This window comes from Electrona antarctica (assembly GCF_951216825.1).
Source record: "Electrona antarctica genome assembly, chromosome: 3".
Taxonomy (NCBI): Eukaryota; Metazoa; Chordata; class Actinopteri; order Myctophiformes; family Myctophidae; genus Electrona; species Electrona antarctica.
This window is the reverse complement of record NC_136808.1, coordinates 173,354-245,442: the sequence shown is the minus strand read 5'-3', so window position 1 is coordinate 245,442 and position 72,089 is coordinate 173,354. Positions and strand designations below refer to the sequence as shown.

The 72,089-nt window shown below is 41.6% G+C and overlaps 3 protein-coding genes across 5 annotated transcripts in view; 1 reads left to right on the top strand and 2 right to left on the bottom strand.

Moving 5' to 3' along the window:
• Window positions 1-14,660, top strand: part of LOC306920058 (troponin T, fast skeletal muscle isoforms-like) — a 16,608-nt gene extending 1,948 nt beyond the window's left edge. Inside the window, exons 2-12 of one of the 3 annotated variants that reach the window (XM_079496669.1) lie at window positions 1,369-1,386; window positions 2,095-2,112; window positions 3,501-3,519; window positions 6,018-6,063; window positions 9,681-9,797; window positions 10,411-10,488; window positions 12,224-12,334; window positions 12,802-12,914; window positions 13,031-13,121; window positions 14,127-14,167; window positions 14,363-14,660. In XM_079496669.1, the coding sequence (XP_079352795.1) occupies window positions 1,369-1,386; window positions 2,095-2,112; window positions 3,501-3,519; window positions 6,018-6,063; window positions 9,681-9,797; window positions 10,411-10,488; window positions 12,224-12,334; window positions 12,802-12,914; window positions 13,031-13,121; window positions 14,127-14,167; window positions 14,363-14,399 (689 nt within the window). In that variant the 3' untranslated portion in view covers window positions 14,400-14,660. The remainder of the gene's footprint in view (window positions 1-1,368; window positions 1,387-2,094; window positions 2,113-3,500; window positions 3,520-6,017; window positions 6,064-9,680; window positions 9,798-10,410; window positions 10,489-12,223; window positions 12,335-12,801; window positions 12,915-13,030; window positions 13,122-14,126; window positions 14,168-14,362) is intronic. The other 2 variants (XM_079496670.1, XM_079496671.1) reach the window with 2 other exon arrangements.
• An 8,270-nt stretch (window positions 14,661-22,930) lies between these two features.
• LOC306920057 (myoblast determination protein 1 homolog 1-like) lies at window positions 22,931-25,989 on the bottom strand. The gene is made up of 4 exons (XM_079496668.1): window positions 25,256-25,989; window positions 24,922-24,991; window positions 23,753-24,129; window positions 22,931-23,213 (listed from the first exon to the last, which is right to left on the bottom strand). Exons 1-3 carry the CDS (start codon window positions 25,817-25,819, stop codon window positions 23,879-23,881), a joined length of 885 nt encoding a protein of 294 aa, XP_079352794.1. The 5' UTR covers window positions 25,820-25,989; the 3' UTR covers window positions 22,931-23,213; window positions 23,753-23,878.
• Window positions 25,990-62,510: 36,521 nt separating this feature from the next.
• The window catches only part of otog (otogelin), a 98,881-nt gene continuing 89,302 nt past the window's right edge, over window positions 62,511-72,089 (bottom strand). The window contains exons 50-56 of the mRNA XM_079497409.1: window positions 71,745-71,820; window positions 71,311-71,489; window positions 71,088-71,189; window positions 69,424-69,543; window positions 67,321-67,366; window positions 63,658-63,737; window positions 62,511-62,914 (exon numbers count right to left, since the gene is read on the bottom strand). Coding sequence (XP_079353535.1) covers window positions 62,714-62,914; window positions 63,658-63,737; window positions 67,321-67,366; window positions 69,424-69,543; window positions 71,088-71,189; window positions 71,311-71,489; window positions 71,745-71,820 — 804 coding nt within the window. The 3' untranslated portion in view covers window positions 62,511-62,713. The remainder of the gene's footprint in view (window positions 62,915-63,657; window positions 63,738-67,320; window positions 67,367-69,423; window positions 69,544-71,087; window positions 71,190-71,310; window positions 71,490-71,744; window positions 71,821-72,089) is intronic.

The window sequence follows — 72,089 nt, the reverse complement described above, 5'->3', positions numbered from 1 at the left end:
AGTTAAGTGTTCACATAGTTTGAGGGTGCACCGTTTCTCCTAGAGATTATATAAACGTCTTGTTTTAGTGAAATCAGTATGCCACATAATTGGCCCTTTCAAAGTGAAGGTACTGTAACTAAGTAACTGTTACTCATATTCAAAGTAACTATACTTTTGTAATTTGTACTTTTGCATCAATAGTTTTCAACACAAGTAATCCACAGTAACAGTATCATTCTTTATTAGAATGTTCTAGTTAAGTATACTGTACTCTTTCCATTGAATGCCTATTGTCCTTATTCTGATTAAGATAATCACGCTAAAGTGACACACCAGAATGGTCAGAGTCTTAATTGGGTTCAGTACAAGGTATTCGTGTGCATGTAAAGTTTTCCACTGACAACATCCTAGACACTGAGCACTGCTTTGGCCTTGTCTCAGTCCCTTCCTTATACCTGTGCAATGCACATCTATTGGAAAATATGGCGTGCCAGCAGCATCAAGCTAGCACCTATAGCCATTATCTGTTTAATGATCTGTTCCCTACAGAAACCCAGCCACCACCCTACCCAATGTCATCATTCTATGACTGCAGATGTGACTTAAATTTATTATTCCAATGAACATAAGTCACATCTGCTTTAAGACTCACAAATCAGTATCTGTCTGGCAACAAAGACTTTCATCCTGTAGGATCCATCAGCAATAGCAAACAAATCCTTGCAATTCTCATTGTCGTTAGCTAGTCCAATTAGGTAATCCAAAAAGAAAAAAAGGATTTGCCTTGTTTCCATCACATTTATTTCATGACAGATTTCCCACGTGTGTTTTGAACGTGTATTCTGTGTATAAGGGGAGTTAAAAGAAAACAAACTGCTCTTTACATGACTTAACGCTGCTCTCCATTGATGGCCACCTATTGACATACAGTATATGAAATTTGCAAATATGACCATCCCTAACAGAATGGAGGGCGTGGGCGCTGCTCTCATGTAAAAGGCCATTTCTTCATCTCCCATTGGTCCATGTACTGTCCATTCTTATCTATGTGCTTGAATGAAGAATGTGGTGGTTTTAAGCTGTTTGACACTGCTATCTCCATTTGCTCTGAAGCGTTTACATTGGGGTGTTGTAAGTCAATGAAATTCAGAATCTTATATCTATTTGCTCTAATGCTCATGTGCATTGTTTATTAATTTCAAAATTGTGTTTGTATATACACAATACACATGTAAGAATATAAGAACACCTCAATTTGGGTAAATGCGCTTTTTAAGCTCTGCATTGTAGAGACACACAAAGCTGCAATCTGCCACCGCAAGCCTCTGGAGTGTTGTCTTATTCTGTCTTATTCTGCTCTTGCTTTGGACGCTTTGCTGCATGCAGAGGCCTATGAAGAGGAAGGTACGTTCACTTGCATTCTTCTATCTGATCTTCTGACTGCTTTATAATCAGGGGCGTCGTTTGGGGTCCCAGACGATGGTAATTGCCCCACATAACATGTTACAGACATGTGTCTTGTCTGGCATCATACTTTCATTAAGCCACCTTCAAATTGATGGCCCTATTTTGAGAATGCAATTATAGGCAAGCTAAAATAGCTGATCTAGCCTGCCCTACACACTCACAATGCGATGCGATAGACTGGCTATTTCTGCTATTTATGTTTTAAATAAAGAGCTTAAGGTGGTCACTTTCTTGCCAAACATTTTTTTTTCTAAAATGACGCCTCTGGTTGAAGTTGGTCTTTCCATATTAGTCAGACATGGAGGTTTTGTACAATCTGTAACTGGACACTGAAGTCCAGTTAGTCATCCAAAAGTACTGATCAAAGGTTCTAAAGGTTCATGGGTGTTTATATACACAATACATACTATGTATGTATGTATGTATATATATACAAAACACATGGCAATAACAAAATGGACATAACAGAAGTACAGTATTAAATTATAATGCCATTGGGAAAACTCCAGTATTCCAAATCCTCAAGATACAATATCAAAATTTAATGTCTGAGCCGAGGGCACCAAGCTATAATGACCCACAGCTCATCTATGCTCTGCTTCTTTCTCCTTTTGCATGACATGACATGATCATATGCCCTGCCAGAAGAGGGAGAACAAGATGGTAGTTTGTATTTCCTGCTGATTCGCTCTTGCCTTGCCTGTTGTTGATTTGAGTGTGAGCGTCAAGTCAAATCCAAAATTCCTAATTCGAAAGAATAACAACTATTTTGAAGTTTTCATTAGCAATACAATTAACTATTGTAGGACAGTCAAACTGACAATCCTGTTGTAGTGTTTTTTTTGTAAGTGTGTGTTGAAGTATATTTAGAGCAACAAGCTCTAAACAAGTATTAGCATATTTACACACTAATTCAAACCAAAATTAACTATTTTCTGAAGACAGCCCGTGATAGTCAATTCATGGAAAAGGTTTGCAAGTACACAACAATATTCTTCTTTAAGAACTTCATGAAAATCTCCCTAAGATATTCAAATATACTGTAATGTAACAGAGAAAGAATGCATGGTTGATTTCATGTAATATAGTCCGGCAGTCGGGGGTGTGGACTGGGAAATTTGGTATATAGTATTTTTTTATTGGCCAAAAGTATTGTCTATATACATACATTCATGAATCCACTTGCTGACCCGCTGTCGTTATTGAGCAATTTGTTTTATAGGGGTTTATATGTGATCCTACCATTAAATTAACATCCTATAGAAGGCAAAAATGTCAAACCTTCCTTATGCTTTAAGTAGCATGTCAAACTAGGGGGTTTTCATGATTCTGAATCCATTCCAAGCATTAGTTTTGCACAAAAAACACTCCTTGGGCTAAAAACAGCCATAGCCACTTGTATAGCCAAATGTGCTGACCTCATCACATTTGTCATGACGGCTATGGCCGTTTTTAGCCCAAGGAGTGTTTTGTGTGCCTTATATAGGATGCTAATGGTATTGGTAAACCCCCATAAAAACATTTGCTGAATGCCGACAGCCGGTCAGCAAGTGGATTCATGAATGTATGTATAAGCCAATAAAAAAGACTATTTTGCACTTTAAACAAAAGATACCTGTTGGCTGCCGGACTAATACAACCCCTTGTTTTAAACTTTGAAAGCTCCCCTCTATTTAAATTACATGGCTTTATGGTAGAATCACTTAAGTCTCTATTCTCCACTTCCATGCACGTAGTAGGGGAATTAAAGTTGTGCATGTTATAAAAATGTACAACTTGAGGTGACCAGACCACTCTTTACTATTGTGTATTTACAATTCTTTTTCATTGGTAAGAGACTGAAATATGGCCACATTGTGAAGTGTTACAAAATATAACACAACTGAAAATACAGTCTACAGTATGTAACCACAGTTACAGTTTCCCCCATTAACCCAGCAAATAAAACACCCAATTTCGCCTTTTGAAACCTGGTTACTCTTTACAAATGTGTTTCTCTAACGAAACCAACTCTTTTTCTCCCCGTTGTTATGTTGGGACCAAATGAACAGAGGAGAAGCCAAAGTTCAAGTGAGTATGTTGTTCCAAATGTGATAATGTGTTTAGTTCTTAATAGTACATTATACTGTAGTTGTCCCTACGATGCATGCATGACATCATGGAACAGAAGCATCTCTGGCCATGGACACACACAGTATGAACAATCTGCACTATCGTAGTGCAAGTGAAATGAAGAGTGTGAAAGTTGTATAATGGTTGATATGGAAGCATAAAGCTGCCAAAATTCAAATGAAATGGCAAATACAAAAAGTCAATTGAAATAAGACAAATGCTTTTTCATTTTCAGGTCATTAACGCATTTCTTGAGACAAAAAATAATCTAAAATGCAATAGCATTTACATTTAATAATAATAATAATGAATTGCTTTTTTATAGCGCTTTTTCAAGTGCTCAAAGTGCTTTACAATGGTTCATTCATTGGGAGGTGAAGCGGCAAACAGTCGACACCAGCGTCCTCACTTCCCACATTCACACACCAATGGTGGTGAGCTCACACCGACCGACTCATTGGAGGCAATGTAGGGTTCAGTGTCTTGCCCAAGGACACTTCGACATGTGGACAGGAGGAGCCGGGATTCGAGCCGCCGACCCAGGGATCATTGGACCACCTGCTCTACCTCCTGAGCCACAGCCGCCCCGTTTTAATCTACAGATGTGCTCATTCTATGACACAATTCAAATTATAAATAAAAGATCATTTGATTTTCAATTTTCAAAAAATGCCCTGCTAATTAGTGGACAATATTAAAATGAAAATGCAATTTAGAAAATTCTAATGAAATAAGATATATGACAAGTAAGACGCGCGAACGCGGGAAGCGAACGCAGCTCGTAAATTGCAAAAACAACAATTAGAATAAATTACGTAATTTTTTAAGGTTTTTTTTAAGTTCTCTTTTTTTGTGTTTTTTAAGATTCTTTTTTAAGGTAAGTTTTTTTTTAAGTTAAGTTTTTTTTAAGTTTTTCCTTTTTAAGTTTTTTTTTAAGTTAAGTTTTTTTTAAGTTAAGTTTTTTTTAAGTTAAGTTTTGTGTGTGTGTGCGTGCGTGCGTGTGTGTGTGCATTTTTGTGTGTGATACAGCTGCGCCCTCTGGTGGTGGGCGGGTGGTGTTACAGCGTGACACACACACACAGACACACACACAGACAGACAGACAGACAGACATGATCTGCTGGGTCTCATAGTAAATGCTCACTGCGTTCGCAATCACTGCGTTCGCAATAATGAACACATTTAAGTGAATATACAGTATAATGCAATAGCATTTACATTTCATCTCCAAGTGTGCTCATTCTGTGTGGATGGTGTCGTCCACAGTAACAGTTTTTGTATTACCTTTCGTTTGAAATCGGCTGATAGAATTTATATAGCGCCTTTCATGAACCCAAGGACGCTTTACAAAATGTACCAACAACAATCAAAGACTATATGCCATAAGCCTGAGAAAATAAGTGTCTTTTCAAGGCAGCCTTAAAAGAGTCCAGTGTTGGAGCATGGCGAATCTCTATTGGAAGAGAGTTCCACAGGGTGGGGGGCTGCCACACTGAACGCTCTGTCCCCGAAGGTTCGCTTGACTGCCTTGGGGACCGCTCTGCGGGCCACTTAAGGAGTGCCTCCACATGGGACGAGCTCGGTTCTGGGGGCCTTCCTAGCATTACTGCTAGGAAGCATATGCATATTACGGTGGGAAAGTGCAATCATCCAATCCACTACTAAGCAACTCAAAGCATGGGTGAATACCAACCATTTACCATTTTGGCAAATGGTAACGCTACAAAAACATTTGCCAAAATGGCAACCACAAGTTACCAGACGGCTCACTTGTGTTTCATGTGTCCGTGCCATCTAGTGGCTGGACCCCATATGACTCTCTCCGAGAGGGACTTAAGCTAACCAATCAGGAGCCAATCGAGTCAGTACCATCAGGGGAATACACTGGGGATCGGCTCACATAACCAGCTGTCTGTGCTGCTCATCCTACAAATGGGACATAAGTGTAAATGGACAAGCTTCCAAATTATATAAGAGACCACTAGTACGCTACAATAACAACAGGTTATGGTAATCGCACAAACACACATTTATAAACTTTTTTCCCCCTCCATTTATGAAGGTCCCTTTTCTCATTTGGCCAATAGAAGTAGAGCACACCACACTGACACTATAGTCAACATAACCACAAGCCCATTACCTGTATAAATTGTATGACTTTTATGCTATGAGTAATGTAGATAATGAGAAAATAACTCCTAAAAGAATATAAGATACTGAAACAGGCGGAAGAGTGTTCTCTGATTAGCCAATGGATACGTTTCAATATTATGTGGTGTAAAACAAACAAAACTAAAACAAAGTGGGCAGAGAGAGAGAGAGAGAGAGAGAGAGAGAGAGAGAGAGAGAGAGAGAGAGAGAGAGAGATTATTATTATTATTATTATTATTATTAATAATAATAATAATAAACAACCTTAAGAATTAAACTATTTTTGTTTTCTTACTGTTCTATAGACCAAGTGCACCTAAGATCCCTGATGGTGAGAAAGTCGACTTTGACGTAAGTTAACTGAGCATCTTCTTAAGCACTCTTCTTTACCTTTACCAGGGCACACATTCATACCTGGTAGCTTCTAGGTACCTTTACCAGGGCACACATTCATACCTGGTAGTTTCTAGGTACCTTTACCAGGGAACACATTCATACCTGGTAGTTTCTAGGTACCTTTACCAGGGAACACATTCATACCTGGTAGCTTCTAGGTACCTTTACCAGGGCACACATTCATACCTGGTAGCTTCTAGGTACCTTTACCAGGGCACACATTCATACCTGGTAGCTTCTAGGTACCTTTACCAGGGCACACATTCATACCTGGTAGCTTCTAGGTACCTTTACCAGGGCACACATTCATACCTGGTAGTTTCTAGGTACCTTTACCAGGGAACACATTCATACCTGGTAGTTTCTAGGTACCTTTACCAGGGAACACATTCATACCTGGTAGCTTCTAGGTACCTTTACCAGGGCACACATTCATACCTGGTAGCTTCTAGGTACCTTTACCAGGGAACACATTCATACCTGGTAGCTTCTAGGTACCTTTACCAGGGCACACATTCATACCTGGTAGCTTCAAGGTACCTTTACCAGGGCACACATTCATACCTGGTAGCTTCTAGGTACCTTTACCAGGGCACACATTCATACCTGGTAGCTTCAAGGTACAGCTATAGGACCCTGACTGGGGCCACCATTCAGGCTGGGAGTATCTCACATTTGCCACCTTGAGAGTTAATTGCCAAAGACGAGCACTGACATTTTGATTTCATTCCATAAATCCCCCCACTCCCAACATTATTTCTGTTACAAATTAATGTATCAACTAATATCAGGCTCTAGGCCTGTTTCTTAATTGTTACGGCTCAGTGTCCCATATAGCTTCCATCTTCTGGAAACCGGGAACTACAGTTTTGCACAGAACATATTAGTCCCAAGAATATTATGTCAGAAAAAAGTGGTAGTGTCATATTGTTTCATACTGTATAATTGTATATGGTTCTGAATATTTGGAACGGTTTCAATTGTGTTTGCTTCACCTTGCTGGACATAATGGATTACAGATTGATTGAATTACTCTACAAGATTTGGAGGGTGGGCTACAGCCATAGTTTGGGTATACACTAGAGTCTAGTGTATGCCGCCTGATTTGACCGAAAATAACACTAACCCTCCCCCGAAAGCAATATTATAGCTACTGGGCTGCAGGCGTCCTATTGTTGCGTCGTTGTTGTTGTCACACGTCTAACCATTAGACGTGCGATAACGACGGAACAATAGACTCTAACGACCCTCGGCCATTGAAATGTTAATGCAAAAGAGATGCATCCAGAAGACGCTACATTTCGCGCATATGCACGTAGACAGCAGACACATACAGTCCTACATGTCCCGACCCAAATACTGAGGAGGTCAAGTAAACGTGACGTTGTTGTGATTAAACATAATGTGCCACGAAAAATAGCTGTCCAACTGTCCATACATGATCGCCTCGTTCGGCCAACACAATATATCTCCCTCCCTCCACAGAAGCGCATGAGTGATGCCTGATTTATTCTTCGTCGTACACGTGTTCCATGCTGAAAATTGCTGATTTACAAGCTCACAACGCGTTGCGGACGCAACGCGCTGTGAGCTTGTCGATCAGCTATTTTCAGCACGTGGAAATATGCAGGCTGTGAGAACCATAGATATATCTATGGTGAGAACTGAGACCCTTCACAATAAAAGCATGCATCTTTCACAAGTTGGCCCATAATAAAGACAAGGAAAAGGATTAAGAATTAGGTGGCATTTCACATTGCATATGAGCTATTTTTTCTCCAAAATGTATTTTTCTTCAAGGAATTTTATTATTAAATTCCCCAAAGTTTTTTTATTCAATAAAGTCTGAGGTTCTATATGGCTATGGGCTGTGGTACTGTGGTAATAATAATAATAATAATTCAAAAAAGAAAGAACGAAAAAGAACTACAATAGTTCATTTTTTGGAACCATGAACTTTAGTTCAAAATATTGAATGATGAATATATGAATATATGAATATATGAATATATGAATATATGAATATATGAATATATGAATATATGAATATATGAATATATAAATATATAAATATATACTGTATATATTATATACACATACATACACATATGTATGTATATGTATATAGATAGGCCTATACACCGTATATCTAGGTGTGCCCTGAGATTTTTAGGCTATGAAAAGTGTGCCCTGGGACAAAAAAGGTTGGGAAACACTGCACTAGACTATAAATAGAAGAATAGTGGTAGCGATCTGATTGACTCAAAGTCAATCAGATCGCTACTCACTACTCATACACAGTAAAAGTGATAACTTATCCATTTGCAACTCAGAGAGTGTACTTGAATGCAGGGGCGCCGCTGACCATTTGGTTGCCAAAAGTATTTTGCTCAAAGAAAAACATTTTTTTTTCTCCACCTGAAGATGGAGTGCCTTAGTTTTTCTGTTATAGTCTTCACTACTATCCAGCGGTGTGCAGTGCCACTTGGTGGTAGAATGCAGTTGTTAAGTCTCTTTATTTGAACATTGTGTTAATTAACCCCTAAACCTAACCCTGCGGTGGCCGAACGGATAGCGGCGCGGTCTTGATACCGGAAGGTTCCCAGTTCGAACCAGCCGTCCGACACGTTAAAATTACCACCGCTGAAATGCCCTTGAACAAGGCATCAACCACTACGATGAAATGTGTTCTATGAGCAGGGCCTGGCTGGAAACAAGTTCTTGAGCTTAGCCCAGATACCCTGGGTAAATATAGATTTCATTTCATTTCATTTCATTTCTCTACACCAAATCTAACTATAAATGCATGGCTGACACAGAACTCCATATACAGGAATAAAGGGACACATAGCTAATCTTGTAGATCTGCTATTTCCCCCCAGTTCATATTTAGCATTCCTAAATGCCTGGCTAACCCATGTACCACCATCAGGCATCAACGTGTTGATCAGTGTTGTTTTTGTCGACTAAATGAAAAGATGTTCGTAAACTACCTTTTTCCACTGACGAAAACAAAATGGAAACTAAATGAAAACTAAGCTATGATGACTAAAACTTAAGACTAAATGTATTGACAATTTAATCAACAGCTAAAAACTAGACTAAAATGTTAGGAAGGGACTAGTGAACAAGAGATCCAGTACAAGTCATTTTACACTTGGTTGCATGCTGAAAATAACCAATCTACAACCTCACAACGCATTGCAGTGCAACACTGTCATGGTATGCAGAAAGTTGAACCCAAAAGCAGAGCCAAACACAGGAACCAAGTTAAAGGGGCATTCCACTCATTTTCAACATTTTACTATGTCATTAATATACCTTAGAGCTGTTGTGTGGAAATAATAAAAAAGTCCCCCCCATGCTGTGTTTCCTAGAACTGGAGGTCTGAAAAAAATCATTAACATGGTGAAACACATCTTGATGATGTCATCAAGATGTGTTTCACCATGTTAATGATTTCTTTCATACTTTTCATACTAGGAAACACACAATTTGCTGTCAAAAACAACACTGACGTTGACTTGAACTGTCTCTGGCTGACTATACGTTCTTCTTTTGGCTTCCCGCAGGACATCCAGAAGAAGCGTCAGAACAAGGACCTGAATGAACTGCAGGGGCTGATAGACTGTCACTTTGAGTGCAGGAAGAAGGAAGAGGAGGAACTTATTAGTCTCAAAGACAGAATTGTGAGATCCAACAGTTTTTGAGAGATGCCTATAGCCTTTCCAGTATACGTAGCTGTGTGTGTGTGTGTGTGTGTGTGTGTGTGTGTGTGTGTGTGTGTGTGTGTGTGTGTGTGTGTGTGTGTGTGTGTGTGTGTGTGTGTGTGTGTGTGTGTGTGTGTGTGTGTGTGTGTGTGTGTGTGTGTGTGTGTGTGTGTCCGCATATGTATGTATGTATGTATGTATGTATGTATGTATGTATGTATTGTATGTATGTATGTATGTATGTATGTATGTCCGTTTCAGCATGGACAGCTGCAGTAGCACTCTGTGACCTGGGGTGGCACTGTTGGGCACCTAGCACTGTGTGACCTGGGGTTTGCACTAGTTCAGTACAGTACCGGCTATAACAATCACATAGTTGCACCGCTCAGTTCACACAGGTGTGATTTTGTAAACTATCCAGGATATTTCTCCTGAAGGGCATATGTTCGTATCTAAATTACATCTAAATCAACCAAATTAACCACATTTTAAAGCAAAAAGAAAATGAGGTATTTGGTGACATTTTTGCAGGACAGTACTTCATATTCAGCCCCAAGCAATATTAAAGAATACCTTACTGTACTTTGTTTAGGAGAAGCGCAGGGCTGAGCGTGCTGAAATTCAGAGGGTTCGTGCTGAACAGGCCAAAGAACGCGAGGCCAAACGTGAGGTATGTAATTGGGAATTAGAGTTCAAATATGCAAGTTTCTTTCCAGCACTCATAAACATACATCTGTTTTTCGGTGATTCCATTCATTTTACATGTTCCAACGTTCAATGTTTTTGTTTGGAATAAATTGAGGTCACAACTCTAATACAACATTTCAATGCACATACATGTACAGTATGAGCGTAATGAATAAAATCTCTTGAATCATAAATACCCGCAATGCATCTTCATTAGGGCGGGCAGACAGACAGACAGACAGACATACATACAGACAGACAGACAGACAGACAGACAGACAGACAGACAGACAGACAGACAGACAGACAGACAGACAGACAGACAGACAGACAGACAGACAGACAGACAGACAGACAGACAGACAGACAGACAGACAGACAGACAGACAATCAGTAAGAAACAAACCAATTATCTACAATTCTACATACACATAGTACTTGAGGTAAGACATAGGGGGCTCCATTTTCGTCACCGCTAAACCCCTTATCCCTAAACTTCTTTGCCTTTTTTACTATTTTGAAAACATTTTTGAATAGTTCAACTAGACAATCTACATTGACACATTGTGAGCTTGTAGACTGGCCATTTTAACTATTCAAAAATGTTTAGCAAAATAGTAAAAAAATGCAAAGAAGTTTAGGGATAAGGGGTTTAGCGGTGACGAAAATGGAGCCCAAGGTGCGGTAAGTAGTAGTAGTAAGCCTTGCCGAGCCATGAGGCCCATAGGGCAGGAGCCTATCTCCTGTTTCTGTAGCATGAGGCAGCTTGATGTACAAGTACACCCCCAGGACATGACGCTAGTATGTCGCAGGGACTTACCCCCTATCCAACCCTTGATGATGAGTGCCAAGCAGGGAGGCATTGGGTCCCATTTTTAGAGTCTTTGGTATGACCCGGCCGGGGATCGAACCCCGACCTCCCAGTCTCACGGCGGACACTCTAACCCACAAGGTCACTGAGCTGGTCAGTGTAGTACCTGAGAGGTAAGACATAAAGGTGCATGAGCATAGCAGCAGATATACTGTTCATGATATGCTATGGACTTCAAGTTAAGGTGCGAGAAAACTAAACAAAAGTCAGTGCGTTGCACATGGGATTATGGTGCAAATGGTGTGTTGACCAAATTAACAACTATCTGACAGTATATACAGTAATAGCCTGCACTATATACAAGATAAAACAATACGCACAAACAGCTGTGTCGTTACAGTATCCCATCCTATATCTGTAAAGATTGGCAGCAAAAATATACTGAGGTTTGTAAAGATTGACATCTATGGGTCAATCTATTACATGTTTTTTTTATGCCTGTGTGGTTTGGATACCTGGATTGAATAATACAGAAAATATCTGCTTGATAAAGATAAAGAAAACATTATTGCCCATAAAATGTAACATAAAATGGAAATGTGCCTTTGGCACACTGCCAGTCAGTATACAAGAATAAAACCATTTCATAGAATAAATACAAATGCATTAAAATACTATATAAAAATGCATTCCCATAACACAGCAACATAGTGATCATGGGCTGTATGGATTTGGTGGTAGAGCTATTTAAACAAACAAAGTCTTGCAACCCTTTTTTGCTGTACGGTAATGGCTGATGGCAATATGAGAGATCAAATGATGGTGGGTTAAGATGGTGTGTAGAGTCATTGTAAATCTGAATTGCCATTTGGATGATTTGTTTACATTTTGATTGGTCCTTTGACAGGCTGAGAGGCAGAGAAAGGAGGAAGCAGACATGGGGAGGAAGGCTGTGGATGATGCCAAGAAGAAGTCCGCTCTAACCAACATGGGATGTGGCTACAGTGGCCTGCAGAAGGTACGATGGAAAAAACGCTCTTCCTGTGCTTCTCTCAATGTTGATGTAACACCACATTGGGCAATATTCCACGTCTATGACCAGAGTGGTGCAAATTGCCCAAGTTGAATTTGTTCCTATTCAAGTGATTTTCACCAAACCGAACAGAGGAACAGCCATTGTTTAATTCACTGCATTTTTTGAGTGGTGCAAACCACTCCAACAACCAGCTTTGTCTGTATGTGTCTATGTATGTGTGTACCTGTATACGTGTGTGTACCTTTACGTGGGACCCAAAAAAATGAGCATGGTTACTCAGGTCACTGACATTACGTCAGACCACAGCTGATCAGGCTGTATAAGACCTTGCACCACTCAGTTCACACGGGTGTGATTTTTTTCATCACATCCAGTTTAAATGCACCTTTTTACCTGGAGATAAACCAAACAAGCAAGCCTGGTTGTTTGTGATTTTTATTCTGTTCAAGGTGGAGGCGAAGCGAGGAAAGAAGCAGACAGAGAGAGAGAAGAAGAGGAAGGTCTTGCTGGAGAGATGCAAAACAATCGACAACGTTGACAGTCTCAGTGATGACAAGCTTAGGTGACCCACAGGAGGGATTTGACAACAATTAATGAAGACAAATAAAATACAATTTCTGGTGTGGAATTGTTATATATATTTGTTGACATTAAGATTGATGTGCCATTGATTCTCAGGGAGAAGGCCCAGGAACTGTGGAACTGGATGCACAACTTAGAGGCAGACAAATTTGACACCCTTGAGAAACTTAACAGGCAGAGATATGAGGTCAGTAGCTAACAGCTGTGGCTCAGGAGGTAGAGCAGGTCGTCCAATGATCCCTGGGTCAGCGGTTTGAATCCCGGCTCCTCCTGTCCACATGTCGAAGTGTCCTTGGGCAAGACACTGAACCCTACATTGCCTCCAATGAGTCGGTTGGTGTGAGCTCGCCACCATTGGTGTGTGAATGTGGGAAGTGAGGACGCTGGTGTCGACTGTTTGCCGCTTCACCTCCCAATGTATGAATGAATTAACCATTGTAAAGCGCTTTGAGCACTTGGAAAAGCGCTATAAAAATGCAATTCATTATTAACTAAATTATATCATGATATGAGGTCAGTAGCTAACTAAATGCTGCATGCCAGCAGTGGTGGAAAAAGTACTCACTTGTTTTACTTAAGTAAAAGCATCAATACTGCAATATAGAACTACTCCGTTACAAGTAAGGGGCGACTCACACGGTCGCAACAGATTGATGTATGCTTGTTGTATGAGATGTATAGCTGATGCAAGCTCGCAATGCATTTCCAATGGGAGTCACATGGTTTGACACAACATTTGTGTTGTATGAGGGGGAGGGCGGCAGTCGAAACACAGCCGAAAGCCATACAACACAAAAGTAAAAGTACTCATTATGCAGAATGTCCCATTTCAAGTTTTCAAATGTATAAAAATCTTTTGAAAATAGCAGATCTACACGTTCACAAATGCGTCGCAATGCGACGCATTGTGAGCTTGTAGATCGGCTATTTTCAAATGGCTGAAATGTATTATATGGCTGAAGGGGTTAATGTATGTTTTTATATATAATCTACAAAGTAACTAGTAACTAAAGTTTCCAAATGCATGTAGTGGAGTAAATGTGCAATATTTGCATCTGAGATGTAGTGGAGTAGAAGTAAAAGTATTGGAAATACTCAAAATTGTAGCCTACAGTACTTAAGTAAACGTACTACAGTAGTTACAGTACTTTCCACCACTGGTCAAATGTCTGTCTGTCTCGTATGTTCTCAGGTCATCTCGCTCAGGAACCGAATTGACGAGCTACAGAAGCAGTAAGTCCCCACAGCCCGCACCATCACTGTATCCATGTCCCCTATCTATCTATCTATCTATCTATCTGTCTATCTGTCTATCTGTCTATCTGTCTGTCTGTCTGTCTGTCTGTCGAGTTTTAGTGTGACACTGACTGAACAGTATTTTAACAACACCACTGACAATCTGTATCATGTGCTATTGACACTTTGCAGCAGCAAGAAGGGCGCTCATACCCGTCGCAGAAAGTGAACGGCCCCATGCTGATGATCACCACCAGGAAGAGGTGCCTTGCCCCATGGCTTCCAACCAACAACCCAGAGCCCGCCAACCACTGGACGTCTTACAGTCTTATTTCTTATGTTAGGCTATTGCAAGGAAATTGGTGGATTTCTTGTGTGTCCCCTAACACCGGACCATTGTTACATTATTTTTTTGTAAATACAATGTGACGTTCTGGCACTGCAACTCTGCTCTCCGCAGCATAATAAAATCCCTATTCAGCCCAAATGATGTTGTATGTTTGAATGGTCTGGGGTTATTGTGAAGATTTGTGCAGAATTTGTGTTCACTACACCTATTCATTGAATTAGTAGCATTGTTACAATTATTTTTTGGCAAATCACAAATGTGGTCTATTTCCTCTGAAATAGACCTGGCTATAAATATGTAGTTGTCAAGACATGTCTATATAATTGCCCACAAAATCAATCAATTAAACGTGTTAATAGTTGGTCCAAATCTAAAGATATTCACTGTGTGCATCTGATAAGGCTATAAGTCATGGGTTCCCAAAGTGGGGTCTGGGTCCCCCTAGGGGTACTTGAGGGAGTTCCAGGGGGTACCTAGCTCAATTAGAGATAGTTAGGAACCAAATGGACCCTTATGGTTCTGTAACTCAGAGTGTACAAATGGAACCAAATGAAACAGGTCCATTTGATTCCATTTGTACACTCTCAGAGTTAAATTAACAGTGGATTTACAATATAAATCGGGGTACCAGAGATTAGAGTTCTCAATCTCTGCCCGAACAATTCTGTTGTTTGTGTAATGTATTTATTTAATATGAAGAGGGCTGAGCTGGTGAATGTTGGTGATTAACTTTTACAGTTTAGGCTATTATACTATATGTGACTGAAGGAGGAGGAGGCGATGATCAGCAGCAGCGCACCAAAGTGACAGAATAGAACGGTGGTTGTTGAACTTGCTACCGCTGGCTGGCCTCTGGTTTGCCAACCAAATGAGCTGCTTACTGCTCAGCAATAACTTAAGTTAACTTGCCATATGCTTAAATGTTTTATAAGACCGTCCATCGATTCATCCGCAATAGCTCGTTTTGGAAACGTCGGGGCTTAACGAGACACTGCTGTCTCGTTGAACCCAGCTGGGTGAATAAGCTAAATTAGGCTACCTAATCAACGTCACCACGGTAAATGCTCCATATAACTATGAAAGCGCCTGCATACACATAGTTACTGATGGCTTTATCATTAGATAAAACCCATTTGTTGCATATAAAATGCCAAAGGGACAATTAATGATTCCAAGGATATAAAAGGACTGTATTACTGAATTACTGAGCTACACAGGGCTAAAACTATAAAACTACTCTTGAGAAAGTACTCAAAGAGTACACAGAAATACTTCTAAGAAAGTATTTAAAAGTACGGAGGAATACTCAGCACCACAACTAGGCAGAGAGCCTATGACCAAGTTCAATTAGTTTTAACAGGATTACTTTAAGCAGGAAATACTCTTTTAGAAAAATACCTTTAGTTAACCAAAAAAAAGATGAAACCACCAGGAAGAAGGATTGTCCAGTCAGCAGATTATGGTTTAGTTAATTCATTTTCAGATCAGAGAGACAGAACAGATCCACAGACAGCCAAATTACACTCTCCCCTGTACCACCAAAAGGGCACAGGGTAGTCTCTGACGAACAATTCATTTCAAAGGCTATTCATACTGTAGAATACGTTATTGTTGATACACATTTCATTGGCTGAACACACAGTTAATTTCCACTTTGCCACGCTGGCACTAGGTGTCGAACGCTGATTGGACCAGCACATAGCTGATGAGACTGATATCGGGACAGCTTCCTTAGTTTCCGTCATGAAAGCCATAGACCGGGAAAGCGTGGACGCTGGCGTTGCCAGGCAACCTGTAGATAACATTCTTTCCCTGCTAGCAGAGACAGAGAGAAATACTCCTATCTACTTTCTCACTGGGCACCAAGGTCAAATGCATGTAGTGTTTATCCAAATAGACCTCTCAATATGCCAGCTAACTTTTGACTACAGGCAGACAGTATGGAGCCTAATTAAGATATAAAATCTGAGCTTGGCGTCAGGCAATCCATAATATAATATGATATAATAATATAGGTCTGAGATGATTAGGCCTGTGGAGGGTGATAAAACTGATGGTCAAAGGGCAAGATGACAAAACATGAACACTTGACACATGTCCACAAAAAATACCAAAGTAGCAGATCTACAGATCCATCAACTCCATCACGTTTTGTGGATGAAGTGTCAAATGTGATCAATAATCAATAATCAATCTTCAGGGAATTAAATTTAAAATAATATAAGGGTCAATTGGGAGATGAGAAATAAACATTAACTCTATACTAAGGCAGTGGAACCAGGAACAATGAAAAATAAAAAATAGTTTTGACTTAAGACTAGGCAAACAATCACTCCTTATTTAGATGGTACTGTGGGAGAGAGACAGAATGACTTTTCTCTCTCGATCTTCTTCGGTCTTCGGGGTTCTCAAAGAACTCAGCAATGTTGCAGCGTTCCTACGCCGTCGAAAGTGTCATTTGACAACAAAGTTCTTTGTAGCTCATCAGAGCAGACACTGGATGGTTTGGCTCGTTGTCGGAGCCGAATCTTCGCCCCGCCCCCCAGGATGGGTGACATAACAGGTGACCCATAGGTGACAATCTCAGCCTATACTTTCTCATTGACAGATACAGTTCTTATACCAGGCAGAGCTTGGAAAGGGGGGGGGACAGGGTAATTGATGATGTCGTGTCGCTTCCTGGCGAGTCCATTAGTACCATGAAGGCCAAATATAGAATCAAGTCTATCCAGGGGAGGATATATATGCCTAATCAAGTCAAACTCAAGGTGATGAAAACAAAATAATAAAATGAAATGGAAGGGAAAGATGTCCCTATTCTAAATATCTCAATGTAAGGTCAAGGGGTGGTTCGGGGATAGTAAAGGTTAAATGTTTACAATGGAGGGATATTCCAAATTCAGAGGTAAAATATGAATCAAATCTAAAATAATAAAAATATAATGAGGTGGGATAATGAATCCTAATGGAAGGAAATTTAGATTGTCCAAAGATGGGATAATTCAGTTTACATAATCTATATAATGTGGCAGATCTGGGATCTGGAAAATGAATAGTCAAAATACCATATTAATCAATTGAGGGGAGAAGGAATGATCAAATGAATCCTAATACTAGGTAGGGAAGGGTAACAGCGTTTTAGCAAAATACAGTGTCTTAGAAAAGAAAAACATAGAACAATTATGTGCATGGTGAAACATGAGTGGAATTCTAATTTGTTCCCGATGGGAAATCTATGAGCAGATGGCATAAGGCCTATACTGTTCTAGGGGGGTCGGGCCTAATACTGTTTTTTTAAACGGTTCTGAGTGGGTCGGAGTCTAAGGGCAAACCCTAAACTTAAGGGAAAAGGGATCTCGAGGTCGACAACACATTCCTTCACTATTCTCCATCACTTCTTGTTGACCTCTAGATTACTCTGTCCCGGGTTTGTTCCTGACCCACGAAACCACCAGAAATCCGTATCTGTGAGATAAAAACAGAAAGAACAAAAACAACTGGTGAATGAAATGAAACAATAATACTTATAAACAATTCATCAACAGGGTAAAGTTTAAAAAAATGAAAATGACTGATCTACCAACCGCGCATGTTCCACAGCAATGGTGAAAGTAGGGCGTGTAGGTAGACAGGGTATGGTTTAAAAAATTAAAATTAAAATAATAATAAAAAATAATATTAATATTTGTACTTCTCCTGACCGTTCTCACAGTACGTATTTACACATTTATGGAGGGAGGATACGCAGAGAGACAGACGTTCTCAAACGCATGCATTTCACAGTTATATGGAGGGAGAGTACTTAGAGAGACAGGTCAAGGAGAGAGAGATAGAGAGAGAGAGACCCAGCGTTCTACGTACGCATTTACACAGAGATAAACAACTGGAGGGAGGTTACGTAGAGACAGGGAGAGAGAGAAAGATAGAGAACCAGCATTCTACGTATGTATGTGCACCTTTAAAGATAAAGGGCAGGGAGAATACAATAAAACGATATCTCAAGTAGAAAACAACGTTGCAGTGATAAATCCGTTAACACAGGAAACACAGCTTGATGATGACAGAATAAACGCACAAGTCTATTTTGCCCTGTATTTGCACTGGACTTTAAGACTATCATGCATAATATGGCATGGCATTGCAAACACGGACAGAAATAAACAAAATGTAGGTCATCACTCCTAAAAAAACACATGTATGCTAATGTACTTATCAAATACGCTATTAATGACGTAGCTAATGTCACGTAAAAGACGCCAAAAAAGAAATTGTGAGATCACAAGTTCTACCTGTAGGAGCCTATAGTTACTCGTTCCAGGCAGAGAAAAAGAGAGAGTAGAGTACAAATAAAAATAAAATAATAAGTATTATAATAATAGGGAATTTAAAATGTCTTGGGAATGAATGGTTGACACCACTCAAAAATAAATGAAATTAAATAATACAAAATAATAAATGAATTTAAATCAATAAGGGGATTGGTTGAAATCAATAATAAATTGTCATGATAATGGGCCTTTAAATGTTCATGGGGTCCTATCTAAAATTGAAAAACCATGGCACGGCCACTAGGCAATTATAAAGTGTATGAAATGATGATAAATGGAACAACGGAGCCTGACAGATAAATAAATCAATAGTAAATAGTCGTCGCGCATCCCTAATATCATCACTAATCATTAGAATGGAGGCTATACGCAAGTACCCGTACTGTCACACTCTAAAAAAACAAAAACAATCAAATGGTGTTTCACCCACACACACACGCATGAACACGGACAAACACATATGCACGCACACACGCACCCTGTGCGTAATTGTCTCAGCTACTGACACACGCACTAACGCATGCACACACATAGACAAAGGCAACATATCCGCCCACAGGACCAACATACTCACTCAGTCACTCTAAATACAAATAAAATTATATACAATATACTAGGTGACATTGAACAAGTGGCACGTTACACACACACCCACATCATTCAACTATTAGGCCTAAAAGAAGAATAACTGTTCTACGGGACAAACACATATACATCCATCCAAACACAAGACAGTGATATACACACGTACGCACTAACACGCACGCAGACAGACAGAGAGGCCCACAGGCAGATAGAGAAAAAGGAGAGAAGGAGAGAGAGAGTTGGAGGCATGCGTTATCACACGCACGCACACGCACGCACTCAGTCCCAGAGAGGGAGTGAGAGACTAAATTCCTTAGATAAGGAGCCTACACACTCTAAAAATAAAAAATAATCATGTGTAATGTAATGGTGAAAGGAATCACAGACCTTTTATGGTATAAAAAGAACCTACTCTACTCTCGCACCCTGGCCGAGGTTTGAGAGAAAGAAGACTATAAATTAAGTAACATCTATGGATTCTTACAGCGATATATCAACAAGGGTGTCCTACGAATGATAACCGTATGCTGAAAGGCATAAATATTATAAAAAGACAAGAAATCGAAGCCGATAGATAAAAAATAAAGAATTAGGACGCAGCGCACGCGTAGCGGCACATCCTGAAAATGTAAAGAGGAGGAAGAGTAATATGACTGAGACATGTTCAGGGATTAAGTCCCAGACATGAATGTACGGCAATAAATTATAATAACAGTATAATCTTTGAAAGATATCAGAAAGGTAAATTACTTAACTTCAGAAAAGCAAGCTGGGAGAATCACGTAGGCAGACCGGACCCAGACAGAGGGCACCGAAGCGGAGAGGAACCGGGTAGGAGGGGTCTGTGGAGGACCGGCCAAGGCAAGCTGTATAACTCATGCTTCGTTCGTTCGTCCACAGATCCGCGGCTTGTATGTTCCCAAAAATGGGGAGGATCGGTTCCAGAACTGAACATGGATCGACCAAACCACTGCTCCAAAAATATGACCATGGACTTTGTTCTTCCGGCAGAAAATAAAAAAAATAAAAATGGGGGGATGGTTCCTTTTGTCGGAGGTGCTAATTAAATAAATTAGACTTATACTCAGAAAAAGAACGGTTCGAAAAGGACCAATTTGATGGCTTTATCATTAGATAAAACCCATTTGTTGCATATAAAATGCCAAAGGGACAATTAATGATTCCAAGGATATAAAAGGACTGTATTACTGAATTACTGAGCTACACAGGGCTAAAACTATAAAACTACTCTTGAGAAAGTACTCAAAGAGTACACAGAAATACTTCTAAGAAAGTATTTAAAAGTACGGAGGAATACTCAGCACCACAACTAGGCAGAGAGCCTATGACCAAGTTCAATTAGTTTTAACAGGATTACTTTAAGCAGGAAATACTCTTTTAGAAAAATACCTTTAGTTAACCAAAAAAAAGATGAAACCACCAGGAAGAAGGATTGTCCAGTCAGCAGATTATGGTTTAGTTAATTCATTTTCAGATCAGAGAGACAGAACAGATCCACAGACAGCCAAATTACACTCTCCCCTGTACCACCAAAAGGGCACAGGGTAGTCTCTGACGAACAATTCATTTCAAAGGCTATTCATACTGTAGAATACGTTATTGTTGATACACATTTCATTGGCTGAACACACAGTTAATTTCCACTTTGCCACGCTGGCACTAGGTGTCGAACGCTGATTGGACCAGCACATAGCTGATGAGACTGATATCGGGACAGCTTCCTTAGTTTCCGTCATGAAAGCCATAGACCGGGAAAGCGTGGACGCTGGCGTTGCCAGGCAACCTGTAGATAACATTCTTTCCCTGCTAGCAGAGACAGAGAGAAATACTCCTATCTACTTTCTCACTGGGCACCAAGGTCAAATGCATGTAGTGTTTATCCAAATAGACCTCTCAATATGCCAGCTAACTTTTGACTACAGGCAGACAGTATGGAGCCTAATTAAGATATAAAATCTGAGCTTGGCGTCAGGCAATCCATAATATAATATGATATAATAATATAGGTCTGAGATGATTAGGCCTGTGGAGGGTGATAAAACTGATGGTCAAAGGGCAAGATGACAAAACATGAACACTTGACACATGTCCACAAAAAATACCAAAGTAGCAGATCTACAGATCCATCAGTTACATGATGACCAAGCAATGTTAGTCACACTGTAGGCTACAGCTATTTGGTTTACAAATCGTATCGCAGCGCGCTGTACAGCTATTTAATTTCCCCATCGTAGCGCAGCGCGCCTCGTTGTGTGCCCACTGCCCAAAATAAAAGATCTGCAAGCTGTCGACAGACTCGACACGCCATCGAGCGGCATGTTGATGGTTTGTATGTCTGTTCTTTTGGTTAGGCAACGCACATTACGCGTGGTATGTGGGTTTGAGAGGCAATGATTAATGTAAACTATACAGTAACCTAGTAGATTATAGCCAAGTTGACAATTGTCATAATATTGTATAGCTCTGTTCGGGACTGATGCACAATGGTGAATGATGAAAAAGTTGCACTTTGTTAACGGGACAGTAGCCTATTGGACATAATTAACTGCGTCACTTCAGAGGATCGCTAGATAGAAATGCCATTAAATCGGGGGTCCGTATAGCATAATGCGTGTGAAACTGGGGTTCCATGAAATTAATATGTTTCGGAATCACTGCTAGAGCCGTAAAAATCCTCCCTTATTGGGGTTCATGGCATATGTTTTCAAATGGGGAGTCCGTGGCCTAATAAATGTTGATTTGGGGGTCCGTGACACGAAATAGTTCGGAAGTTGCCACAATCCTCTTCCAAATGTCTGTTGTGCAGGGGAAAAGTCTATGTTCTATATAATGGTTCGGTGAGTATGTTGTTTTTTTTCGTGATTTTCATACATTTTTAAATCGTCGAAAATCATGAAAAACGACATACTATAGCATGTTTGTTAAAAACCATGAACTATAGTATGTTATTTTTTCCTGATTTTCATATTTTCTGTTGCTATTAAGATTATTGCAAGATCAGCAAACAATATTGAAAAGATTTTAGTAAACGAGATTTTAGGAATCTCGGTGCACAATTACAGACCATCACCGACACACCAATTTTATAAATAACGTTTTATTGAAATAACATTCACTCAGTCTTTAAATAATAAATAAACATTTTACACAACCTTTTCCATATAGCGGCCATGTAGGCCAAATAGTTAATTTCAGTAATTTGTATGTACAAATCTACAGAATGGTCCTCATTGTTATAGCATTTCTGCCCAAACAGGAATCACAAAAGTTTTCCCCCTCAAACTGCATCATCATGGCATATCTTTATGTTGTTTCCAAACAGTGGGTCAGGACTCAGGACCCCTTGACCAATTTGTATGGGTCACGAGTAAATATCCCCTATTTTTGTTGCATAAATATATATAAAATTTCTAAAGATTTCTAAAAAGGTTTTAACAAAAAATGCACGTTTCATCAATTAAAAACAATTCCAACATTGTTTTCAAAAGAATTTCATAAATAAAATTAAGAAATCAAATAATTTCCATAAATTATATAAAATAAGCAAGAAAAATTAAATAATAAAGTTTAAGAAGTATAGGCCTACAGTGAAAATAGCAGATCCGCAAGCAACGCAGCCTGAAGGGACAAGTTGTGTGAGTGTGACTGAGCTTATAGATCTCCGGGCAAACGTCTAATTTCTCTTTTGGGTCTTAAAACAGTTTTGGAACCACTGGATAGAATATAAATGGCAGTAATGTCCATGGAGGAAACAGCAGGCCTTGCATTCACGTCATTCATTCATCAACAGCCATGCAGGGCAAGGCTTGAAACGAAGAATTTAGGAAATTGGCCTCGGCTTGAACTTACTTTTTTCAGGTAGGCTATACTGTGTATAGGCAGTGGTTCCCAAAGTGGGGTCCGGGGAGGGAGTTCCAGGGTTTCCCCAGCTAAATGATAATTAAGAACCACATTTTTGGTCCATTTGTACACTCTCAGAGTTAAATTAACAGTGATTTTACAATATAAATTGGGGGTCCCAGAGATATAAATGCCATTAAATAATGGCCTAATTCACTTCAAACCGCGGGGGTCCTTGAAATGAAAATGGTTGAGAATCGCTGCTAGAGCCGTAACAATCTTCTCTTATGGGCATATATTTTCTGATGGGGGGTCCGCGGGGCTAATGAGTATCATTTTGGGGGTCCTTGACATGAAAAGGTTTGGGAACCACTGGCCTATACAGTTTATGTCAACGTCTTGTCACGTGGGAATGGGATATATATGACTGCACGAGCAGTCGAGCACTGCCTAATATACCGGTATGTTCTGTTGTCTACCCTGGCCTTGTCCCCTTCAAACACTGTCCGCATCCATCCAACCACAGCATGCTGTGTTGGTGGTCAGTCTATATATTCCCCATGGTTCTATATAGCTTCTAGGGGCTCACAGCACTTCATAGACTGTTAATTTGGGGTCACTGGGGGTGGGCACTGTCCAGCTGCTCGGGGAGGGAGGCAGAGAGGCCCCGGAGGAGCACTCCGAAGGAGGACAAGAAGAGCTGGCGCTGCTGTCCTCTGAACTGTCCACTAGAAGCACCACAGGGCCCGTGGAGGACGTGGTGTCTGTGGTGATCCGCTCCACGATGCTGGACAGGCAGTCCAAGCTGGAAATCACTGAGTTTTTACTTCTGGAATCTGCATGGAAGCGGGGGGGACAGGGAGACAGGAACATTTGGTTAATATTTTCTCCAGTCGTGGAAAAAGTACTCAATTGTTTTACTTAAGTAAAAGTACCAATACTGCAATTTAGAACTATACTTCGTTACAAGTAAAAGTACGGAATTTTAAATGTACTTGCGTATAAAAGTACAAAAGTATCGGCATCAAAATGTACTTAAAGTACTAAAAGTAAAAGTACTCATATTGCAGAATGTCCCATTTCACAAGTTCAAAATGTGTACAAAATCTATTGAAAATAGCAGATCTACAAGCTGCTATGTGAGCTGCTATTTTCAAATGGCCGAAATGTATAGGGTTGAAGTGGTTAATGTATGTTTTCTAATCAAAAAAATCGCCAAAGTAACTAGTAAATAAAGTTTTCAAATAATTGTAGTGAAGTAAAAGTACAAATTTTGTCTCTGAGACGTAGTGGAGTAGAAGTAAAAGTACTGGAAATGGAAATACTCAAGTAAAGTACAAATACCTCAAAATTGTACTTAAGTACAGTACTTAAGTAAAATAACTTAGTTACTTTAGACCACTGAGGCCTAAATAGGCCTATAGGCTTATAGTACGTTTGGGTGCAGAGTTCTATTCATTATTAGAATCAAAAGTACTCATACTTTATAATGATAATTAAATAAGGTTAATTAAATGACATTTAGCTATAGAGTCAATAGAAAATGGTGGCATATCTGTCATCATATCTGTCAAAATTTGCCTAGGCAAGCATTTTAGGCTATAGGCTACATTACGCACGTGACTCACCATTTGATGTTTGGTTCATATAGTAGTTTTCATTTTTGACTGGACACCGCTGAAGCCCGCTGAAGTCCATCTGTAATGAGGAAAATAATCAAAATAAATAAACACATTAACAAACAGGACATCGCATTAATTGATTCATATGGGGCGCATAGCCCACTGAGCGCACTGTGCAATACAAACTAATGGGCGAGTGCGCTCCGGTGCGGTATTTCCGAACGCGCCCATAGTCTCCTCAAAGTCAACGTAGGAGCCTATTATTAATGGACAATCAAGGCAGGACTATAGCTATATCAAAATTGAATAATAATAATAGCTTATGGAATCTATTACATACCATGCCATCAGAGCAGTTGGAGCGCGGACTGGACGCATCCGAGTCCCCACTGTAGTGATCCAGAACGGGGTAATAGTTGTCCTCCTGTCCGCCTCCTCGCAGCACGGCCTGGAGCGACTCGATGTAGCTGATGGCGTTGCGCAGGATGTCCACCTTGGGAAGCCTCTGGTTGGGGTTGGCGGAGGTGCACCTCTTCAAGTTCTCGAAGGCGTCGTTCACCTTGGAGAGGCGTCTCCTCTCTCGCATGGTGGCCGCTTTCCGTCGGTCCTCGTTGGTGGACTTTCTCTTGCAAGCCTTGCAGGCCCACAGCAGACATCTCCCGGCCTGGTGGTGTCCGCTGGGTGCCCTGATGTGCCCGTCCTCTGAGTCCTCGCTGCCGGGCCGATGGTGGTGGTGGTGGTGGTGGTGGTGGTCCTGCTCTGACGACTTCAACAGTCCGACGTGCATCAACCTCGGGTCGAGGTCCTCGAAAAACTGCATGTCACCGATGTTGAAACACAGGTCATCGTTTAAATCGTCTGCGGCAGGGGACATTGGGAAAGGAATATCTAGTGTCAACTCCATGGTGTTCTTCTTCTTCTGGCTCACTGAAGACAACGGTAAAAATGTATAGCCTTGATACAAGACTTATTATGACCGATTTGATCTAAAAAATGTGTCTTAATTTTGCATGGCAAGTTAGCAACACCCTAATTGTAGGACTAGTGTAAAAACCCTGTAGTCTGTTAGACCTCTGTGCCCTTATGTTTTGCATGGTCACATTTTGAGGCTGGGGTCTTTATAAAGGGGCCTGTTAGGGGGCGTGTCGTGGGCCGGCAAACTGTTATCCGAGAAGGCCAATGTGACGTGCCAACTCAAAGGGAGGCGTGAAGTAGTTTTATTATGACACAGTGACAGGAATTATCAGCCTTTAGTAGGCTACAGCAAAAGAGAAACCAAGACAGTGCATTCTCAACTCAATATATATATATTCCCGTTTCAATGGAATAATTAGATTGAATTTGTGGCTCATGCTTCACTGTTGGTAGCGGCCTGTCAAGTGTCAACATCAATAATAATGTCAGATAGTTTTGGATCTAAGTAAATATCAGTGGAGAAACAGCACACGTCATGCACACGCACGCACGCACGCACGCACGCACGCACACACACACACACACACACACACACACACACACACACACACACACACACACACACACACACACACACACACACACACACACACACTCCCCACTCCCCACTCTTGGCCTATAATGGTTACATAATATGGGCCCTGTGTTGAATTTCACTATACATTTCTCTTGAAGCATCACGGCACACCATTTGCCCTATACTGACCTCTTTGATTGATTGAATACTGTATTATTAACAGTTTGCAAAAAAGAAAAAGGCATGGTGGCACAGATATAAATAAGTCCTCAGGGCTTGTTTCCATTAAGGTTCTGCATATTCAATTAATGTGTATTAACCTCTCTTATCAAGGCATAATGTCGGATTCTCTATAATAAGTTTTAAAACCTACTTAAAAGTCTACTTTTATTTACCTGGTAATGTGATGGCTGGTTTAAGCTAATGGCATTTTGATTGTTGTTGTTGTTAATGATGACATAATACTCTGATGTGGCCACAAGGGGGCAACCAAGAATGTATGCCTCCCTGCCATTTTCAATAATGATAAGAATAATGATAAAAGCATGACCAGTTCTCATACAGTACATACAATGTAATGCTTCAAAACCAACATCAGAATATCAATCATTGGGTATTAAAGCATAGTTTTTTGTTTCTCTCTCAAAAGAGTGACCCTGGGCTCTCTTTTATGCCATGCTATGGAAATTATTTTTGTCAAAATTATTCATTTTTTCAGATTTCTCTTTCTTTTTAATTATCTTTAATTTATGTGCTTCAGTGGATTGAAAGAAAGGAAGGATAGCTTTCAGAGAGAGAGAGATGATCAAGGAGAGGACATTATGCATGCATGAGATGGATTCGACCGCATGGTGTGAAGAATGCATACCAGAGACAGGCCAAGGTACTTTTACCAAAAAAATACATTAAATAGACATTTACTGGGATTGTATCATATATATTCAATGCATATATAGTACGCACATGTCTGTAGGTTTGTGTGTGTCCATGCCTGGTTGTGTGTGTGTGTGTGGTTGTGTGTGTGTGTGTGTGTGTGTGTGTGTGTGTGTGTGTGTGTGTGTGTGTGTGTGTGTGTGTGTGTGTGTGTGTGTGTGTGTGTGTGTGTGTGTGTGTGTGTGTGTGTGTGTGTGTGTGGGCCCTCGATCTTTAGAGAGAGAGAGAGAGAGAGAGGGAGAGAGAGAGAGAGAGAGAGAGAGATGTAAACATATATTTTCTCATGCCAAAAAAGGCCCAATTGAATTGAATTGAATTGAATTGAATTGAATTGAATTGAATTGAATTGAATTGAATTGAATTGAATTGAATTGAATTGAATTGAATTGAATTGAATTGTGTGCGTGCGTGCGTGCGCGCGCGTGTGGTTGCCAGGCAGATGGTCTGACTCTCTCAGTAAAATGTTCATCCCTCTAACAGCTGCAGAAGTGAGATGAGCTCAATCCCCCAAAACAGACCTCAGTTACACTACAACCCATTGGGTTTACCTCAGTTCTATATGCTACAGAAGTATAGTGTAGTGTAGTGTAGTGTAGTGTAGTGTAGTGTAGTGTTGAGAGAGTTTCAGGGGGTCTACATGGTGATTAGGAACCAAATGGACCCTTATGGGTCTGTAACTCAGAGAGTGTAGGCCTACAAATGGAGCCAAATGGACCCGTTAAATTAACTTTGATTTTACAATATACATTCGGGGTCCCAGAGATAGAAATGCCATTTAATTGGGGACCGTAGCCTAATTCAGGTCAAACCTGGGGGTCAAAACTGGTTGAGAATCACTGCTAGAGCCGTACAACATCTTCTCTTATGGGGGTCCTTGGCATATGTTTTCAAATGGGGGGTCTGCGGGCTATAATGAGTATCATTTTGGGGGTCCTTGACATGAAAAAGTTTCCCAGAACCAGTAGGTGACAGTAACTGTAGGCGACGGCTTTTGTTATGGATCTTCCAATCACACTCACCCCCCAAATGGACCTTACCTGTCAATCTTTACACTCTCTGTGTTGTATTAACTTATAGAGTTGAATTAACACTCATGATTACAGAGTGCTAATGTAACTCAGAGAGTGTAAAATACGACCCGTGAGGACTTTAATGTGGTAGGCCTGTTGTTGCTAGCTGTTGGTGCAAGTTTGATCTGAGGATGTTTTTCCGTAATTAGCCACGGGATGCCATATCCACAAAGCCACTGGCCTATAATATAAGATAGGATAGAAAAGTGCAATTTTAGACTTGTAACACACGAAGTTCAAGCACTCAAAATACACTCAAATCCAAGACAACTGGGCTGGCTTGGATGTCACAGTAGGATGGATGTCACTCTCAGTGAGTTAAATGAGCACTGAAGCTTTTACTGTGTGGAGGACAGGTCACCCGAGGCCCCCATGGGTGACACTAGTGGAAAATGACTCCCTGTCACTTTGGAAATCCAGTAGCAGCTGCAGCCATACCGGAGACAGTGTCCCTGTATTTGTGCGTGCACACACGCGCACGCACGAACATTAAAGTGTGCATGTGCTTGCATGTGTGCAATGCACATGCCCATGTGGACATTTACGTGTGTGCGAGTGTGCATGCGCACACAGGCACTTTCTTTTGCATGCCGTTGTATATATCTGCACTGTTTTTTTTTATACTGATAGTCACACACGGAAAATACCTGATCTACAAGCTCACAGGATGTCGCGAATCGCAATGCAACCATGCACAAGGTCTATAAATTAAGCATATATGTCTTAAAAGAATCTCTATGATCTGAATGTGAAGTGCTGCACATGTGTTTGTGTGTGCTGCATGTGCAAGTGAATTATGGTGGTCTTGTGTGATGCCGATGCTCTCATGCAGCAGGGCAGCTGTCCAGTGTCCAGACCATGCCGGTATATATATGAGAACTTGAGGAGGCTTGCTTTGGCTTGATGCTAGAATGGCTTGAGGTTAGCATGGCTGTGTGCTGAAACCAAAATGTCACAGGGTTGATTCCAGTAACAGTCATGTTGCTGCTGCGAGAGCGGTGACTCTGCCTGGTGACTGTCTACAGTCTCTACACAGTGTAGGTAGGCAGTAAATGGTAAATGGTAAATGGTGCATTTATATAGTGCCTTTATCCAAGGCGCTTTACAGAGATTGTGCATTACATTCACCCATTCACACACACATTCATACACCGATGGCGGCAGAAACCATGCAAGGCACCAACCAGCACATCCGGAGCATAGGGGTTCAAGTGTCTTGCTCAAGGACACTTCGACACTAACTCTGGGGGAGCCTGGGTTCGAGCTGGCAACCTTGCGGTTTCCATCCAGCCACTCTACCACTGAGCCACCGCCGCCCCCCCGACCCGGTAAGCAGTCAGTGGATTTGACTGTGTAGGCCCAAGACAGTCACACCCAGACTGTTCTAAAGATATAAAATCACACCTGTGTGAACTGAGTGGTGCAACGCCGACCGTCTAGGACAGAGAAATCGCTTCAGATTTTGTTGCATGCTTTCTGAGTCTGTGCTTGTCTTGTGCAGCATGGCGGAGGTCGGAGGTCATCGTTGGACAGAGCAGCACCGTGCGTGCACGGACAAGGTTTCTCCGGGTCGTCCTGTCTTTTGCCATGTCTTCCCAAGCTTTTAGGTCTCTGTGGCACTTCTTTAGGTTTGTTTTAACCCATTCTGGGCAGGAACCCCTTTTGGTGTTTCATGCATTATGTTGTACTTTATCTATTGAAAAATAGCAGATCTACAAGCTCATAGCACGGCATGTAGCTCTGCTATTTTTGAAAAATCGTGAAAATGTGGCGCAAATCTTTGAATATATATTCTTTCACAGCAAACGTTTTTAACTCAAATCTTTGCTTCTGGGGTGGGTCCCTGGAACAACATATTTTCAGATGGGGGTCGGCGGCCAATTACATATAATCTTGGGGGTCCTTGACATGAAAATGACGACTGACATAGAAACATAGGTTTTTCAGAAAACTGTCATGATTTAGACAACTTTTATAGAATCGTCCTCTAAATCCATGTACCTCATATTTTGCCCGCAGGGGCCCATTTCCCTTTAACAAGCTGTGAATAAAGGACTTGTTTTGGGAGACGAGAGTCAGACATGCGCATAACATGGCCATCTTATCTTATACACATGTTATCCTGACAAGAAACAAGACAACATAAGATAAGATAACTGATAACTGATTAAATTGATTGATGATTTTATTGTCGAAAAGGATTAGACACAATAAAGCTTAAGAGCTTATTTCCATTGTGTGTGTGTGTGTGTGTGTGTGTGTGTGTGTGTGTGTGTGTGTGTGTGTGTGTGTGTGTGTGTGTGTGTGTGTGTGTGCGCGTGCGTGCGTGTGCCGTAAATTGACAAAAATAACAAGACTCAAGGTTCAAATGAATGTGGATTTATTGTAGTTGGTGAAAAGGTGACTGTTATTTTGTTATTATTCCCCTGTTACATTCTCTCCATTTGACTTGACCTTTCTGAAACACCTCGTCCCTTCTTCCCAAGCCTCCTTCTTCCTGACATGGTGGCATTTTCATCAAACATGTCAACGCTGCTGCTACTTTCATTTGGCCTCTCCTTTTGTTACAGTCTGTTCGAACCGGGGCTTTGTGGATATGGCATCCCTTGGCTAATTACGGAAAAACATCCTCAGATCAAACTTGCACCAACAGCTAGCAACAACAGGCCTACCACATTAAAGTCCTCACGGGTCGTATTTTACACTCTCTGAGTTACATTAGCACTCATAATCATGAGTGTTAATTCAACTCTGTAAGTTAATACAACACAGAGAGTGTAAAGATTGACAGGTAAGGTCCATTTGGGGGGTGAGTGTGATTGGAAGATCCATAACAAAAGCCGTCGCCTACAGTTACTGTCACCTACTGGTTCTAGGGAATCTGCTCACTAACACAAGCATACCCAGCCATCAGGAAGAAACACCACAAACTTCACCAAATTATAAGAAAACAAAAACGTGTTTTCTTATCATTTGTATTAAAAAACCACCTGACCTGACACACTGGAAAGAATCAACCAGAAACCAGAGGAAGTTAGAATTCTATTTGGCCTTAAACAGAGAGTACACAATGGCTAGAATGCTGTGAGGGCAGACCTATAGCTACCGACGCGAGTCCAGAGAGAAGACAAACTGGCCCCTTTTCCACCGGTTGGTTCCCAAAGGGAACCGGTTCAGTTCTTTTTGGTTCTTAGTCCATGAGCCAGAGCTCCAAAATTGGAACGTTAATTATGAATTGAGTGGGCAAAACTATACCTATATTAGATTCTTATCACCATGAAAAACTTCCCCAGTTGATTACTTACACGAAGACAATGATTTATTGTTTTACAAATTTTACATTTGTAAATATGCAAATGAGGCATTATGTAGGAAAATATGCAAAATAATAGAAAATATGAAAAAGCTACTACTGTGGAAGGATTATCATGTATTAATTTACTTGTATTGATCCTATAAACAATTTAATATAGGTCTAGTTTTTCCCACCAATTTTGGAGCTCTGTGGCTCATGGACTAAGAACCAAAAAGAACTGAACCGGTTCCCATTGGGAACCAACCGGTGGAAAGGGGGTCACTGTGCACCCACCACTATACACACAAAACTGAGCTACAGTTTCCTGCTACCTGCCAACTGTACCAAGACATCAGATGCACATACAGTATGTCCCCATAGACTATAAATATTATACAAACATGACAAGGATATCTGCTGGGTGAAGTAGGCCTACAGCAGCGTGCAATCACAGCAGCAAGATGTGTGGGCTTGCTTGTGACAGGAAAAGGATGTCCAATGGAATACAACCACCATAAAGCTGTCAATCATTCACCTGCATCATCTGCCCCGAGCTGATCGACTAATCTATTCTATATATAGGCGTACATTTTCATTGTACGTGGATTTCTTAACTTTTTATTGTTATTCTTCACACTTGCTTTGGCAATGCAAATTGCAAATGTAAAATTGGAGGGAGGGAGAGAGAGAGCGTCCGAGAGAGAGAGAGAGAGAGAGAGAGAGAGAGAGAGAGAGAGAGAGAGAGAGAGAGAATGGACATGACATTTGTCCCCAGTCAGGAAGTGTCATAATGGTTTTATTACAGACAGGAGCAAATAGGGAAAGCAGGTTCTATGTTTTAGCCATTAGAATTGACTTAACCTAAGACCCCCCCACCCCCACCCCCTCCCAGGGGGGGCTGTGAGAGCGCTTGATGTGTGGGAGTGTGGACAGAAGCCAGGCATTAATCTATTCTCAAGGCTTCCTCTTGTTAGGTAAAGGGGGAGGAGGGAATGAAACAGAAAAAACAACAAGGCACTAATGAGTGGCCCTGTTGTGCCCCAAATCACCTTGGAGTGGTGACTGCTGGGGTGCGTCCTGGCTTGTTCAATGCCAGCACTTGACCAAAATGTAGATGATTCTGATTCAAAGCCTGTAGAGATAGAAACCTTATGTCAGAATACGTTTCCAACGAGCATTGGCCTAGTACCATGCAGAGATGGGCAGTATTTGAAATTCATGTACTTGAAATCCGTATTTTCTGTGTTTTAAAATACAGAAAATACCATATTTTGATCAATATTCGATAATGATCATAACAACCACAGCACCATAACAAATACCAGTGGTGTAAAGTAACTAAGTACTTTTACTTAAGTACTGTACTTAAGTACAACTTTGAGAGGTATTTGTACTTTACTTGAGTATTTCCAATTTCCAACACTTTTACTACTACTCCACTACATCTCAGAGCCAATTTTTTTTACTTTTACTCCACTACAATTATTTGAAAACTTTAGTTACTAGTTACTTTGGAGATTAAAATTTTGATTAGAAAACATACATTAACCACTTCAACCCTATACATTTTGGCCATTTCAAAATGTGCTATTTTCAATAGATTTTGTACACATTTTGAACTTGTGAAATGTGACATTCTGCAATATGAATACTTTTACTTTTAGTACTTTAAGTACATTTTGACTTTTGCACTTTTACTCAAGTACATTTTCAATTACGTACTTTTATTTGTAACGAAGTAGTTCTAAATTGCAGTATTGGTACTTTTACTTAAGTAAAACAATTGAGTAGCCTACTTTTTCCACCACTGACAAATACAAACAAGAATGCACAACAGTGAGTGTACACATGGATGATATTTAAGCACATGGGTGCCCACCTCCCTCGCCAGGTTATAAAAAGCTTGATACCATAGAGGCCTACTGTAGTAATCCATCTGTCCCGGCCTGGAAATCTCAGTGCTGAGTGTGAATGATAAGAATGCAATGACACCACCAACAGCTCTATCTAAATTTAGCATGGTGAGAGCAAATATCCGGTAATGTGTTATTAAAGTCTAGAAGCACTAGATTCACGTTTCACTTATAGCTGAGTGACTAAAACCAGTTTTGCACACTGCTCTCACCAAAACAGGATACAACTCATTCTACCCCTTTTTCAAAGGGGAGATTCAATTCAAGGGGAGATTCCACCTAAATAAACAGATACAGCATATTGTTGCCTCTCGGTCTACTCTGTGCCCAAACTAAAATTCAGCCCATCACAATTAACTATACCTACCTCTGTTAGTCACGGCCATTACAGTATATCTAGGGGTCAACACCTGAACGACAAGCAATGGGAAGCTGTAAATCACATCACAGTTGGTGACCACTATAGTCAGCACAATGCACCCCTTCTCCACAGACAGACCCGCTACACCTGTTAACTGACATGGAGCAAGTGTGCGTGCGTGCGTGCGTGCGTGCGTGCGTGCGTGCGTGCGTGCGTGCGTGCGGGCAATTGTTGTTGCTGGACCCTGAAAGAAATAATCAGGGCAGGCCAAAGATTATTTAGAAAACAAAGGTTTTCTCAGCATTATGTCAGCTCAATGTAACAAAAACGGTCAAATAAATATATCTAAAGATAATGCTAATAAATGATTTGATATTTTAAAATAAAGTACATTTTAAATGAGAACACTTTCAAGTCACTTGAATTGTGGGTACAACTTCAATACTTTCTTTTCCATTGCAACAATCATGGAGCAAATGTCTTTTCAAATGACAACCCTGACACCTGGTGCAACCTGAAGCCGGATGCTACCTCTGTGGCTCATTAATATGCTATACATGTAACATCATTATCATCATATTTGTTTTACATATTTGAATAAGAATGTGAAGGTTTCAGAAAAATAGAGTACAAAATAAAATGTACATTTTAACAAGCCTGCCAATAAAATGTACATTCTAACAAGCCTGCCTTTAAAATAAGATTTTAAAATGTTTTTACATTTGTCATCTTACCAACCCTATTTTGTCAGTTGTCACTGACCTATATACACAGTATTGTACCCTACTGGTTCACCTGCCAGTGAGAAGCCCCCACTGGGAGGACATAGCACCTCCTGCCCAACACCCCCCACTGACCGACACCGCCCCCGCCTGTTGGAGTCCCTGGCGCAGTGACAAAAATCACCCTCCCCGCCTCGCCTGGCTTCCCTCCCTCAATCACAGGTGTGTGTGTGTTTGTTTGTGCGTGCGTGCGTGCGTGCGTGCGTGCGTGCGTGCGTGCGTGCGTGCGTGCGTGCGTGCGTGCGTGCGTGCGTGCGTGCGTGCGTGCGTGCGTGCGTGCGTGCGTGCGTGCGTGAAGAGACAACAAGGTATCATACATATTTATGCAGCATATCCATCCAAACATCAAGTACATGAGGTTTAGAAATAAGGTGCATGAGCAACGGGTAACGAGCAACGGGTATATGCTCTTCATGAGCAGAGTTATAAGTAACGCATAAAAGGTTGCTTTACTAGTCTGTAAAACTAGTCTGCATGGTACAATCCACAGGTAGGTCCATGAGGAAAGCAAAAGTCTTATATATTATTAAAGTATTATATATTTTTTATCAAATGGATCTGACACCGGTGTTGTTTTTGGCGGCACATTTCTATTTCAGTCTCAGTCATATATTGTCTCTTGAATAGTTTTCATTAGTTTCAGTCACATTTTAGTCACCTGGAAAGTTTTAGTGAATGTCTAGTTTTAGTCAACTAAATATCATAAGATTTTAGTCGACTAAGTCTACAGTTGATTTAGTCGACTAAAATGTATTTTCGCGGGCCTTGATGCCGTCGTAATGGCTGTTTTTACACTTGAAAATATCTGATCTACAAGCTCACAACGCGTCACAGCGCGGCACGTTGTGAGCTTGTAGATCGGCTATTTTCAGCATGCAACCAATTGTAAAATGACTTATATTGGATCTCTTGTCCACTATAGTCCCTTCCTAACATTTTAGTTTAGTTTTTATTTGTTGACAAAATCAACAGTATATTTAGTCATAGTTTTAGTCATCATGGCTTAGTTTTTATTTAGTTTTTATGTAGTCTTTTGTCAGTGAAAAAAGGTAGTCGACGAACATTTTTCATCATAGTATTAGTCGACGAAAACAACACTGTCTGACACCGGGGCGACAGCTGCATGGGGTCCATAGCCCATAGCCGGGTGGAATCTGTTCAGAAACCTGGTGGTCGATCTGGCCCTTGATACTACGGTAGGCTACTCTGCCTGGCCGTGGTCGTTGTAGGGGTTTGTGGCCGGGGTGGCACTGAGCTTTGACTACGGACCTCTTCTTGTACAGTTCCTGGAGCGTGGACAGTGCAGTTTACTTTCCATACCAGGCTGTAACACAGCCTGACAGGACGCTTTCAATGGAGCTGTTGTTGTACAATCTGAGGATGTTCGGATAAAAACTCTTCTTTAGGCTGTGAAACCAGTTTGAACCATTGTTCCTCATGTGTGGTGTGTGTGTGTGTGTGTGTGTGTGTGTGCGTGCGTGCGTGCGTGCGTGCGTGCGTGCGTGCGTGCGTGCGTGCGTGCGTGCGTGCGTGGGTGCGTGCGTGCGTGCGTGCGTGCGTTCCACTTACACTGATTGAAAGGAAAAAGTGCGAGTGGTAATACTTTGAAAGTTTGAATTGTCTGAAACGAAGGCCATGCAGTTAAAGTTAAAGTGTTGATGAATATCATAGCAAGAGATGAGGGTAAAGGACTCAGTCAGGCTTGGTGTGTGCTGGTATGGGGAGAAGTGGAGGGTAAAGGACTCAGTTAGGCTTGGTGTGTGCTGGTATGGGGAGAAGTGGAGGGTAAAGGACTCAGTTAGGCTTGGTGTGTGCTGGTATGGGGAGAAGTGGAGGCTGCAGCTGTTGCGACAGGATTAAGAAGGTAAGCCTCTGTGTTTCACTTCAAAATGATTCCTGCCATCCTAACCCTCACAACAAAACCAATGCAGACCACAGAAGGTATTTACAGACATTAAAGGTTCTCGACTCCCTACCCAAACTCAAAACTAACCTAAAATAATTCCTGTCCTCAAAATACAACTACAAGTGAACATAGTTTAACTCCTTTAATATCTTGATAGTAGACTCCTCTTCCCCCCTGCCCCCACCCCTTCGTTCTCTGTAAATATAGGATACCTTATGATTCTACTGAGCTTTATTCCAATGTTTTGTATTGTATTTGTATTGTACACTATGTATTCAATTACTGATGAATTAAGAACAAAGTCCTTTTAGCATAACCTTTGACTACCTGTACTGTTAATAATTGTGATTTGTGTTAATAAAGTATTCCATTAATCAGTCAGTGAGTGAGTCAGTTGTGTATAGTTGTTACACTAACTCAAACTACTGTCTTCAACCCTATCATCATACACAGATCTAGCTATTATCCTAATCTTATACTTGTACTTCTTGATAAACCTAAAACATTTTACTATTACAGAAACAACTATTGGATTGACACTGTAGCATTTCATGTTTGGTGGCAGGAAATGCCTTTTCTAATTTCCACATACTGTATGAATGTCAACATCATCTAGCCATGCAGGTTTCGGTCATAATTGAGTGGTGCAACCACTCCAAGGAACAGCAATGTCCGTGTTAACCTATGTGACTATGTGACTATGAGTAGCAGTAGGGGCAAAAGTGGCGCTGTTGTGCCAGAAACAGAGAGAGAGAGATAGTGCTGCACTGTTGCCTGCTAATGAGAGAGAGAGGGGGGGGGGGGGGGGGGGGGGGAGTTGCACCACTCAGTTCCCACAGGTGTGATTTCTTTTAAGTAACGAGAGCTTTCACGTCAGGGCAGAATCTCACTTCATCTTCACTTTCATCAAGTCAAGCTCAGTTGTCAGACACATACTGTACTCTATTTCTACTGTCATGTTCACATAAAAAAAATACTTCCTCACGGAACACACTGAGCCCCAGGATCACGTTTCAGTGGCGCTTTGAGGTTGGCACAAGCTACACTGGCATCTAATGATGACATGAGTGAGCGGGGCACCCCTTATGCCCATTATGACAATGACAGTCCTGCCAGAGGCCCTGCGGTGCGTCACTCTGTGCCCTGCGTGCCTCAGGTCGTTATGTGGCCTCCTCAGTCACACAGTGTGGTCTTAGAAAGATGAGGTGTCAGAAGACATGCCTGAAACCATTCCAGGAAACAGTTACCCAACATCTCTGTGTGTCCTTTGCATATCTCAAGAACCGATGTTGTGTACTGTTGGTGCTCCAAATAAAAAAATAAAATGAAAAATACAAATACAATTTTTCTGATAAATGTATTTGAGATACAATCCGTATTTTGAAAACGCATGAAAATACATTTGATAAAAACTTATTTGATTAGTCAATTAAATTCATAGATTGATTGCCAAATGCTAAATACAATTTTAAGAATACATTGATCATACAAGCAGTGTTTTTCATGGTGTTTGGAGCAGGCAGCTCCTACCTTATTACATAACATACATAAGTTCAAACGTTAAACGTAGGTTTATATATTTATTGGGGTCGTCCCCAGATGATTAGCTTAATGTGCAACTTTGTTTTCTCACTCAACAGTTAACAAACCAACATACAGGGTATCTGCACATTTATAAAGTCCTCGCAATTTAATGACTTTTTTTTGGACAAATGTTACATAAGTAAGAGGCAAACATTGTGAAAATAGCTGATCTACAATTGCAAGGCGTCATGAGAAAAACATTTCCAGGGCTACCTAGTGCCTCAACTCCTACAATATCAAGTGTTTGTCAGGGTGCGGGTTCTCCAGTTCAAATATGATTATTTTTGGGGGGTTTTGGAACCCTTGACCTACAGAACACTGGTGTTTGTAGTTCTAGGGAAAGGACCCTACAGGCTGCTGGCCTACAAAGAGCCCACCAGGCTGCTGTCAGCGAACCTCTCCAGTGGGGCCGTACTTCTCCAGAGGGAAGACACCGTTGCAGATTCCACCCTGTCCCACTTTATGATAACTCCGGCACTCAGCCCAGCCCGGCCACATGGTGAGGTGAACACACTGGAAAATACACCCACCCACACATTTTATCTGGTTCCTTAGAAAGAAGCCTTGTCATTGAACCTATTGGTTCCCTATGTACTGTATAATGGAACCTTTTAGATGCTACAGGATATGAGCATTTAATTAGACACCACAAATCCCTATTTATGTTTAAAAAGAAATGAAGAAACAAAACAAAAAACAGCATTAATAGCTCACCTACAGTATGAAATCACAACTCAGGTTCTTGGCAAAGTACGCTTACAGCAGTTTGAAAGTGGTTAAAAGTTTTTTAAGTGATTTTTATCCACACTCTGTCCTGCCCTTCTGTCCCAGATATTCCATCTCATATCTATCAGTCCTCCTCTTCACATCATTCACAGTAGTTCCCTCCCATCGCCCACTTGCCCCGGTAGCCAGCTATCCCTTTCCAACCTAATCTGTGAATCAGAGGTTTCAGACAACAACACTTGTTTCCTCTGGCCCTGGCCTGCAGACGCTGACTGAACGTGAGCCAGCCGGAGTTCTCCTCTTCCACCGTTTCCCCTGCCATGGAAAAGTGTTTGGAATGAGTTGTTTCCCAATGAAAACACTGATGCTGAAGACATGGAGTCCTGTTGACTTCCAGTGGCATACAGGCCCAGGGATCAGTTTACTGAATGCTAATACAGCAACCTGAGCTATGAGCTGTAGTAGCAGCTCCTTACCATGGCAAGATTGCAAGCTTACTTTAAGAATAGTGTTGTTATTGGACTTGACTGTTGCCTCCAAGGCCTGTTGCTTAACCGTTTCAGCATTAAAGGGAAAGTATTCTCCGGCCTGTCTTTCACATGTGCCCACTGCTCCTAATAGTTAGGATGATGGGTAAAAACAAAGGGACACATTTCATGTATGTGCAAATGTACAGTAACAAAAAAAAGAATACCCCAAAGGAGTTGGGACTAAATTAATTATTACTTTCATCTAGTCCATATACTCCTCTAGGTTGGAGCCTGTTTGCAACTCAGCAGACTGGACCATGTCACTGCAGAAAGGAATAGGACACATACTAACAGTATACCATTATCAAAAAACGGTCCAAAGCATGTCATCCCAACTCTCTACTCTCTCCTCCCTGCCGGTCTCCTCTGTAAAACTGTATCTTGTTGATGCAGAAATGTCTGATCTTAACAAAAATAATATTTCAGTCTATGCTTGGGGCGGCTGTAGCTTAGTGATTAGTAGAGTAGCTGATCTGGTAATCAGAAGGTTCCCGTTTTTTTTTTGGTCTTGCCCAATCAGTATACACGATTTGTCTTAGTGTCCCTGAGCAAGACCACACAGTCTACCTTTTTATATGCCATGCAGAGCATAGGGAAGGCTATCCACAAAGTCTGTTTCAAGAGACATTTTAGGGGTTCATGTGTTCATTTGTGTCCATCCTCGCCAGACACTTCACTGGTCTCCTTCGAGGCTGCCCACAGACCCAACTACTTCCTGTCCTCTGACTCTGGAGGCCAGTTGAGGTTGGCCAAGTGGGAGGAGAGCAAGGCATTCTGGGACGGCGCCACCTTCATCCTCCACAGGGACACGTGGATCACAGGCTTCGACTCGCTAGAGTCCTTCGCCAAGCCGGGCTTCTTCATCCACGCCATGCCTCCTCATCTGCACCTCCTCAAGTACAGACACACCGCCAACTATCGCAAAGCCACCCTGTTCCGGATGACAGGTGGGCTCAGTGCATCGCACCGTTATCGTCTGATAACTGATCTATGTGTGTGTGTGTGTGTGTGTGTGAGCGTGTGCGTGTGTGTGTGTGTGAGTGCGCGTGCAAAAGTACAGTGGCACTATAATATCCAACAAAAAGACCCTACCCTTACAATATTGCAGCAGGATGCAAAATGCAGCTCAATACAATTTAAGATAAACATGATATATGCATGAGAATAAAGTTGTCTACAATGAACATTAGTCATTTCCACACATGATTCATGTTCCTTCCTATACACGATGTGCAAAGCATTACAGCATATCGCTGAAAAACTCATTCACAATTTCAGCACACTCAAGTGCAATCCTGAGGGCCAAAGTTCAACTGCTCACCAGTTCCTCTATGCCAGGGTCAGAGGTCAGGTCTCCCTCAGACACTAATTCAGCTCAGAGAAGATCAGGGGGTAATTACTGCTGCTAAATATACATTCACATTTGTCTTAGGTAATGTTGGAAAACTCCTGCTGGGTCCTAGCAGAGACTGCTGGCCAATAGCAGATTGTATTTCTTGCTGACATCAGTGAATGCCGTACATATTCTTAGCAGGAGAGAAGCCAGGAAGAGCGAGACCAATGTCCAAATGACTCCGAACGAAGGTGTTCTGTTCCCCTGCTGGTGGAGCCACCATTGGAGTTCTACACAATACAGTCTGGAGTGTACAATATATTGACCCAAAAGTGTTATTGTAGAATTCAAAGTGCTTCACATTTGATCTGGTATTTCATGCTATCTTATTTAATTTTTTATCTAGAATTAATCTTTTCCTGTATGGTCTGTACTCATACTCAAATTCACAACATTTTGGTACAGGACAGATACTATAAGAGATATGCAGAATATTGTGGCACCTACCTTCTTAGAATTTGGTTGTGGTTGTTATCAAAAATACTATCATAGTATTTACTACAAGTAAGATGCGCGAACGCGGGAAGCGAACGCAGCTTGTAAATTGCAATAACAATTAGAATAAATTACGTTCTCTTTTTTAGTGTGTGTATGTGTGTGTGTGTGTGCGTGTGTTTTTTGTGTGTGATACAGCTGCGCCCTCTGGTGGCGGGCAGGTGGTGTTAGTGTTACACACTTGGATTGAAATGATGATTTTCCAGTGTGCAGGAATTAAAGGGATTTATTTATCTGTAAACACACAGACAAAGGCACACAATAAGCAACACTGCTCACGTTGTTGCAAACTCTGGTCCTAACTGATCAGTATCATATCACAAATATCACAGTCAATAAGGTGCATTCAGTTGGTATAGCCTACATGAAATAGCAGTAATACTCTACAGTATATAGAAACCACAAAATGACTTATCTTGTATGCAAAATACTCACAATTATCAAATACATAAAATCACATTACTATCTCAATAGCAAAACGTTTTCACCTTGTAAACAAAATATGTGTCTTCAGTAAACTCTCACAGTATTATTTAAATAACTCTCAAAAACGGACTATATCAGCTGCATTACATTACTCTGGGTACCATAATTAAATCATCTTACACAACACACATCCACATCTCATTCATTCCAGGCTACAGATGAGCTTCTTAACCCAACCCAAAACGTCATGTTCAGTAGCCTATATTAAAGTAAGCATTTCTAATGACAACTCATGTGCATTCCACACACACATTTGCTTCACAGATACTCTTCTCTGTTTATACATTCATTTAACTCATGTTCACTATCACATTTCTACACTTTATCTCATCGTTTCTCACCTGTAAACACACAGACAAAGGCACACAATAGAGAGTATGCGCATGCTTAAAGTGAATGGCACATCGAGTGGCAAAGCAACAGGCAAAGTGAGTTTAACATTGTTTAATGTTGTTTAATGCAATCAGATAAGACTTTTCTGTGTGGATGTATGGGCTGTCAAGGCCAGAAAGTTGTTTTTGCCACTCAGTAGGCGTTCCTGCATAACTTCCTGGTTTGATGATGATGTCACACGCATACCCTCTATAAGCAACACTGCTCACGTTGTTGAGTGAGCGAGTGGCCGAGATTTTGGGTATTGGAATTTGGCTTTTAAGGGTCCTAACTGATCAGGACCCCTGCTGTCCAAGTAGTGCCTTGCACAGAGTGTTAGCTGCCCAAACGATTGCCTGTTCAAAAATGAGCATCACTCATTCATTGTAGTGCAAACCAGGAATGATACTGTTTCACAGCTTCAGTAAATGTATAATCATGCAAAATGTCTCAACCACAGTTCACAGTATAATGTAACCAACTAATTAAAATGAAACACAATCATGTATTGGAACAATCAAATGAAATAATATGATGGGGGTATTCCCGTTTCCTGTATTAATCATGTACTTCAAAATCCCAATATAATCATGTATCTCACATTAGCGTGACACACACACACACACACACACACACACACACACACACACACACACACACACACACACACACACACACACACACACACACACACACAGACAGACAGACAGACAGACAGACAGACAGACAGACAGACATGTTCTGCTAGGTCTCATAGTTAGTGCTCACTGCGTTTGCAATTATAGCTCCACTGTCTACCCAAAGGTTTACGTACAGTAGGTAGATCTCAGTCTGGATATGGGCATCTTGTCACATTGTCGGATATTGTCTACATTGGTTTAAAATAACTTGTTTGTGGATATTAGCTAAACCTTCGCACACAAAAGGTAAGTGTGTGTCAAAGTGGGTTAGCTTAACGCCTGGCTTGTGTAAGAGTTCTGATTTTAACTTTTCTCACCACCTGTAAATACATTTCAGCTGGCATGGGGCTGAAGTATATGTTTTTCAGAGTCGTCGGAGAGCATTTAGCCCTAATGTTTGGCCTTGAATTGATTGAACCCCCAGAGCACTAAACCCATGGCTACACTGACAATACAAGTCACAAGTTCATTCATTTCGCTTTTTATTTCATGATCAAATTTCAGACACAAATAAATTGTGGTTAAGTAGAAGTTACTCACTTGAAGGACTTGGTGAACTTGGTAACTTTTGTTTTGTGTGTTTTTTAGATGGATGCATGTATTATTATTTTGGGTCAGAGCCTGTATTAGCCAGGCTAAGCCTGTTTGACTTTATCTAAATCCATTATTGTTGTATTGATTTTGTCTTTTGAACAGCACATGAGGATAGCAGAGTCGAACTGAATTTGTACCATACAAATGTACATTTGTGTTTTCAATAAATATTTCCTCATAAAACAGATGAATACTGTATGCATTGGTTTTACCAGGGTTTCCGTTAAACTGTGTCAACTTACAAGTAGCTTATGAATACTGTATACAGTAGTAATATACTTGTCATTGTGTTTTCAAGGAAAAAGCAACCGTCAGGTGTGTGTGTGTGCATGCGTGCGTGCATGTGTGTGTGCACGAGCTCGGGTGGCACAGTGGTAATTACCACCACCAGAGATGGTCAATATTGTATATTTATTAATGCATGTATTTGAAATTTGTATTTCAAATACTTTTTCGTATTTTCTCATTTGTATTTGGCTGGGACGGACACTTTCAGATCTTGTATTTTGACTCTCTGCTCCAGTGTCCTCCTTCGCTGCTGTACACAATCTAGAGTTCTCATCGGGCCTGAAAATTAAGGCCCGGCCCTACCCTACCCTAACTGGGTCGGCCCGAGGCCCGGCCCGACCCTAACAATTACCATAATGTCAGGCCCGAAAACCCGAAAAAACCCGAGTGGAGAAAAAAAAAGGAAAAAGAAAAATGCCACTATATGGCCACGGCGCCGTGGATTATTGAGACAACCGTGTCAGAGAACGCACTAATAGTCTAGTCGCCGAAATAAAGGATTTATGTAACTCACGTTAATTGGCTGATAATGTTCCATTTTCAACATTCTAATGGTTTCCAGCAATTTCCAGGGGTGAGTAAACATCTTCTGAATCAAAGTAGCAGCGATCCTCTGAAGTGACGCAGTTAATTATGTCCAATAGGCTACTGTCCCGTTAACAAAGTGCAACCTTTTCATCGTTCACCGTTGTGCAACAGTCCCGAACAGAGCTATACAATATTATGACAATTGTCAATTTGGCTATAATCTACTAGGTTACTGTATAGTTTACATTAATCATTGCCTCTCAAACCCACATACCACGCGTAATGTGCGTTGCCTAACCAAAATAACAGACATACAAACCATCAACATGCCGCTCGATGGCGTGTCGAGTCTGTCGACAGCTTGCAGATCTTTTATTTTGGGCAGTGGGCACACAACAGGCGCGCTGCGCTACGATGGGGAAATTAAATAGCTGTAGGCTACAGCGCGCTGCGATACGACTGTAACATTGCTTGGTCATCATGTAACTATATTACGTGTATGCAGGCGCTTTCATAGTTATATGGAGCATTTACCGTGGTGACGTTGATTAGGTAGCCTAATTTAGCTTATTCACCCAGCTGGGTTCAACGAGACAGCAGTGTCTCGTTAAGCCCCGACGTTTCCAAAACGAGCTATTGCGGATGAATCGATGGTCTTATAAAACATTTAAGCATATGGCAAGTTAACTTAAGTTATATAGTTGATGCTGAGCAGTAAGCAGCTCATTTGGTTGGCAAACCAGAGGCCAGCCAGCGGTAGCAAGTTCAACAACCACCGTTCTATTCTGTCACTTTGGTGCGCTGCTGCCTGCTGCTGATCATCGCCTCCTCCTCCTTCAGTCACATATAGTATAATAGCCTAAACTGTAAAAGTTAATCGCCAACATTCACCAGCTCAGCCCTCTTCATATTAAATAAATACATTACACAAACAACAGAATTGTTATTTTTGTTATAATAAAAAATAAAAAAAAAGAGAAATCACGGAAAATCACAAAGCCCGAGGCTCGGCCCGGCCCGACTAATTATCGTGCATTTTGGGCCCGGCCCTACCCGAAAATGTCGGGCCGGGTCGGGCCGGGCCGGGTTCGGGCAGAGATTGAGAACTCTAACACAATCCCGCTCCTGTGATGCACTGGACCTGCCTTGTTCTGGCTGAGACGTGGTGGTATAGTCCAGTAATAATGTAATTTGACCTCTAACTAATTGCAAAAAAACCAAACTCAACTGATTTTGCATCTTCAATATATCCTGAATAACAGAAAGAAAGTTGCCTGGAATTGTCTGAGGGGAAAGTGTTGAAAATGGCCTGTACAGTATGGCCACCATTGACATCCTATTATAAGGCAATATTTTCAAAATGTCCTTATGCTTTAAGTAGCATGTGACATATCAAACTAGGTTGTTGTCATGATGCTGAAGCCATTCCAAGCATTAGTTTTGCATAAAAACACTCATTGGGCTAAATTTGGCCATAGCAACTTGCCAAAATGTAATGAGGTCAGCACATTTGGGCAAGTTGCTATGGCCAAATTTAGCCCAATGAGTGTTTTTATGCAAAACTAATGCTTGGAATGGATTCAGCATCATGAAAACCCCCTAGTTTGATATGTCACATGCTACTTAAAGCATAAGGACATTTAGAAAATATCACCTTATAATAGGATGTCAATGGTGGCCACACTGTACAGGCTATTTTCAACACTTTCCCCTCAGACAATTCCAGGCAACTTTTTTTCTGTTATTCAGGATATATTGAAGATGCAAAATCAGCTGAGTTCGTTTTTTTTGCAATTAGTTAGAGGTTGATCCTGTATTTTCCATAGATTTCCTGTACTAGTAGTAAAAATATGTATTTTGTGTATTTAAAATACATAAAATGTACACATTGGTTTATACAAAGAGAAGAATAAAAAATCGACTCCATTTCTGATTGATCAGTTCCAAGTGACACAAGTTAAACTATTGATCTGGTGTCAGTGAGATACATATGGAGATCACATATGTTGTGCCAACTTGGTTCATTTGCAAATCTGAGTCGCGTCGTGGGAACCACAGTGGCTGGACTGACAACCATAATGTAAATCTAAGGGTCTCCATGATGGCATCAAATTAAAAATCAAAAAAAGGTTTAATGTGTCAGATCACACCGTATCGCACTGACACATCACACTACCATATATGTGTGACCAGATTTGACTGAGAGCCTTAGAGTCCACAGAAGTGAACCTTTCAGCCATATCTCCAAAACTGGTGGGTCAAACTGAACAACCAATATGTAAATTTGAAGCTATGATTGATGGATAATTTTGAATTATTAAGATTTAATTGTTGGTAGATATAGTTATTTTGTGGAATTGTTTAAATGTTCCCAATGACCCCATGTATTTTTCATGCCCTGTGTCCTACTGATTTTAATTCTCCCCTAGTCAGCGAGTAAGATAAAGAATGGTTGTTTCCCGATTGTCTGCCTCTCTGTGGAAAACATGTTATTCGGCCTTGGTACAGTCCCGTAGCAGACAACCCGTCTCCAACTAACTTGACTAGAACCCAGTTATGGACTCAAATTCACCCTGAAACTACATATCCCATGCCTTATGCTTCCTGGTTTTGATAGGAAGTGACAGTGAATCATCCTTTGGTTATTTGACACGTTGCTCTCTGTGCCTTCTCAAATCTTGATTAAAATGATATATATACCGTCTCCATTTTGGAGACGGCAGAGAGAGACATTTTGTAATTTGGCTGTATGTGGGATCTGTCCTGTGTTCTCCGAACTGAAAATGAATTGACAAAAACCATATATGCTCTGACTGGACAATCATTCTTCCTGGTGGACTCATCTTTTCTATTGGGTATTTAAAGGTATTTTTCTAAAGAGTATTTCCTGCTTAAGGTAACATTTGGATATTGATCATTTCTCTTAAAATATTCCTGTTAAAGCTAATTCTTAACTTTATCATCTAAAAGGTTTAATAACCATTTTAAAGGCTCTCTACCTAGATTATGGGTGCTGAGTATTTATTTGTACTCTGATTACTTTCAACAGTATTTTTATAGTTTTATAGTTTCAGCTCTGCTATCGAAGTAATACAGTCCTTTATATTAGCATTAGTAAATATGGATTCTTATTATTTCCATTAATTCATATAAAACGGCCTTTCTCGCCGTTTTATATGCATCAATGATTCCCTGCTTTCACATAGCACATTATGTAGACTTAGATAGTATTTTAAACAGACTTATAGCTTGTTACGTAGACAGCTCTGGAATTGCACTTTATGTAGTCATAGCACTTTATAGTACACATGTATAATATATTATATAGTATGTATAGTTAACATAGATACTCCACTGTTACGTTCTTAGTTTACGCATGATTCATGATAACTACTTTTTATATATGTGATGTATGCCATGCTTTTGTTATTGCTTAATGTAAATCGCTCTGGATTAAGAGCGTCTGCTAAATGCCTAAATTGTAAATTGTAAATTGTAAAAAACGAAAATTCAAAAAAATCCAATGGCAGTCCCTCAATCAAATTTAGTCACATATGGCCGTCTCCATATATGAAGATCACGACACTGACCTCATCAAGCCCTGGATAGAGAAGACTGGATCTTCACCTAGATCTGCATATATAGAGCCGACCAGCAACTCTACATCTGACCTCAAACCCTTAGATCTCCATATATGGAGCTGACCTGTTGTTGTGACATCCCACATGTTGATCCTTCCCCATCCGTCCTTCCTCTTCGATGTCTCCCTTTTGACTGATACCTGTCCATTCAAACTCTAGACGGGCCCGCCCCAAAGTTATTAGTAGAGTTCTTAACTGGCCTGAAAATTAAGGCCCAGCCCTATCTGGGCCCTCATCAGACCATGTACACTTAGGACACACTCAAGCTCAAAACGACAGTGCGATGCATTTTGAGCTTGTAGATCTGCTTTTTTTTACTATGAATTTTTTAATTTAATTTCAAATACATTCATATGTTATGTTAACTTTATGATTATGAACTTAAATGCAAATACATTGGACATAAAAAAGACTAGTACTAGTCATTAAGCTACTAATATAGACTAAGTAATTAAAGCGGGTCATGTTTGCATGTTTGGAATTGTAACAGCTGAAATCAATAACAGTATTCCGATATTAACCTGCGGGCCACATTAAGTGAACTGCGTCTGTGCTCAGAATACATTCTTCAGTGTGTCCACAATAGTCCACTTTGCAATAGGCCTATCTCACAGCCCGCTTTTCACGCCCACTTCCGGTAAATAGTGGTGTCTTTAACATTAGCATTTACACGTTTTTTTCTCTGGAGAATCTAAGTACATTTTCTAATGTAAAAATGTGACAGACCAATATTATTATGAAGCAAACAAGATGGTAAATCAGCTCGAACAGATAGAACAAACCTTACCTTGAGAAAACAAAAGTTGTAGACTTCTTAAATTACCTCTGTTAACATGTAGCTTCTATGGAGTGACGTCACGCTATTACCACTAACCCCAAAAGGGGGCGTATTAAGGGGGGCGGGGAAATTCTGTGAGATAGGCTTATTCTCTCTGATCCAATGCATCAATAGCACACCTCCCCCCCAATGGCAGACAATCATGTCAGACACATGCATTCAGTTGCGTGATAGTTGATCTGAATTAACATGTGTTAAAATTCCCGTGCTGAGGAATGTCGTATTCCCTGTTCTTTCCAGATAGGAGATGGCCATTATATGTTCCTTGCATGCCTGGAAAATACTTTTTTTTGTTTGTAGCAGCATGTTTCGAGTTGTTATAACCAGTGCTGCTAGTGAATATCACCGCCAAATATCACTAGAAAACCAATCCAGCAGTTTTATATTTTATTGACATTATTACCAAAAGGCGTCAAGGAGGTCGGGTTGAGGGGTCAAGTACCCCTTTTGACCCGTCGTGGTGCCAGGCCTGCCTCAAGGCGTCTTACTGGTTTATATAAAAACATAATCGAGGATGACACAGGTTAAAAGGAACCTTTAACATTTTTAACGGTTTCTTTTAACCTGTGTCATCCTCAAATATATTGAATTAATTTTGGTTTAAATTGAAGTCTAAATGTTAAAACCACTATAAGATCATCTGATGGTCAATGCATTCTAACTATGCTATGTTTTATACAATAGCCGTCCTGATTTGCTATGACGTCTGAAAAGCCAGTATACTACATGTATGTCCTGAAATCAGTAAAAGATAAAGAACCTCATCATCCATTCAACCATGGATGTCGGCATTTTGTTACCCAATGTGTGTCTCCCATTCAACCGGGTCTGCTTGTCATGCTAAAACAAAGTTACCTATCTTTGGTCTGACATCACTGTCGGAGGCAGCGCCATTTAGATGAGAGAGTTGCGACATCTCCGTTCACTGTTCAATCATGGGGCTGCATGGATAACTGACCGTGTCTGCACTCTCTCTCTAAAGGTGGGGCTAATAAGAGAACAGGGTATGTTAGCCCCACCCTCCACGAAATTAAAAAGCAAAGGTGACAAAGCATTTCAGGCTGTAGCGGCCAGACTTTGGAATGCTCGTCCACTAGCCCTGAGACTTGCCCCCTCTTTGGAATGCTCTTCCACTAGCCCTGAGACTTGCCCCCTCTGTGGACATTTTTAAAAACAGCCTTAAAATGTTCCTCTTTGAACAAGCATTTGTGAATGGTTCAACCTGAATTTTCTGATTTTTCCTATACTTATTCCTTATACTTATTTCTATACTTCTTGCTTGTATTGTCATTTATTTGAGATGAATTGTACAGCAATTTTGTATCTGCTTTGTTTTCGTTGTCTTGTATTTTATTGCATGTAAAGCACTTTGTGAGTCCTCTCTGTGAAAGGTGCTATATAAATAAAATTGACTTACTTACTTACTTACTATGAGGCTGTGATCAGCACTGCCTGTCTCGCTGACGCTGAGCAGGATTGCGGCGCCCTGTGTTATGATTATCAAACTACTATCGTGTTTTCAACGATTCCTACGTTGATTTTATTTTTTATAACATAGGATGATGTCGGATGCGGCCATGCAAAATTATTGTGTCTGTTGATTAGTTTTTTACAGCAAACTTTCACTATATATTTGTTTTAACATGGATTTAATAGTATTACTGTACAGTGTTGAGTACAGTGGTGCAGTTGAGAGACCCATGAATGGGTCCATTATTAATAATTTGTGTTTTGGAATGCAATAACGCAGCATCTCTACACACACACACACACACACACACACAACACACCATCAAATCCGGCTTGGTTACAGCTGTAATTAATAGCAGACTTAATTACAACAACTAATTCAGTTTGTCTTGTTAATAATAAGACCTCAAAGTGGTTCAGCTTGTATGCCGTTTGATTCTACATGATAGGCCTACCACCACTACACTCAGAAGCCGTTGAGGGCTGATTTCACCCCGCTGCGTGTTATGTCCATAGAGTTATGATTATGCTCATGTCCGCAATCCTTTTTAGCAAGCGTACTGGTAAAGTGCCATTTGAACGGTGTCGTATCATTTTTTCCACTCCCTGTTGACGCCAGACTGCTGGGCGAGCGCTAGCGCTTTTGCATGGGGGGGTCAGATCAACATGGAATGAATTCTGTATTGGCCATATAAGGATCATGTCTTTTTTGAGTTTGAGGCCAGATCAACATATGGAATGTCAGAACAGGTCAGCTCCATACAGTATATGGAGATCTAAGGGTGGTAGTGGGGACATTAGTTTTCGCCGGCTGCCGGGTGCGGCTGCACTAATAACTTTGGGGCAGGCTAGTGTAGAGTTTGAATGGACAGGTGGGCCTGTTGAGAGCTCTAGTTTTCGCCAGATGCGGTGCAGCTTCACTAATAACTTTGGGGCAGGCCCGTCTAGAGTTTGAATGGACAGGTATAAGTGAAAATGGAGACATCAAAGAGGAAGGATGGATGGGGAAGGATCAACATATGGAATGTCAGAACAGGTTCTGACATATATCCATATATGGAGATCCATGTATGGATATCTGAGGTCTGTGGTCAGATGTAGAGTTGCTGGCCAATATTGATGGCATCAGGGATATCCATATGGGCTTAAATGCGACAGCAGGTTGCATTTACCATGACATCATCTATGACTGACATCATCAGGGATATCCATCCCTGATGATGTCACGTGATGTCACGATGACCTGGGCACCGGTGGCTGATGTCACGTGATGTCACCATGACCTGGGCACCATATATGGTGGCTGATCTCACGTGATGTCACAATGACCTGGGGACTTGCTTGGTGTGACACACTGACGGGAAATACAAGATTCATAGTAAATGCAACCTGTGGTCGCAATAATACAAAATGGGTACTAGGGAGTCTGACGGCTGGGAAAACCATTGGTGCCCACTGCTGGGACTGTTGTTGCTTGTGTGGTTGGAGCCGAGTCGAGCGAGCCTGTGTGCTCACGCAGTGAGCACGTGCAGTGGACGGCAGCAACACACACACACACACACACACACACACACACACACACACACACACACACACACACACACACACACACACACACAGTGTAGCCTACTGATCATGTGCCACGCGTACTGTTTTGACTTGATTATTTTATTGTTTGTTTGGTGTTTTAACTTATTTGTAGCGTGTAGTGTGTCATCCATTTCTGGTGGTGATGGACACAGCATGTCAGGATGCTGTTATCATCCAAGTTGCTGAATGATAACTAAGCATTATTTTCTGTTGGTAATTTCCACAGAGCACCACAGGAAGAGATCTCACGCGAGAAATGGCCTCCACAAGATATTTAGCAAGGTCAGAGGAACAGCGGGAGATGGACCAGGGACATGAACTGTTTTGACGCAATGCTGCAACCCGTAGTAAAGTTGTACAGGATAGGTATGTACCGTTTTATATACAGCTAGTTAAACATGTGCTCCTCTTTAACTGTCCTGTTGTATCTTGGATTCAAACCCGGTTCTCGTGCTGAAATCTTTGCCACTGAGCTAATGGTGCCCGGCAACGTGTCATCATCAAGGGGGGCGTGGCGTGTGTTATGGCAAATGGTGCATTTATATAAACTAGACCTGTACGTGCTGTCGGCCACCGGCCTACTTGGGAATGATGCAACTTGGGAACCTAATGATATACATTGTCTTAGCACCCGTTTTAACTGTCAGCCGGTGTCCCACATGGAGATCTGTGTATGTGCCTGTGTGTGAAGACTGCAAACTGAAAAGTGTACCTGGCAATCAATTCGGCCCACTGGCAGAGCCTGATTGGTTGAGCCTCAATTGGCTGAGGCAGAGGCTGGAAATTGCACAGGTGAAAGGAGTTGGCCTCATTAGGCCCACTGGCAGAGCCTGACCAGAGCCTTTTGTGATGGTTCTGGAGAACCGCGGGTCCGACCGACTTGGCACTGCACTCCCTGTGGGGGTGTGGAACGCGTGTCGAATGTGAAGTCGGTGGGTCAAACGGTTCTCGAGTTTTACAACTGTACACACACATATGCACATACGCAAAGACGTGGCACATAATATAGTAGGATGGTGCATTTATAAAGTGCTTTTATCCAAAGCGCTTTACATAAATAGGTTGTGCATTACAGTCACCTATTCACCTATTCACTGCCCCTGTGAATGCAGACAAGCAGGCCTTAAACCTTTGTTTTGGTTCTACATCATTGTTTTACCCCAGTGTGTGTGTGTGTGTGTGTGTGTGTGTGTGTGTGTGTGTGTGTGTGTGTGTGTGTCATACATTAAGAATACTAGTCTGTACACGTTCAAATATATGAACACCAAGTTATGTACAGTGTGGGTAATGTTATTTATTAGATCATATTATTGATGAACCGTATGCATTTTGAGCCACGCACGCAGAATCTCGGGTTTGATTAATGTAGCTAGATGTAGCCAAAACCCTCGCTATCGACAACAACGGGAGGTATGATTAATTCTACCGCGACTAGCGACGGGACCGCGGTGGGCCGTCTAACACATAATCGTTGCTTAGAATTATACGGAATTGGCCTGGGCCGTGGCTCAGCGGTCCAGGCACCTTGGCTGGTAATCTAGTCTGGCAGTGTGCCGCGGTTTCGACTCCCGATCCCGGCGGCCTTTACTGCATGTCTCCCCCCCCATCTCTCTCCCCATTTCCTGTCAGCCTACTGTCTGTCCCTCCATAAAAAAAAAAAAATAAAGGCGAAAGCCACAAAAAAAAAAAAATTGGACGGAATTATTTAGATCAAAAGTTATTAACGTTTTAAGATTTTCGGTCTCGTCGGCTAAAGAGGGGGGGAACATGTTCGATGATGTCCCACTGCAACATCGAATGTTGCGCAACAGACACTCCCAGCCTCGGTTTTGATATCAATAATCTCCGTCTTTTTGATCAATCTCCGTCTTGAGCGCTCGGCGTTACTAATTGAAAAGGAGGAGAACTTCGTCCTGTGCGCTCAGGGTGTTAAAAGGAGACGATAACATTCTGTTGTATATGTAAGGTAGTGGCCTTTTGGTCAGCAGGTGTCACTGTTGACTGAAGTTCTTTCACCTGTGGGTTCAACAACTCACCTTTTTGTCCCTCCCTGGCCACCGTAGTTTAGGCACCTAGGCAGCCACGGGCGCCATCTCTGATTGTGTTTTCTTTCTTTGTGAAAAGGTGAGCACGTTTTTATGACTGTCTGAACAATTTATAAAATATTGGAGTTAAATATGCCCATCCAGTGGGTTTGTTGCCACAGAGTGTTTGCTAAGATGCTTAACTATGTTTCAGTGTGATTCTGAGAAATATGCACTATGTTTTTGTACTTTAATACTGTGTGTGTGTTGGCCAGTTTGGTGAGCACTGAAAATAGACCTCACTGTGAAATGTGAACAAGAGGTTTTTACAGGTTTTCTATATTATTCTGGTTATTGAAACCCAATGGGTATTTTATGTGGTTGATGTTATTTAGTATTAGGACATATATTTAAGGTGTTTTTCTTTCTTTGTGAAAAGTGGAATCACCTACCACAGCCATTACCAGCAGCAGAACCTGTGAACATCAGCAAAATAAATGCACCGGTCTCAACCACAATCCAGAACCGCTGTGTCCAGTGTCCCTTCTCTCCGCACAACACCCCAGATCATAATACTACAAACACAACGCAGAGTCCAAGGGTGTGTAGAGAGGCCCGTAACACTGTGGGTTACATATACATACATTTGTGGAGGGAGGGACAAGAGGGAAATTGTATAATCAAATTATAAATGTCTGGTAAAATTGTTAACACCCCGATCGCCCAGGACAAAGTTCACCGTCCTTTCAATTAGTAAAACCCAGCGCCCAGGACGAAGTTTTATCGAAAAGACGAAGATTATTGATATCAAAACTGATCTCATCGCTACACAGCCTAGGAGCGCCTGTTGCGCAACATTCGATGTTGCGTAACAGTGGGACGTCATCGAAAATGTTCCCCCCCTGTTTAGCCGACGAGACCGAAAATCTTAAAACGTTAATAACTCGCGATCTAAATTCTAAGAAAAGATCATGTCTTAGACGGCCCACCGCGGTCCAGTCACTAGTCGCGGTAGATTTAATCATGCCTCCCGTTGTTGTCGATCGGCTCTAGAGTGTTTTGGCTACATTTAGCTGCTACATCCACATCCGGGATAACATCCGGTCCGTCGGTAAAAGTGCTCCGCTACTATAAATCGCTGGGCGCTATGATTTAATGGGTTAAATAACCCTGGGCAATTAGGGTGTTTTGTGTACATTACCTTAAATTATTAAACAATTTAAAGTCGTGTATGTACCTCTAAACAGTATTTCCATTGTCTTTGTTTCCAGTGTTGCATCATCACTCTGGCTTCCCTGTTCTACCAGAGGTGAATGAACAACGAAGCTTGGCTAAACAAAAATGCCACTGCTGTGATCAGTGTGGTAAACGCTTCCCTACAATGTCCAGACTTAAAACACACCAGAAAATGCACACTGGAGAGAAACCCTATGGATGTGATCAGTGTGGACAACACTTCTCTCATAAGGCACACCTCACACGCCACCACATAATTCACACTGGGGAGAAACCCAAATCTTTGTGATGTGTGAGGAAAAGCTTTTAGTAGTCAGTTTAAACTGTTCCCTGTTCAACTGTTGTGGTCAGTGTGGGAAGAGTTTTACTAATTCAAGCCACCGAAAACATCATGACCACACACATGAAAGATACATCAGTTTAGTGAACAGTATAACAAGAGCGGGTGAGCAACATCAGCAAATCCACACAATCAAGTGTAGCATGATCATCTGTATGGTATTTTTAAGCAATTGTGTATTAAAAGGCTAAATGGTTTAAAAAACGACATGTATATGAGCATGCCGATTCTAGATGAATAGGATGCCAATGAAACAAATGTTTTGTTGATTATTGCAATTCAACTTAACATAATGTTTGAACGAACTGCTCCTTTTAGCAGTACTAAAGATTGTTTTAAGATAAATGATTGCGAAAATATGCTAGTAGGCCTATAGATATTTCTTTCTTCAACATCTATATTTTTCTATTTTTTGGCAATTTGCAATTCTTTAAGACTAAACGGCCTGGCCAATCAGCAGCAGCTATCCCGCCTCTAGCTGCTGCTGATTGGCCAGGCCGTTTTGTGGCCGGGCATCGAGTCTGCCTGAGAGTTCCCAGATGGGAGCAGAAGGGGGGAACCCAGTGTACTCTCTGCTGCCCCATCTGGCGGAGTCAGGTTAGCATATATCAGCTCTCCAGGCAAATATGCAGATGTAGTGGAGGTGTTTGCTATTTTAGCATCTAGTTTTGGCATTTTGCTGGCACTGTTTGGACCAAAGTGTTATATAATCATTTTGAAACCTGAGAGAAACACTAAGAAGTCCATCATGGGTCGAGGTGCCACCAAGACGTAGAAGCAGAATTTTTTTAGTTCACATTTTGTATTTTATTACAATAAGTGTATTGGATATATATTGCTGATAACTGTTGGGGGCAGCTGTAGCTCAGGAGGTAGAGCAGGTCGTCCAATGATCCGTGGGTCAGCGGTTCGAATCCCGGCTCCTCCTGTCTACATGTCGAAGTGTCCTTAGGCAAGACACTGAACCCCAAATTGCTCCTGATGTGCTGGTTGGTACCTTGCATGGCTTCCGCCGCAATCGGTGTATGAATGAATTGCATTTTTTGATGAATTGCATTTTTATAGCGCTTTTCCAAGTGCTCAAAGTGCTTTACAATAGTTAATTAATTCATACATTGGGAGGTGAAGCGGCGAACAGTCGACGCCAGTGTCCTCACTTCCCACATTCACACACCAATGGTGGCAAGCTCACACCGACCGACTCATTGGAGGCAGTGTAGCCCCCTTTCTGAAACCAGCTCCTCGCCACTCGCCCTACACACTTGCCTTCGATATGCGTGTTCACGCGAGGCTGCGCCATATTAAGTGTCGTCCGAAACCAAGCAGCCTTGAGTGGAAGTGGCTTATAAAGCCCTCAAGAGCGAGTCTGTGCCGATCTAGAATTCTAGACTCGATTGCCTTGTGCAGCCCTGCTCTCTGTCCGCATGGAAACCGCGACCTACAAATGTAAGTACCACCACAAATAAATGACAAATAAACTGCTCCTAAACAATCTTCATCTGATGCAGAACGCTCCAACTGATGTTCACAAGGGCTCTTTATTTACCCCACCGTGAAAAACTATAAATGAAACCACACAAACAAAATGGATGGATGTATACATGTCCTTTTTGACAGTCACGCTGTATTTCCTTTTAAATGTCCATATTAATGAAATCCACATGTCACACAAACATACACAATGCACAAACAGCAGGTATCACAATTGCATGATGGTAACCATGGCAACGAATGGTGTCTGTTTCCTTTTTCGGAGGGCAAGTGTATTTTCAAACTGTTTTTTATACCCAGCACCCTAATCAAGGGAACTTGATTCAGCTGGAGGGGCACTTCCTGACGAGGGAACCTCCCGAGAGCACTTCAAGTCAAGGGACTGGTTTCAAAAAGGGCCCGTTCAGTGTCTTGCCCAAGGACACTTCGACATGTAGACAGGAGGAGCCGGGATTCGAACCTCCGACCCACGGATCATTGGACGACCTGCTCTACCTCCTGAGCCACAGCCACCCCCACACAATGTGTGTGTGAATGGGTGAATGTAATGCACAATCTATGTAAAGCTATGTGAGGCCTGGCCCCAGACAGTAATACAGTAGGAGATATGGGAAAGAATCATGGCATGCGTAAACAATTGGGCTGCGTGCAGTGGTATATGTTGTCTGGTTAGTCTAAAGCAGTTCAGGTTTGTTTTTAGAGTCTTGCTCAACTTTTGTATGTGTTTATCAAATTTTAGTTGAGAGTCAAGAAAGACACCCAGAAATTTGAATTCCCTGACTTCCTCAATTTCCTCTTGATTTTTTTTAATTTTTTTTAATTTTTTTATATGTATTTTAATGTTCAACTCATAATTTTCTCTCCTCTTAATTGAGAAGGAGGAGAGAACACACATAGGAAATGGGGGAGAGATGGGTGGCTGACACGCAGCAACGGTTGTCATGGTCAGGATGAGCAGCCTAGCTCCTTCCCTGTCGCCACTAGATGGCCCACTTCGACACTAGACATTTTTCAACATGGAAACAATTGATGATTATGCAAAAATTATTGTGATTATCCTAAATAATTGCGATTAGGCGATTATTTAATTAATAAATGTGAAGATTGAACATTGAAAAAAATGTATAAACAGTAATATTCAGTTCAGTGAAGATAGGCCTACTGTTCTCACCACATTTGGGATAAGCCGCCAGCAGGATCATAGGTGATTTTTGTTTAACTTTTTAATTAATTTCATTCGTGCTTTGTAATGACATTGACATGACTCACATGCTGATGCCGTTTAGCTATAATGAGTTAATAAATCATAGTGTATAGAACAAGTACTTGTTTGCTTTTTATTGTGTTTATATTCTATAACTTAGCCATTGAGTTCTCACAGATGTGTACCCAGATAGTTCAGGCTATTTTATACAAGCTGTAATCCTTGTTGATAATCATGATACAATGGCACCATGTTTTTCTACTCTGTCTGTGTTCATAGGAGGGCTGTGGGCAGTTCAGAAACGCGTCCACCAGTGACATCATCGATGGGGAATCCAAGCTAATAGAAACTGCAGGCTTTCTAGTCCTGAAAAGTTGCAATGTGAAAATGGAAGCCATCGTTCTCACGATAATACAAATCTAAAATATTGTTTAAAAAAAAATCAGCCTAACGATGATGTCAATGGTTCGAAGTTAACTATGGAATTGTGCGTTTTTTGTCTGTCAGTGTACTCAAAATCCCCATACATGGGGAAACCCCCCATATATTCTGCCCAGGTCTCGTGACATCACTATGACATCATCAGGTATGATAGTAAATCAGGATCATATAGTAAATGCGACCTGCTGTCGCAAATAAGCCCATATATGGAGATCCCTGATGTCATCAATATTAATATATGGATATATATTCAATATGTTGATCCTTGCCCATCCGTCCTTCCTCTTCGATGTCTCCCTTTTGACTGATACCTGTCCATTTAAACTCTAGAAGGGCCTGCCCCAAAGTAATTAGTGCAGCCGGCAGCCGGCGAGAACTAGAGTTCTCAACAGGCCCGAGAATTAAGTCCCGGCCCTTTAAACTGGGCCCTCCCTCATCAAACCCTGTACACTCAAGACACTGCCCCCACTGCCACCCTTAGATCTCCATATATATGGAGCTGACCTGTTCTGACATTCCATATGTTGATTTGACCTCATGAAACCCTGTGCCCTGTAGACACCTGTACTCCCTCAGGTGTCTTACTGGTACTGTATAGGCCTATTAACACACCTGCACTCCCTCAGGTGTCTTACTGGTACTGTATAGGCCTATTAACACACCTGTACTCCCTCAGGTGTCTTACTGGTACTGTATAGGCCTATTAACACACCTGTACTCCCTCAGGTGTCTTACTGGTACTGTGTCAGGCCTATTAACACACCTGTACTCCCTCAGGTGTCTTACTGTATAGGCCTATTAACACACCTGTACGCCCTCAGGCGTCTTACTGGTACTGTATAGGCCTATTAACACACCTGTACTCCCTCAGGTGTCTTACTGGTACTGTATAGACCTATTAACACACCTGTACTCCCTCAGGTGTCTTACTGGTACTGTATAGGTCTATTAACACACCTGTACGCCCTCAGGCGTCTTACTGGTACTGTATAGGCCTAGTATTAACACACCTGTACTCCCTCAGGTGTCTTACTGGTACTGTATAGACCTATTAACACACCTGTACTCCCTCAGGTGTCTTACTGTATAGACCTATTAACACACCTGTACGCCCTCAGGCGTCTTACTGGTACTGTATAGGCCTATTAACAATTTACAATGTGAAGTTGCCATTTCAGCGTTATGTTCTGTTCTGTTCTGTTCTGTTCTGTTCTGTTCTGTTCTTAATACAAATCAATCCAGGGCTTTATTGGCAGCATGAGAAAACATTGCGTCAAAAGGCAACCGAATGAAATGCGGTGGCGCCACCTAGTGGATATCTTCTTTTTGAGTGGTTGCCACTCTAACTTTATTGGATAAAATACATTTAGTCACGTAGACAAGCCTAAAACATCCTTTTTATGGACTTCTCCTCTGCTTTGAATACGGTGCACTACAAGTTAGTTAGTTCAAAGTACCTGTGTAATACCTTATGGGTTTCTGCATACCATGCATGTGTGCCTTTTTACTACCACCTAGCCTAAGCCTACCAATTTTATTTATATTACAGCAGTTTTAACTTGAATGTATTGTTCTGGTAACTGAGTGAGAAAAAGAAACTGAGTGTCAGACTCAGTCAGAAGTAAAAACGTTTTGTACATGTTGTCTTGGATTTACCTTAAAACCTTTACAATTATAAAAGCTTTTTACTAAATGAGTAGATTTTGCTGAAATCCTATGTATCAAATTGTTTTTGGATCGAGAATGGAGCTGAATCGAAAAGATCGATTTTGAATTGAATCGTGACCTCAAGAATCGGAATCGAATTGAATCGTGGGACACCCAAAGCTTCACAGACCTAGTCATAATGCCCAATCTTCAAATCACCACGTGTCTGTTCCGTCCGTGCACGGAAAGCTGAAACACCTCGCTAATACCACACACGCACGCACGCACGCACACACCTGACGGTTGCTTTTTCCTTGAAAACACAATGACAAGTATATTACTACTGTAGGCTATACAGTATTTATAAGCTTCTTGTAAGTTGACACAGTTTAACGGAAACCCTGGTAAAACCAATGCATACAGTATTCATCTGTTTTATGAGGAAATATTTATTGAAAACACAAATGTACATTTGTATGGTACAAATTCAGTTCGACCCTGCTATCCTCATGTGCTGTTCAAAAGACAAAATCAATACAACAATAATGGATTTAGATAAAGTCAAACAGGCTCTGACCCAAAATAATAATACATGCATCCATCTAAAAAACACACACAAAACAAAAGTCCTTCAAGTGAGTAACTTGTGCTTAACCACAATTTATTTGTGTCTGAAATTTGATCATGAAATAAAAAGCAAAATGAATGAACTTGTGACTTGTATTGTCAGTGTAGCCATGGGTTTAGTGCTCTGGGGGTTCAATCAATTCAAGGCCAAACATTAGGGCTTAATGCTCTCCGACAACACCGCTGCGGACAAAATTAAAAGGGGTTCTGCTAGATTGTTGTCAAATAAATAAATAAAGTGCTCCACGTAGAGTTTATTCAGAATAATCTTAGCAATACCTTCGCTACCATTGATTATATAAGGTATATTTATTGATATCACTGGATATACAACATATTGAATTATTAATATTTATTCCTAAAAAGTCAAGCATCTATAGAATGTAATAAAGAGAAAATATTTCAACAAAGACTTTACTTATTTACAAACAAGGCACAACATGAAGAAGTGTGGGTAAATATTTGTTACTAAAAAATGCACATACCTGTACATAAATATGAAGTGAGGGGAGGTGATGCCCGATTCTCAAATACACAACATAAATATGAAGTGATGGGAGGTGATGCCTGAAGAGAATCACATCACACCTCCTTGGTTTTCTAGTTCTCATTTTGTTTGTTACAGCTGTGTTCACTTGGGGGAGGTAGTTTTACTCCCAGATAAATAGTGAATCTGAATAAGCAGGCAATGGGTTGGAAGTGTAGCCTTAAAGATGGAGTGCCGTAATTTTTCTGTTTTGCATGTGTCTATGGAGTTAAAATTACTCTAATAGACCCCCAGGTGTGGTTATAATATTCAAATGTGTCTTCCCTGTATATTTTTGGTTTCTTCCTGAAAGCTGAAAGCCTTTGAGTCAACATCCCCAATCGAAATAACACCATTTTAGTGACATCATAACCCTAACCCCTCCCCTAACCCCTCCCACATTATCATACAACAACAGCTGGGGGCGAGGCTTAAGTTCAGGTGGGTGGTGCTAAGGTGAAAACCAGATATACTTAATGAACTGGTGGGTGTGGCCACATTAAAACATAATTTTAACACTTGCTGTACACTTTTTTGAAATAAATCTTATCTAGTATAATCATAGTACCCGACGATCATGTTTTGGTGGGGGGGGGGGGGGGGGGGGGGGAATCATGGCACTCCATCTTTAACAGAGTTGTGAGGGATGGGGGGCCTTCTTAACAATAGGTATGTCCTGTTCATCACACCACCTTTATATTCTCTTATAACTAAACTCAGCCTAGACAAACTTCCAGTGGTTGAACTATGTGTGGAAAATGAATAACTGTGTTAAAGTTATATTATAGTTAGTATAGTATATTGTACAGGAGGATAACATAATTTCAAGGAGCTATTATTCAAGATCACCTTTTGGTTTGCCCTGCGTGCCTCCCGCCCCCTTAAACCATTTTGGGCGGGAACCCCTTTTGGTGTTTTAAGCATTGTTATAATTTAGCTATTTAAAAATAGCAGATCTACAAGCTCGTAGCGCGCCACCGAGTGGCGCGCTACGAGCTTGTAGGTCTGCTATTTTTGAAAAATCGTGATTTTTTTTAAATTATTATTATTATTATTTTTTTAAATAATTTGGGGACCCCCTAAAATAATTTGGCGACCCCCCGAGGGGTCGCGACCCACGGGTTGAGAACCCCTGCCCTAGCTGTGATCAAAAATGATCGGCCAAAGTGGAGATATATCAAAAGCATCGGCATGTAATCCACCCCCCCATTCCCCCCATGCAAATCCAACCCTGTTTATTTGTGTGAGTGTGTGTGTGTGTGTGTGTATGTGCGTGCGTGCGTGCGTGCGTGCGCCTAGGACCACTGACAGGAGCAGTCTGTGGGCTCCTGGATGGAGTAGCTGACCCAGGTGGAGTTCCCGCTGCAGTAGAGCTGCACGGAGCGCCGCTGGAGGCCCATCTCCCGGCAGCACTTGCAGAAGCGGGCGTACGTGTTGATGTTGTAGTTGTAGATGCTGGCCGACGGACACTTCCCGTCACATGACACTATGTTCACCTGCAAACGAGGTCCAAGGAGACAAGCGCTTGTTGAATTACGACGACACGCACTTCAAAGTAGAGTAGTCGGGCACGTAGCGTGGATCAAATGATTGACTGGGCAAATTAGCATCGCAGTGGGGGGGGGGGGGGGGGGGGGTGGTGTTAGCGCATCCCCGGCCGATAGGTGTGAAGTAGTGTGAACGGTTTGGGGGACCATTTAAAACAAAGGCGGCTTGCATGCTGTGGTTTGCTATACTAAACAGAAATTTGGTACAGAATGTACAAGGGCTGCCAAAGTAGGCTATGGGCTCCATTTTCGTCACCAAACCCCTTATCCCTAAACCTCTTTGCCTTTTTTTACTATTTTGAAAAACCTTTTTGAATAGTTCAACTAGCCAATCTACATTGACACGTTGTGAGCTTGTAGACTGGCCATTTTAACTATTCAAAAATGTTTTGCAAAATAGTAAAAAAGGCAAAGAAGTTAAGGGATAAGGGGTTTAGCGGTGACGAAAATGGAGCCCTATATCTTTTGTTGTTTTTCTTGTTTTTTCGCCCCCTCTCTTCGAAGTTAGACTGGGCCAGCTCTAAACTGACTGGGCCACGGCCCACGTGGCCCAATGATGGACCCTACGCCGGTGAGAGTAGTGAAGGTTTTGTATCTAAGACTGATAATAACAAGTACGATATGATGAGAATATATCAGAGAAGATAACATCAGCATCATCGTGACAGTATCATGATGGTCATCCGACATACCGGCCTGTTACTGCGGCAGTCATTCTTTCGGATCGTCATCCTCACTGTCACCTTCTGACACGACTTGCCATCTTCTTTACCTGTTCACACAAAATTACAAAAGCCAAATTGAGATGGCTAGGAGTCATTAAAACAGGGAGAGAATGTTTCCAAAACTCTCAGAGTTAAATAATTCCAGACTTTACTGCGAGAGCCTGGAAGAAAAAGCAGGCTCTTGCAAATACATGCAGGAGTTTTCCAAGTTGGTTGCTTATTTTTAGTAGAAGGATGAGATAGGGAACAGCAGGGCAGAAAGCAAAGGTTATAGGTCATGATCCATTTGTGCAGGATGTATTTATTTAATTGATTCTGTGATGTCATAATTGCGTCCATGTAGTACCCATGTGTTTGTGGATGGTGGTCGAGTGGTGGTGGCCGAGTGGTTGAGCCATTGGCGGTCGTGTCAATCAACAAGAGGGCAGTCAAAAGTTTACTACTTTATGGTTATGCTACTCGATGATGCCAGTATCGTCTAGTTAGTACATCATAAAATGTTTTTATTCAGTTATGCTGTGATTTTTGATAGTGTGTTATTTTATCAAGTTTAAGAGAATGTTAAAAGGACCATACCATGTTTAGCCCATTGACTATGAATCACATCTGGGCGGTCCACTGGTCTACTGCGGACCATCTGTTTGATTTTCCAAGAAGACTTCATGCCACTATTTTGTCATTGCTGTCATTGTGTTTGAATGTATTTCAAAACCTCACAGTGAGGTTTAGAAAATGTAAACGTATATGTGAAATCAAAAGATATATCAATAAAGAGGTATGTTTATGTATGATAGGTTGAATGTGAATAGACAACGACATGTATTGACGTTGGTATGATCCTTTTTAAGGTCTGAAGCACAGAGCCCTTTAAAGGGGTAGTTCAGCACAAACAAAATGACTAGTTTTCTATCAATTACACACCGCATGAAGCCTGGAGTTCATGCAGATTTTTTTTTTGTTGGTCGAATTCCTGAGTCAATAATTTGATGACGTCGGTCATCAAATTATTGGCTTAGGAATGCGACAAAAACTAAAAACTCAAAAAAACCTTTTGGGTGAACTACTCCTTTAAGTTAGGTAAGTGGAAGCAAGCCCTCTCTCAGTTGAAGAACAACAACGATGCCCTAGGTCCCTAGTCCCGGTCCCTAGTCCCTACGTCCCTAGTCCCTAGTCCTTAGATCCCTAGTGCCTAGGTCCCTAGTCCCGGTCCCTAGGTCCCGGTGTCCCTAGTCCCGGTCCCTATGTCCCTAGATCCCTAGGTCCTAGTCCCTAGGTCCCTAGTCCCCTAGTCCCTAGGTCACTAGGTCCTAGTCCCTATGTCCCTAGGGCCTAGTCCCTAGGTCCCTAGGTCCTAGCTCTAGGAGAAGACATCCACCTCATGTCATGTGAGGAGGACATGAGAGATCTGTGCTAATATGTGGCTGGGATTTTAAAGTAACTGTCAAACAAAAGCTTTGTTATACTTTTTGACAGCTCAACTAAAGCAGGCACATATCATAAAACTGTCATTCTTCATGCCAACATTCTTAGGGCTGTCATTTCCATACCAATCCATTTACTTGAGATGTTGTTGAGGCAGTGCTGCAGGCATGCAGTAAAAAACAATGGAACCTCTACAGTGGCGATGTGTACAGTATATACCATATTACCCAAGCAGATGACAGATCCCAACACCAAGGCCCACATCAGTAGCTGCTACACAGTACACACACACACACACACACACACACACACACACACACACACACACACACACACACACACACACACACACACACACACACACACACACACACACACACACACACACACACACACACACATGCAGACATCTAAATGGAAACTACTTGGCCACTACCAACAGTACATTGTTGGCAATCAACAATGCACTGCCCTGACAGTGCAAAAATGGGGAAAGAGTTTAGCCATGTCATGTATGTGGTCCACAGAGAGAGGGAATGGGGTCTTAGGGATGGGGTGGACTATATTGTAATACTTTGTAAAGAACGTCCTTTAAAGTTTTCTAAAGTTTGTCGCTATTTGTTACTTTTAGCATCTCATTTTGGAGGGAAGTACATTGTTGGATATCAACAATGGTGCTGGCAAGCCTTAGATTTTGTAGTTTGTTTTCCGTTTCGGTTTCTTTCTCTTTTTTGTTAATTTTTCAAGCCATGTTCGGTACCTCGTTCACAGTTTGTGTTAACTGTGGGTGTCAATGGACTAACTGGGAAAGGGAAGAGAGAGTATCCAGTACCTGGTAAGGGATTGGGTACATGAGGGTGAGCACATTAAACCACAAAACCCACATGCATGTCATCTTATGCTTTTCAATGAAGGATTTGGTTTGCACACATAATTCACTTAACATCATAACAAGCACAATGCTTAATATCTTTCAAAATTGCTTTTGAATGAATATAATCATATTTCTCATATTTCTTCTTTTTTGCAACGAATGCTGGGGTTCACTGAAAAGCATGCCAAAGGTTCCTAATGTACGTACAAGTGTCATTACACGTTACACAGTAGACACATATCTGAAGCTGACTTTGTAACAAAAGAACACTTTGGTAAACAGGAACAATACTATAGGTCTCCAGGGTAAACCCCTTGTTCACACCTAATCCGTTGAGTGTGTTGTTCTCAGGTGAAGTCAGATGAACATAATTTACTAACCATGTTCAATTTGGATTCAAGTTGAATTATTATTAACTGCTTAGACGCCAATAAAGACAGCGTGCAGGTTAGGGCATTCACTTCTAGTCATTTGTACTAGTTGACTAGTTGCCTAGTTTACTAGTCGACTAGTTGTTTAAAAAATATAAAAATATAAAAATATAAAAATATAAAAAAATAAAAATAAAAATAAAAATAAAATAAAAATATATATATATTTGTACATTTAAAAACTGTGTACTGTGTAACTATAATCTACCTGATCTTGAGGCCTACAAAATCGTGAAAGAAAAAAATAGTCGACTAGTTGAATAGTCGACTAGTTGCTTAATGCCCTAGTGCAGGCGTGCACTAGGGCATGGACGCTAACGGTGACTAGCAATGGAGCTAAAATAAGGTAATAAATTATTTTTTTTAACTCTGGATTAACGCTAATTTATCAAATCTCGGTATCTCGTCCCTGGCTAAGGTAAATTAATCTCGTTATCTCGGGCAAGGCTACGGGAGAGTTAAACAGTGATTACTGAATCATTAAAGATGCATTGTGTTGCGATATAGACTAGAGGTGTTGGTATACTTCTGAGTTGATGCATACAATTAAATCAAATTTGTGGTAAATATCTTTTGCTTTTCTTTTAAGAAAATATTTGAACAAACAAATATTGCAAAAATGTGAAACACGTCAGTAATATTGTAATCAATAATCATACCCAATTTTGTCTCAATGTGTGATTTTGCAACAACAGAAACACATTACGGATTAGGTGTGAGCCCCCCTTTTTAAGCAAACGGAAATATATTAGCCACGATTTACAATGTTCAAAAAAGTGCATGGCTATAACCGACTGAAGGGCAAACATGTATTTGTGAGAACACATGTTAAAGCAGCGGTGAAGAGGTTCTATTGTAGCTACAGTACAGTACAGTATAGACACTTGTCAATCAATCACTTACATATCTTGCAGCATCCGTCCATGTAACTTACTATACTCCCAGCAACCTGAGTCAAGACAACAGTCACATAGGTTATAACCATTTGCCTATTTTGGGCATGCATTAGGTATCCGGAGAACTCGCCAGTTTACCGATTTAGTGTATTTTAGTTTTACTTCACCTTCATTTAAATTGCATTGAATTGAGAGAGAGAGTACCGAAACAATGGAATTCATCAGTAAACAATTCCTGAAATGGTAGGCCTACTTATCATTGGTATTCACATACTCACCTTTTTATCATCATCTAGCTCAGGGGTTCTCAACGTTTTTGGCCGGGGACCCCCGGAAATGCTTTGGCAACGTCTCGGGACCCCCGCCCCGCCCCCTCCCGACCCCCAATATAAATTGACTGCTACAATAACCTTAAACCATTTTGGGCGGGAACCCCTTTTGGTGTTTTAAGCATTGTTATAATTTAGCTATTGAAAAATAGCAGATCTACAAGCTCATAGCGCGCCACCGAGTGGCACGCTACGAGCTTGTAGGTTTTTTTTTTTTTTTTTTTTAAATAATTTGGGGACCCCCTAAAATAATTTGGCGACCCCCCGAGGGGTCGCGACCCACGGGTTGAGAACCCCTGATCTAGCTGACCATTTAATTGCACAAAATAATTTGATCACTCTGGAAATGAACTATAACATCTGTGAGTTTGACATACGACACTGATGAAGACAGCATGTTAGCATAACGATGAAGACATTGATGAAGAACTTTCGCCGTGGCGACTTGGTAAACTGGCGAGTTCTCTGGTATTCATGCATTAATATACAACAATACAAATCCAAAAACTATTCCAAAAAAATCTTCAAAAACAGCAAAGCTTGTGGTTGTGCTATTTTTGTCGTATGACAATAAAGGCCCTGACACTAGAAAGTGCCAGACACTAGTCTTCACCCAACACTTTGAACTGCTGAAGGCACACTACTGGAGGCGTCGAGTGGGTGCGTCAAAACCTATTGACGTGTCTAAGGTGGTGTACAGACGAGGACGTATTTTGAGTTACCTGGGCAAGTAATTAGCCGATCTGCCCTTTTTGCCACACGGAGACGGCGTTTTGGGGGACTTAAACGGCTAATTTTGAAACCACCTTCCAGAGTGGGAAAGTTTGGAGACGCGACTTTCTCGTCTCCGTGTGTATAGCAAATGCCGCCTAATTTGCTGAAACGGAGATGTCATAGTCCCCTCGTACCCTCCAAACTAACTAGTGTTAATGGTTTATTTCACCATAACCACTTACATATAAGTATCACAGCTATTTTATATTTGCACATAATGTCTATAAATCTCTTCTCCAAAAAGAGCCGATCTGCAGCCCGCACGCATGAGCTTGTAGATGAGCTATTTTTGAAAAACAGATATAAATTATGGTGATTACCAATCTGGAAAGACAAGAAAAAAACGGATGATCTTCTACATTACTGTTGGTGTAGTGTAGAATAGATAGAGAAGGGGTGGGAGAGAGAGGGGGGGGGGAGGAGAGAGAGAGAGAGACAAGTGCATTATATATCAATTCTCTCTCTCTCTCTCTCGCCACACGCCTGTCATAATGCTTATCGCAGTGGTCAGCTGCGCAGCAGCTACACACAGCTGTGCTGCTCAGTCAGAGTGAGAAGCAGCACTGCTCTGCAGCCTCTGCTGATTAAATTGATATGACCTAGATATGTCATACGCGCATCTGACTGGCAAGATAATTAGTTATTTGGCAACACCTGTGTGAAATACCAGTATAATTTATAAAAGGCTTTCATATAGCCTACTCTACAGGCCGGCCATGTGTACTACAGCTTTCCCTTGAATCCGGAGCAGTTATAATAATTAACATAACCGCAATGTGGACGAAGGAAAGTTTTATATCGTTCACAAACTTGCGCGGCTAACAGCCCGAGCCTGTGTTCTTAGGGCAAAGCCCTAAGAACACAGTTCTATTTCCGAGCGTTGATACAGGGCACAGATCACAAAAAACACGTGTATAATGGCATAACACCTGTTGTCATTATTTTGTGCGTGCGTGCGTGCGTGCATGCGTGCGTGTGTGTGTGTGCGTGCGTGCGTGCGTGCTGACCTTCATACACTCTGTCTCATTGAAGGGAGGGCAGTTGTAGGGGTAGCTGATCAGCGTGGGCCCAGACTGAGTGTCTGAGCAGTCGTACCTCATACAGTTAGACACCCATGTCTTCCCAGGCTGTAAACACAGAGCAACAACATTTCATTCCATAACTCATCCCTCCCTCCCTCCCTCCCTCCCTCGCTTCCTTCCTTAAAAGTTAAGAATAATAATTCTTTCTAACCCTATGCTTGACCTTTTATTCCTATTTTTATCTTCATGTCCATGATTTTATGCATATTCTGTGTCTTGTATTGTGTCTGATATGTTATGACCTAACTGTAAAGCACTTTATTTCCGTCCTGCCTGTGAAGCACTTTGAACGGCAACTCTGTATGAAAGGTGCTATACCAGTAAGATGCCTGAGGGCGAGAAGACCTCGCCCTTTAGGGCGAGAAGAGGTCGCGTGCACGCATCCACCTGGGTGACAGCAGACTATGGGCGAGCGCTGGCGCTTTGGCATGGGGGGTCAGATCAACATATCCGCCTGGGTGACAGCAGACTGTTGGGCGAGCGCTGGCGCTTTGGCATGGGGGGTCAGATCAACATATCCGCCTGGGTGACAGCAGACTGTTGGGCGAGCGCTGGCGCTTTGGCATGGGGGGTCAGATCAACATATCCGCCTGGGTGACAGCAGACTGTTGGGCGAGCGCTGGCGCTTTGGCATGGGGGGGGTCAGATCAACATATGGAATGAATTCTGTACTGGCCATATATGGAGCGTGTCTTGAGTGTACTTATTGCGACCGCAGGTCGCAGTTAACTTTACTTTACTTTATTATGGATCTCCATTAGCACTTGCAAAAGCGTGGCTATTCTTCCTGGGGTCCAGAACTATGGAATCAAGCATTTCCCGTCAGTGTGTGTGTTGTTTGGTCACCCCAGGCAAGCCCCCATAGGCATATATGGTGCCCAAGTCATCGTGACATCACGTGACGGATGGATATCCCTGATGTCATAGTAAATGCGAACTGCTGTCGCAGTTAAGCCCATATATGGAGAACCCTGATAAGCCCATATATGGAGAACCCTGATGTCATTAATATTGGCCAGCAACTCTCCATATATGGATATATGTCAGAACCTGTTCTGACATTCCATAATTGATCCTTCCCCCATCCATCCTTCCTCTTCGATGTCTCCCTTTTGACTTATATAAACCTGTCCATTGAAACTCTAGATGGTCCTTCCCCAAAGTTGTTAGTGCAGCCCGCCCGGCAGCCGGCGAAAACTAGAGTTCGCAACAGGCCCGAAAATTAAGGCCCGGCCCTACGTGGGCCCTCATCAAACCCTGTACACTCAAGAGAATGTCCCCGATACAACCCTTAGATCTCCATATATAGTATGGAGCTGACCTGTTTTGACATTCCATATGTTGATCTGACCTCATCAAACCCTGTACACTCAAGACATGCTCATTATATGGCCAGTGCAGAATTCATTCCATGTTGGTCTGACCCCCCATGCCCAGCAGTCTGCCGTCAACGAGGCGGATGCGTTCATTCTCACCCTCAGGCGTCTTCCTTCCTTCCTTCCTTCCTTCCTTCCTTCCTTCCTTCCTTCCTTCCTTCCTTCCTTCCTTCCTTCCTTCCTTCCTTCCTTCCTTCCTTCCTTCCTTCCTACCTTGTGCAGCACAGTTCCATTCTCATTCACATGCAAACAGGAGACGTTCCTGCAGACGCCACAGCAGGTCTGCTGGTCTCTGGGTGGGATGTACACCTGATTCTGAAAAAGACAAAACACACATCCATGCAAACTCTCCGTTTTACCGTGTATATATATCATATATATTATATACATATCAAATCAATCCATTACAACTGTGGTTCTTCCCGAGCGTACGTACAGGCTGGCAGGATGCAGAGCAGTTGACGCTGGTGGTGCGTATGTGGTAGTATCCGCTGACGGGGTCCTGAGTGCGGGTACACTGAGTCGTGTGGCAAAGACCGTCCTCGCGGAGCTCCGCCAGTGTCTGTCCGGGACGCATCACGCCCAGCGCACCGTCCAGGCACACCGCGTCGCGCACTGCAAAGGCACGCACGCACGCACGCACGCACGCACACACACCACACACACGGAAACACACACAGGTCAGACGGTTTGAGTTTATTTAGGATGCCACGTCACCACGTGGTAACAGCTTTCCTTCCTGCTGTTTACAGAGAACATAAACAAGATTTTAAGAAAATACAATGAAACATTTAAACAGGATTAACGCATAAAGAAATATGGTGAGAGGACAGATGTGAGAAAACCAGCCACACACGCACAAATGCTTACCACACTTGTATCTTTTACAAGAACACTGGTTCTGCGAGTCCACCATGGCGGCTCTGTCCAGTTGTGTCGTTTCTCCCTTCATAAAACACATAAAGCTAATTGGCATGAAATGGTAAACCTTCGTCACAAGTCATGTTGCCAACAGAACACTCAAGTTGGACGGACGGACGGACGGACGGACGGACGGACGGACGGACGGACGGACGGACGGACAGACGGACGGACGGACGGACGGACGGACGGACGGACGGACGGACGGACGGACGGACGGACGGACGGACGGACGGACAGACAGACAGACAGACAGACAGACAGACAGACAGACAGACTAAAGGACAGACAGAC

What these genes read in the sequence shown, in the direction of transcription:
- LOC306920057 (XM_079496668.1), bottom strand. Translation starts at nt 25,819, where the DNA reads ATGGAGTTGACACTAGATATTCCTTTCCCAATGTCCCCTGCCGCAGAC. An exon ending in CCAACTGCTCTGATGGCATG is followed by an intron (nt 24,992 to 25,255) that starts GTATGTAATAGA and finishes TCCTCATTACAG; the next exon opens with ATGGACTTCAGCGGGCTTCA. An exon ending in TATGAACCAAACATCAAATG is followed by an intron (nt 24,130 to 24,921) that starts GTGAGTCACGTG and finishes GCTTCCATGCAG; the next exon opens with ATTCCAGAAGTAAAAACTCA.